The sequence below is a fragment of the Bubalus kerabau genome, chromosome 12 (assembly GCF_029407905.1).
Source record: "Bubalus kerabau isolate K-KA32 ecotype Philippines breed swamp buffalo chromosome 12, PCC_UOA_SB_1v2, whole genome shotgun sequence".
NCBI classification, from domain to species: domain Eukaryota; kingdom Metazoa; phylum Chordata; class Mammalia; order Artiodactyla; family Bovidae; genus Bubalus; species Bubalus kerabau.
The window spans coordinates 13,155,838-13,227,926 of NC_073635.1; the positions used below are offsets into that span (position 1 = coordinate 13,155,838).

The 72,089-nt window shown below is 39.6% G+C and overlaps 1 protein-coding gene across 6 annotated transcripts; it reads left to right on the forward strand.

The window, feature by feature from the left end:
* The first annotated feature begins 3,899 nt into the window (after positions 1 to 3,899).
* Positions 3,900 to 56,943, forward strand: AKAP11 (A-kinase anchoring protein 11). 6 transcript variants are annotated; one of them, XM_055541982.1, is made up of 13 exons: positions 4,759 to 5,054; positions 16,994 to 17,103; positions 23,080 to 23,196; positions 26,042 to 26,089; positions 27,603 to 27,737; positions 32,568 to 32,832; positions 33,826 to 38,329; positions 43,005 to 43,160; positions 46,291 to 46,374; positions 47,150 to 47,196; positions 50,487 to 50,647; positions 53,013 to 53,169; positions 55,088 to 56,943. In XM_055541982.1, the coding sequence occupies exons 2-12, from the start codon at positions 17,044 to 17,046 to the stop codon at positions 53,151 to 53,153; spliced, it is 5,718 nt and encodes a 1,905-aa protein (XP_055397957.1). In that variant the 5' UTR covers positions 4,759 to 5,054; positions 16,994 to 17,043; the 3' UTR covers positions 53,154 to 53,169; positions 55,088 to 56,943. The 6 variants fall into 6 exon arrangements, with proteins under 6 accessions (XP_055397956.1, XP_055397957.1, XP_055397958.1 ...); XM_055541981.1 differs by lacking the exon at positions 4,759 to 5,054 and adding an exon at positions 3,900 to 4,666 and having other exon boundaries at positions 53,013 to 56,943; XM_055541978.1 differs by having other exon boundaries at positions 4,760 to 5,054; positions 53,013 to 56,943.
* The last annotated feature ends 15,146 nt before the right edge of the window (positions 56,944 to 72,089 follow it).

Genomic DNA, 72,089 nt, shown 5'->3' on the forward strand with positions numbered 1-72,089 from the left:
CTCAAATGTCTTGGCTCCATTAGGCTATGCAAAACAAATGGAAGTAACATTTTCATTAAGTGGCAAAACTACTTTGGAGGAGATTCACCAGCCACTAACTTGACTGCTGGGAATCAGTCCACTAAAATGTGTCCTGGGGACTGGGGGACCACTGAGGCTTTCCTTGGTATATGTTAGGTAAAGTAGACACAGCCTGTGTTCTCTGACTTGTCATACTGAGGCCTCAGCTTCACTGTACACCAATGCCTTTCCCTCCGCACATCGCCCTCTCTGTAAGAAGCATGGGGTAGCAGATATGTGCCTCCCTTGCTACACCATCTCAAGCATGGGCCAGGCTTTCTATTCATTTCCTTTACCACAGCACAGATAGGCCTTACAACATTTATCAGGACCTTGCTTCAGGACTTGCTGAAGACCAGGACTTTCCTGGTATTAAAAAAATGCTTAAAGTAAACAATTTAGGTGATACAAATGAGCTAACTCTTCATGAAGCAGACAGCCTCCATTCCAAGAATTGCAAAATGGAATGAAAGGCAGGAAGCTTTTACAGGTTAAAAAACAGAGAAAAACAAAAATAGAAAATATCTGAGTGCCTGGAGCCACACTGCCAACCTTGCTTGGGGTGAGAAGGAACAAGGAAATAAACTCAGCGTTGCCTTGGCATTTGGGGATTTGTTGCTGTTTAGTCGCTCAATCATGTCTGACTCTTTGCCATCCATGGACTGTAGCCCGCCAGGCTTCTCTGTCCATGGTATTCCCCAGGCAAGAACAGGGGGGTTTGTCTGACTGAATATGCTGTGTTTCTGGTCTAGTGGATGAATTACAGGAACATAAAAGTTCTCTAAGTTTTGGTTTGCTGAGGTAGTACTGTGGGCCCAAGAGCCTCCATGGTGGGCTTATAATTTAGTTCAAGTCTAGAAAAACAGGGAAAAATAGAAACCCCCTTTCCTTCTCTTCCTTCCTTCTTCCCTTTCTTTCTCCTCCCACTCTCCCCTCCTTCTCCTCCCTCTCTCTTCCTCCCTCCTTTCCTTCTTATTTTTCTCTTCCTCTTCCTTTTCCTCCCTATCCCTTCCTTCTCCTTCTTTCTCTTTCTTCCCTCCTTCCTTCCCTCCTCCTCTCCCTTCCTCCCTTACTTCCTCTGAATAGTTCCTGAAGAACTACTAACACCTGCTGTGTGCCAGGCATGTTTAAGTAAAAACAGATGTGGTTCCTGCTCAGGGATCTTGCAGTCTAGCAGGGGAAAGAGACAGACAGTAACCAATTACTCAAATAGAAATCATTTTAAGTTGATGAATGCTTTGAAGAAAAAGTAGAGAGTCCTAGAAAAGGAGGAGTTTAGTCTGGGGAGTTAGGAAGAGTTCTTGACGAACTGAGAGCAGAGCAGGATGCTGGCAGATTCACGGGCATTCATTCAGAGGCTAAGGGGAATGGGGAGAGAAAGAACATTTACTAAGGAAGGAACAGCTTGTGGGAAGGCTCTGAAGCAAGGAGGGTCTGGCCCTACCTCCAGGAACTGAAACGAAGACTATCTGAGAAAGAGAATGACATCAGAGCAGGGAAGAAAGTTAGGAACATCATGGGTAGACCAATCATAAGCCACTGAAAGGTTTTAAACAGGGCAGTGATATGGCCAGATGTGAAATACCCAAATAGAAATGCCAGCCTTCCGGGGATGAGTGCAGATTTCAAACAGTAGGCAAAAAAGACAAAGCTAGGGGCTTCCCTGGTGGCCCAGTGGGAAAGAATCCACCTGCCAAGGTGGGAGACACAGGTTCAATCCCTGGGTCTGGGAAGATCCCATGGACAAGGGCGTGGCAACCTACCGCAATATTCTTGCCTGGAGAATCCCATGGACAGAGGAGCCTGGCAGCCTAGAGTCCACGAGGTCCCAAAGAGTCAGACATGACTCAGTGACTAAATAACAACAAGGAGCAAAGTAATTCTGCTAGAAGAAAAACATATGGACTTGTAAACTGGATATATATTATTTTTTAAAGTATTAAAAAAGAATAAACAACATCCACACAAACAGCCCCAAAGTGGAAATAAAACAAATGTCTATTAATTGATAAGTTGATAAATAAAATGTGCTATATCCATACAATGGAATCATTATTGGGCAATAAAAAAATGAACTACTGATACATGCTACATGATACATGGATGGCCCTTGAAAACATTAAATGACTGGAGTGAGACAAATGACCACATATTGGATAAATTTGTTAATACAAAATTTCCAGAATAGGAAAGTCTATAAAAGAATTTTTATATATAAAAAGAAAAAAGCTGTTGTGTAGGGCTGGGGACAGGGTGGAGGATTGACTGCTAACAGATAAGGGGTTTCTTTTGGGGGAAAAAAATTGTTCCAAAGTTAGATTTTGCTAATGATTGGGCAACTCTGGGAGTATACCCAAACCACTGAATTGTACATTTGAACACTGTATGATCAGTGGATTATATATCAATCAAGCTGTTAAAAAAGAAACTAAAAAAATTATCTAGAACTAGGGACACCTGTAGAAATAGATTTCAATCCTAATTTCTTCTCATTTTATATTTGTTGGCCTAGAAATAATTGTAGACCACAAGAGACAACAGTGACTGTCTTGCTAGCTTGAGTTGGGAGGGTTTATTGCTGTATTAGTTTAGGTTAGAATGGGAGAGTTGAGCCCATTGTGCATTAAATTAGCAGTATGGAGCAGCTGTTTCAGTTAATCATTATAAGGACTGCAAACAGCATTCAAAGAGTACTTGATTCTTTCAGCATTTTAAGTGAATGCTCTTAATATGTTAAAATAATACTTTTTCTCATTCAGTATTTTTCCTTTCAAAAAAATAACCCTATAGTGTTGAAATCTTATTTTCATTAAAATCGAGGTGTTGGCTTAACTTTAAAATATTGCTCCATATCTTTTAAACATTTCTAGTTCTTAAATTTTGATTAGGGATATGTGAATCATTATTTATTACACACTACATAGGTTCAAAATAGCTACAGAGAAAGGGAATATGAGGTTGAGCAGGTGGAATGTTTCCATTTTCACACTCTGAGAAGGCCAAGGTTTCTTAGGGAAGCATTCCTGGTATCTGTATTAATCAGTTTGATAGTTTCTCAGCTGCTGTGTGCGCGTGCATACGTGTGTGTGTGTGTGTGTGTGTGTGTGTGTGTGTGCGTACGAGCTTCCAATTTCATTTGACTTGTGCTGCTGATACTGTTAGGTTTTTATAAAAATTCATTTCATTTCCCTTTCCAGCTTCCCTCTTGTGGGTGGGTGCATGCCAAAATATAATTCAGGCTTAACCACTTTGCGCGCAGGCTAGTTCATTGTCTTGTTTTATGCATGAGGAAGCTGAGACTTAAGGATGATAAGGTACCTTGCTTGATTTGGTTGAGTCACCAGTTAATGAGTTATTCTAGTTGGAACCCAGTTCTCCTGATTTCTGTTTCTTGTTAGTGAAACATCTCCATTTTCTAGCCTTAGACCTCTATCTTTTCAAATCTTATACTCAGGAATAAATATCTGCATTGAACATCATTTTATGTTGGCTAATCTTAGAACTGACCTTTAGACAGAAGAGGTGGTTATCTGTGAGTTGTAAATGGAAGGGAAAAAAAATCAAAGGTAATGATTTTGGGGGGGCCATTTGTTTTCCCGTGTAATAAAATTTCCCATTTCTCCAATTGTAATTAAACAGCAGTAACTGAAGAATATCTAGATTTTTTTTTTTTTAACAAAATATGGCAAACAGAACCAGGACTCTGACCTAACAGATTTTAGAACAGGAATGTCAATGTCATCGGAAATTAAAAATTTCGGGGCTCCTTCTTACATAGATTATAATCCTCTAATCTCCCTTCTTCCTCTGTGGCCTTCTTAAGATCCGTGCTCTGCAGCAAAGAGCTTAAAATTATTAAACCATAGGTGTCTCTTCCCTATTTAAAACTCTCCAGGGCTTTCCACTGCATTCAGAATAAACTAATTCCTATATTGGCTTACAAAACCCTACAGGATGTAACCTGTGCTTGTTTACTTCTCCAAGCGTGTTTCCAAGCTTACTTTCCTTTTACTTTCTCATACCTTCCCCCTCAAACCCAATTTTGGGCCTTAGAATTAGCAGTTTCCTTCGCCCCAAATTCTTCTCTGATATTTGCATGCCTGTTATGCAAACCGCTTCTTAAATGTTTCCTCCTCAAAAGGGCCACTTCATTGCAATAGTCATCAATCACATCATTCCCTGCATTTCTTCTGCGTGGAGCTTAACACCAAGATATTTTATCTCCCCTGCTCATAAGCTCCCTAGAACTTAGATTTACGTGTTTTTGAGGATGCTCAATCGAGAGTTTGAATAGTCCCTAACATAGAAGCTCAACAAAAAATTGTTAAGTGAAGAAATAAACATACGAATATGCCCTTTTTTCCTTGCCCTCCTCTCTCCCAGCCTGGGCAAAACTCATAATGAAGATATACTTAAAAATGTCCTTCTCATCTATCAGGTATCTCCACTCTTGAGGAATAGATGTCTCTGAGGAGACTGCAACTTCACTGGACTAGCCCTTCCGATTCTACCTTGATTCTAAACATACTAGCTTTTCATCTCTGTCTTGGTTTCTCCGTGATCAAGGCTTTACTTCCCGATTCTGACATCGCCTCACGACGGAAAGGTGAGCATTAGGGCCTGGAGATCCCTTGATACCAATTGTCCAGGTCTGCATGGGGCGTGGGCCTGGCGCGCTGTGAGTGGTCCTCTGGGAAATGCTGGGGGGAAGGGGCGGAGCTGTGTCAGAGGATGAGCCCTTCTAGAGCCGTCGGATCTCGAGGGGCTGCCGCTATGGGAAGGGGACCCCGGAATCAGAAGCAAGCACAAGCTAATCTGGGGCGAAGAAGGAGCCCAGCTGACCTCCGGCGGTAAAACCTAGGGGACGAAGGAAAGGAGGCAGGGCCTTACACCCGAACCGCAGAGCAAGCCAAGATTTGGATAGTTTGCCAGAGGAAAGGGTTAAACGGTTCCCCAGGTAACGGACCAGGAAGCGCGCAAGACGTCTGCAGAAGGTTCGTAGGTCAGCCTCGAGTTTAAAGCTCCCGTAGGCCTAACGGACTCTGACCAATGGGAATGCCGCTGGGCGTGGTCACGTGACGCGCGCGGCCATCCGGCTGGCAGCCCCGGAGCACGTGGGAAGGCTTTTTCCTGTTCCTTCTCTCCCCTTTAAAAGCCCACCCACTTTTTGCGCGGGCTTGGTCGCGGAGTTCTTCTCGCGAGAGGCGGGGTGTCCTCTCGCGATAGCCAGTGGGAGGCGTGAGGACTCTCGGAGGTGTTGCGGGCTGGAGCTGCGGTGGCGGAAGCCGGGGGCGGGCGGGCCGGCCGCGGGGCGGGGAGGGGGGGAGGGCTGGGGGCCGCTGCGGGAGGGGGGCGCCCGCCTCCTCGGCCGCTCGCGCCGCTGGTCGTTGCGGGCGGGTGTCATGCCTGTGAGCTGCGGAGGCTGCGGCCCCCCAGGTGAGCCTTGGCGCGGGTCCGCCCGCTGAGGTGAGCGGCGCCCGTTGGCTGGGGCGGCGGCGGGGCGTGGGGCCTCGCTGGATGGAGCGGCCGGGAGCGGCCCGCAGCCCCGGCTCTGACTTAGGGGCTGCCCGGAGCTGCGCCTTCGCACGGCGGAGGGAGGAGCGGGGCGGGGAGAGGAGAGGAAGCCTGAGGCCCTGGGCCTGAGGGGACGGGGACGAGCGTCCTCGGGCTCCGGAAGGGTCTTACCGGGGTCTGAGGGCGGCGTCGGGGCGGCAGCTCTTTGGGTGACAGGCCTAGTTTCCGTCCCCTAAGGTGGTCTTCAGAGCCGGGCCCTCGCCGTGCGTGCTGCTGCGTGTTGCCTCGTTGGTGTGCGTGCTGCACGCACAGAAACCTTTGCGGGAGGAATAGGAGGATGCATTTTGTCCCCCGAACCAACAGCCATCCTCTGTCAGATCCCTTTGAGCCCTGGAATCGGGCACAGCCCAAATATTGTGACAGAAACGGAAAGCGTCAAGCAGCTCCTCGGGGTGCTCCTTGGATTTATCTGCTCTCAGATTTACTTCAGCGCTGTTAAACAGTTCAAATGCAGGCCACCACCCCTCATCTGAATGGACTGGGTAGACTTATTCTTTTATTCCAGGCACTTAAACTGCCTAATTAAAAAAAATACGTGGGTGTGACCAAAGTGTTAAAAACGTTGGCAGAATAACAATGGCAGTAGAAGCTGAACCACAGTGTATGACGTGGGGACAGTCTTTCTGGTTTCCTTCCACTGAAACCCCTGTTAAACTGGAGGTGGTTTAGCTTAAGATGCTAAGGAAATTTCAGGGTGAGAAATACTGCTGAGACATATATCTAATGGCCTTTTTGCAGCCTGGCGTTAAACATTGTGGTTCGCTTTTCAGCTTTGTAATTCCTCAGTCCCTTGCAAAACTCATAAGCTTTCCTTAGCTGTTTTCCACCTTGTTAGGGATGATATATTGATTGATACTGACTTTGGTATGTCTGGAAATAGGAAATGTACTCAGAAAATTTAGGGTTCTCAGCAGTTATTTTAATGTCTTATTATTGTCTTATTTATGGTTTTAGAGGAAATGGCATCCCAGTGCCCAGCACAATCACTGTCAGTTTAGGTAGTACCATTTTAATGAAGCTCTTTAAATACACAGTTGTATTTTTCAAGTAGTACCCTGATTATGCATACTTCTTTATGGCCCTTGTGGCAGAACTGACCCAGAGGTTGACCGTGAATTTCACTCTTGGCTGTAACAGAAGTTTATGAGAAATCTGAGAATGTAGAGGGCAGTCAGAACAAATTCCCAAAATTGAACTGGTACCTGGTGATGAATATCTGTACCCACATAGCTGCTCTGTTAATAAGGGCCTAGTGGTTTACCTCCAGGACTCTTGCCTGGAAAATCCCATGGATGGAGGAGCCTGGTGGGCTGCAGACCATGAGGTCGCTGAGAGTCGGACACGACTGAGTGATTTTACTTTGACTTTTCACTTTCGTGCATTGGAGAAGGAAATGGCAACCCACTCCAGTGTTCCTGCCTGGAGAATCCCAGGGACGGGGAAGCCTGGTGGACTGCCGTCTATGGGGTCGCACAGAGTCGGACACAACTGAAGTGACTTAGCAGTAGCAGCAATGATATTTCCCAGTTACTGAGGAGATGGGACCTGCCGGAGAAATTCTCTAGCTTTACAACTCTTTGGAGAACTCTAGAAGCTGAAGAAGTCTTCCTTTGCCTTTCAAGGATGGAAGAAAGATAGTACATTTGTTTTTCTTTTTTTTTAATGAAACATTCCAGGAACTTAACTGTCTGGAAAAGTAAATCAAACCAAATCAGATGATACATTTTAGGTTGTTCTTAGGGAAATTTCCAGTAATGAGTAGGCTGTGCTGTTGTTTGTCTTTTTGAGAATGGGCAAGAGACTTGTATAGATTTAAGAAGTTCTCTGTCATTTCATCTTGGGAAGCTGATTTTCAGGGATAGAAAAAGTTTTATGCTGGTTTTTATCACTTTGGCAATATTTTCAGGTTTAGGATGTAGATACTTGTAAATGAAGTGACTTTGGGTAGGATGATTATTTAGGTAAGCTAAACTGTTCTTTTTCTGGCCTGCATTTTAGTAGTAAAATCAATGATTTGGAGGAAATGAGGAATGGGGCAGGTTAGGAAAAGATCTAAGCTGGCCTGGGCTTGAGTTAAGGGTTAGTGTATAAAGTGGTAAAGTAAGGAAAGAAAAATACTTCATCAATTTAGAAACAAATCAGACAGCTCCAAGTGGCTTTATTCTGGCACTCATCTTCATTATTAAAGTTTATTATAAAATACTAGCATAAAGGCATTTGAAATGTATAGGTTAGAGACTGGACAGGAGAAAAGAAAACATTTTTGGACTAATCAGAGAATGTTTCATGGGAAAAAATAGATAAATGGCATTGAGGATTGGAACAGATTAGATGTTACTTGAGTGAAAATGAGGTACAGAGTAAAAGAAAAAAGTAGAAGGAAAAGAGTTTGTGTTTGGGAGTCCAGCAGATCTGTCCATTGATATTACAAAGCCTCTTTTTCTTCATCCCCGACAGGAGAGTTTTTAAAACCTTAGTTACGGTGAAGCATATAGTAACTGCTTACCCAATGTTTTTTCTTTGACCTCTTGTAATGTCTTGAGAATTATTTGGCTGCAAGAAACAGAAACCATTTGAATTAACTTACTTAAAAAGGGCATTTGTCAGACAGAAGCGTCTGAAGTCCAGCTCAGTGTTCTGGAAACCAGAAGATCTTCAGGCAGTTAACCAGCCAGTTTTTCTCTGGGAAGCCATGACATGGGTCTTGTGTCTCTGTTACTCTGTAATGTCTGTTTCGACTTCTTCAGACTGACTCTTTCTTTCAAGTTCTTGGTTTCTGCTTCCCCATACCTTTGGTTTGCATGAGACTTTGGTTTGCTTTAGTGCCGACACAAGATGTTTTGATTTTGCAGTGTGGTTCTCTTGAGATATCTCTATGTCTTAATTCCGAATTTCTGGAGATATAGATGGTCCAGTTGGTCAGGTACCTTCTTGTAGTCCTGTTGGCTGAGGGTGGGGAAAGATGGGGGAGAAGATGTAGGTGTGCCCTACACAAAAGTCCCAAAAAAGTCCCACAGTTTGTATTTTTTCAGGCTGGGTACTGCAAGTTCTCTAGTAAAGGGGGTGTGAACAGGCAGGAAAAGGTGGGTATTTCCGGTGTACTCTGACCTCCTACAGTTAGAATTTTCCCCTTCGTACTCCTCTGAACTTGCTCTCACCAATGATCTCCTTCAGAACAGGTTCTAGGTGTATGAGGGAGAAATGTGTATATAAATCAGGTGTCCCCAACCTCCAGGATCTAATGCCTAATGATCTGAGGTGGAGCTGATGTAATAATAATAGAAATAAAGTGCACAATAAATATAATGTGCTCGAATCATCCCGAAAACATCCCCCCCCTTCCCAGCCCTGCCAGTCTGAGGAAAAATTGTCTTCCGCAAGACTGGACCCTGGTGCCAGAAAGGTTGGAGGACCGCTGAAGTAAATGTTTTGCGTCTCAGTTTTCTTATGTAAAAATGGGTATAAAACAGCAACTTCTGTTGTGAAAAATATAAATTCTGTGTATCAGCAATTCAGCAGTGCCTGCCTGGCAGAGTGTAAGGGATGTGGTGTGACTGACTGAGGGCTGTGGGTATTGTGTGTGGGTATTGTGGTGTGTCTCCTGCAGCATTTGAAGAAGAAACACTCATTCCTAGCTAAGTCTAGTACTTACCACTGCATACTTAAAACTGTTTCTTGACTTCAGTGATACCTGCTGCTGCTGCTCCTGCTGCTAAGTCGCTTCAGTCGTGTCCGACTCTGTGCGACCCCATAGACGGCAGCCCACCAGGCTCCCCCGTCCCTGGGATTCTCCAGGCAAGAACACTGGAGTGGGTTGCCATTTCCTTCTCCAGTGCACGAAAGTGAAAGGTGAAAGGGAAGTCGCTCAGTCATGTCCGACTCTTTGCGACCCCATGGACTGCAGCCTACCAGGCTCCTCCGTCCATGGGATTTTCCAGACAAGAGTACTGGAGTGGGTGCCATTGCCTTCTCCTCAGTGACACCTAAATTCTCCTAAATTGCTACCCCACTTGCTTTGACTGCCGCTGATTTGTGGTTCTTCGTTTACCTGCCCGGGGACTGTTTGTCATGATTGTCTTCTGTCTTGTCAGAGTCTCTAGGGTCGGTCAGCTTTCAAGCTGTCTCTATGCAGATAATTCCTAGAGTAGTGTCTCTGTCTCTGACTACCACAGCTAAATGTATTTTTTAGGTGCTCTTTGGATATTATCTTGACATAAAATAATGCTATCTTCCACTTACCCTCTAGTTGGCTTCACTTACAGCTCCCCAAGCTTGAAACCTTAAAATTACCTTTCACACTTTTTTTTTTTTTAAACAACTATTTATTTTTTTATTTGGCTCCACCTGGGTCTTAGTTGCAGCTTGCAGGCTCTGTCGTTGTGGTATGTGGGATCTAGTTCCCTGAGTAGGGATCGAACCCAGGCCCCCCTGCATTTGGAACACAGAGTCTTAGTTACTGGACCACCAGGGAAATCCCCACACTTTTTTTTTATGCTTCATGTATTCTGTTGGTTAATAGGTTCTGCACAGAATTTTAGAATGCTTCATATGTGCCAAGCACTGGGCCCATCTGTAAAGGAGATCTGTTCACTCATTCCTGCTGCTGGCAGTTTGAGGTAGAACCTTATTATTATTTGCACGAGCTGCTTAAGTGCCTTTTCAGCAATATATTCTTAGAGCTGTGAAATCACAGATGCCACTGACATGGAGAAATGTGTTCCTGAATTAAAATTTTGAGCATACTTTTTTGTTAAAAATAATCTTGTAGGTGGCGATTGTGCAGAAGGTTAAGAACATTATTACCCTACCTTCTAGGACGTGTATTCACATTAAGTGCACAGCCTCAGTACTTTAGGGTATTTTTTTAAGTTGTGTTTGTTGTTCATATACAGGACATTTATAGAGAAGCAGATACCTTAGTAGATAATCAGATTACATTCACACTTCTTTTTGCATGAATGATTATTGTGTTGAAAGACAAAGTAGTAACTGATAGCTGTGATATTTTTAGATTTTAAATCAGACTGCAGGACTGTACCCGAGGAAGAAGCTAACATTTTTCAGTTCTTTCTACATCAGGTATTGTTTTTAAATGTATTAATTGTATTCTTATAACCATCCTGTGAAGATGAAGCCTTGAGTTCCTTACCTGCAAAAAGAGGATAGCACCTCTTCACACCACTTTGCTTTGTATTTGATGGTTGCTCTGGGGTTAACAAGATAACTTATCAATATCACTTCTTGTGTAGAACAGTATTTTTTTTAGTTCTTAACTGTGTGTAATTTTGTTACACATCTTACTTATATGTATGTTGTAAACCCCATAATTCATTGTTATTTTCAGTTTAAAGTTATTTTTTAAGGAATTAAAAAAGCAGAAAATATTTTTTATATTACCCTTATATTGACCCTTTGAGATATTATGCTTAGTTTAGATCCAAATTTGCATGTGATAGTGTTTTTCTTTCGCCTGTAGAAAAAAAATTTTTTTAACACTTATTATAGTGCTGGTTGGTTGGTGATGAATTCTCATAGCTTTTTTTAGTTCACATAAATTTATTTTCTCAATTTTTGAAAGATATTTGGGAATGCGTATCTGGGTTGACACTCTTTAGATGTTTCCCCATTGTTTTATGGTTTGGCATAGTTTCTAATAAGAAATTTGTTGCCTTTGTTCCTCTGTATGTAATGTGTAGTTTTCTCTCTGGTTGCTTTCAAGAGGTTTCTCTTTATCACACATTTGCAGAAATTTGGTTGCAGTATGTATTGGTGAAGTCGTTCTCATGTTTGTTTTCCTTAGGGTTTATTAATCTTCCTTACATCTGTCAGTTTATGGTTTTCCTCAACTTTGGGACATTCTGAGCCATTTTGTCTTCATATGTTGCTCCTTGTTCTCACACTTTTTGGGATTCCAGTTACTCATCTTTTACAGTGAGTCATTTGTTTGTTTTTAAGTTTCTCTGTGCAGCATTTTGGGTAGTTTCTATTGCTATGTCTTTAAATTAACTGAGCTTCTCTCTTGCAGTGTCTAAGCTGCTGTTAATTGCATCTAGGATGTACTTTATTTTTATCTCCAGAAGTTCAATTTGAATCTCTTGCATCTTCTGTTCTCTCCTTATCATAATCATGTTTTCTCTCCCTTCTTGACTGTATGGAACACATTTGTAATATAGTTTTAATATCTTTTCTGTGCATTCCATTATCTCGGTCATTTCTGGATCTGCACTTAGTGACTTTTATCCTCCTGCTTATGGGTCTTATTTTTCTCCTCTGTATATCTGATAATTTCGGACTGTGTGCCAGCCATTAAATTTTATGCTGTTACTTGCTCAGTTTTGTTGTATTTCTTAAGTGTTGGAGTTAGTTGGAGTATACAGCTAGATTATTTGTAGTCTGTTGGGTGTTTTGAGGCTGGACTTTTATCTTTGTTAGGGTAAGTCCAGAACAGACTTTAGTGCTGACTTAGTTCCTCAGCTGAGGCAAATTTCCTTCTGAGGAGTCCATCCATTTCCTGGTATGTTACAGAGTTTTCCCACTCTGGTTGGTGGGACTTATTCCAAAAGTCCTGTGTGGCTCAAGGTACTATTTGGCCTATTGCTCTCTGGAAATTATTTCCCCACCCTCAGCTACTCAGCACATATCAGCAGTAGACCAAGGACCCTAGGAAACCCACTTTGCAGGTCTGTAAAGTTCTGACTCTTTCTGAGCTCTTTCTCCAGTACCTGCCCTGCAAATTCTAAGCAACTTGGCCTTCCCAAACTCTGGCCCCCGTTTCTTCAATTCGGTGAGACTGCCAGACTGCTTGGCATGCGTCTCTTTGTGTTGTGACCTGGAAGTATTTCTCTTGGATGATAGTCTTGCATAGATCAACTCTTGTTATGTCTCTTGTCTGGTAGTGTCTGAAACCAGTGTTTCACATATTTTGTCCTATTTAGTTGTATTTATATTCAATAGAATATTTATTTTTAACACTGGATATTTGGGATTTGGCCAAAATATGTATTTGGTGTATTTATTATAAATATGTTCCCAAATATTATACAATTAGAAATTATTGGCGACTTATATTTTCAGAAATAATTACTTAAATGTAGAGGTATCCATTTCAACATTTAAAGATCTACTTTGTACTTTAAAAATAATTTTTTATTTTTTTCAGCAGATGTTTGAATGCTTACTGTGCTTGAATACAAATACAATAAAACACTTTTGTTTTCAGAACTCAAAAAGAGGGAAACATGCAGTGTCAGTTTTGTATGTATATAATTTTTTAAAAAAATCACCGAGAGCACACTATTAACGTTGTTGTGTAGCTTTCTTTTTTCCTTAATATATTGTGAACACGCTGGACTATTGTCAGTATATATTGCTTTCTTTCCAACACAGTCATATGAATTTATTATAATTTATTTGACTTGTTGGGCTTCTAGGTTATTTTTAGTTTTCATCCTTTTTTGTCTTAGTGAATATTCTTTCACATATATCCTCGTGAATTTTGTGCAAGTATGTATATAGGATAAATTTTAAGAAGTGAAATCGTAGGATCAAGGATAGGTACAGTTTATGCAAAGTGTCTGATACCTGTTTTCTATGCTTTTTATAGTTGTTTTTCTAGTTTTCATTTGTTTTCTTTTACATTCTGTGGTATTTATTTTTCCTTTGTGATATTTCTTAAGACTTTCTTGGTTGTTTGCGTTTCAGCAATATCTATTCTGCTTTTTTGCTGCTTCTCAGAAGATTTCATTTGTTTCATGGTGTTTTATATCCTGTGGCTTTCCTGAGCTCTCACAGCTTACTCTTCAGTTGTTTGCCTTGTCCATCTGTACTTTCTTTTCTTTGAGCTGTTCAGTAAAACATTATCCAGGTTCACTCTAATATTTGACTTTAGAGAAAAACCCTTAGTGATTTCCTGTTTAGGACTCTTGTTTATTCACCCAGAATGGAACACAAAACAAAAAAGCATTAAGGGAAAAGTTTATTATCCTAACATAAAGATGTTCCAGGGAAAAATACTGTATTTTTGCACCTTTTGTAAAATCTGTTTAAAAGTACATCTTCTGTAATTATGAAAGAGTGAGGAACCCTACTCTGTTACTCTTTCTCCCTCTATCTGCCTTTGTGTCTTTTCTAAAGAGATTTTTGTTTCTTTGCTTTATCAGAAGTATGAGTCATACCATCTCATGCTGGATTCACTGTTATGGACTGTTTCATAGATATTCTTTGATAGATTTCTTTTCTCTGCAAGGTTAATATTTTGCTTATGTTTTAAGTGAAACACAGAAGTAATGGAGTAGGATTCAGTAAGTATTTTTCTTCAGTGAGTGAAGCAGAGTGTAAACGTGGGATTAAAACTAGTTTCTTAAATTCTAAAAATAGATAATGTGAGTTTTGGGTGGCATGAGTATGTTCGGAGTTTGTTTTTTTTCCCTTTCTTCAGTGTATCTCGTGTGTGTGTGTGTTTTAATGATTCTTTGTAGGTTCATACTGGATTGTTTAGTTCTCAGCTTTGAAAAGGTTGTCCTGTTTAGGTCTGCCATTCAGGAATATTTCAGGTAGTGAGCTGGGGTAGTACACGGTGTCAGATACGGATGTTGTATCAGAGGCCCTGGCCTTCCCCGAAGGCCTTGTGACTGCTTCTTGCCTTGGGGGCTTGGCCTGTTGCAGACTCCACCTTCTGGTGAGGTAATGGGTCAGTTTCATGTTTGGTGACGCCACCATTGAGTTCAAGTTTAATCTTCGCTCGTGTTGCCTTTATTCTGCAGCTGCAAAGTTAATTGCTTTTAGCAATTACCATCTCTTAGCAACTCCATCTCTTGGGGAAGATTAGGGGTCAGAGAAAGTAGAGATGCTTTGCATGCTGGTTGTTTGTCCTTGCACATTGTGTACCATGGCCGACATCATGTCATGGTGGGAAGGCACTCTCGGGCATTCAGTCTTTCTGTTTCTGACATCTGGGGTGGTCCTTATTGCTATTACAAAGTGCGATGAACAGCTTTTCAGGCCTCTGTACACTGTAGAGAGGAGGATAAGCGCCTGGGGGCTAGAGTTTGAAGATCTGGATTTGCGTCTCAGCCCTCTGCTGCTAACTGTGGGGGCCTGGTGAGTGGTTAACTTTGCTCACCTCTGTTTTTCTCACTGTAGAACTGGATTCTGCCGGTCCTAAGGATTGAACGGTACGTGCAAGGAAGTCTTTTAGCACAGCTGTTGGTGTGTCTTAAGCCCTCCTGAGAACCCTGGCTGCTCCAGGGGCATTCTTTCCTTTGATGAATTCCCAGAAGTGGAGTGGCTGTGTCAGAGTGTAGGGGTGTTTTCAGGGTTTTGGCATGCATTACAAAATTGCGCTCCAGAAAGGTGGTGCCAGTTTACTCAGGAGCTGAGCTAGAGTTTCACTGTTGTCGCATCCTTGTGTTGGCCTCTTAATTTTATATGCTTTATGTGAAGTTTGAGGCAAGTCCACTTGTCTCTGAGGGTTTTTGGTAGCTGTAGAGAACTCGGGGTGGGGAGGGGGGGAAGGGAGAGTGTCTTGGACTGGGACAAAGAAAAAGATTATTTCTTTGCTTTGGTTACATAAACCTTTATACCTTGTTTTGAGAATTTTGGTCCTCTTAATCATTTTGGTCTGTAAGTAAATCTTTTACTTATGTTTATAGTTTTTGAAGTGCCTCTTATAAATTTCTATTTGATTCTTACAATAAACTTGTCCAGTAAGTAAGGTAGTATACATCGAGGTTAACATATATCATATACACCCAGATATATACATAGAGGAAACAGATCCAGAGATAATGCAGTTTGCCTAGAGGGAACAGAGCTAGTGAGCGTCACAAGGGGGATACAAATGCTACTTTTCTGTATCCCAGTGTATCGCTCTTTATCTTGTGCTATCTGGACATTCCTTGTCTTTCTGACAACTCTGCTTCAATTCCAGTCACTAATCACATTTTATTGTTAAAGAGACCAGAATAGAAGTTTATTTTAGTTCAGAATAGAAATTCTTTGTCTGAAACAATTAAATTCTGGGACTTCCCTGGCAGTCCGGTGGTTAAGATTGCACTACTCCTGCAGAGGGCACAGGTTTGATCCCTATTTGGGGAGCTGATAGCCTCCCCAAATGTGTGGCCCCCCCAAGAAGTAAATAATATAATTCTTTGGGAAAAATTAGAATCTAGGAATCCCTAAAGTGAGGTGCATTTGTGTGCAGGCGCTGATACTTCAGTTTTATCTTTGTAGCAAAAGAATATAAAATTAGAGCTCCACTATAATTTAGGTTTTCTTTTTTCTTTTTTTTTTGCAGTTCTGTGGGGGACTAGTTTGAAGTTTGGTTTTGTGTATAAATCTCTTCATAGTATAAATTAATACCAACCAAATGTCTTGAAAACTTCAACTAGGTAATTCTTGAGAAGACCAATTTGACTAAAACTGATTAGGCATGTCTTCAATCTCTATTCAGATTTTTTTTTAGTATTAAGGATTTAGAATTCAGTTCTCACTCCTGCCCTTTACAGTAATAAAGCATTTTCCTTGTAAGGTTCTGACCCAGAAGGGCTGTATATGCCCCCTTCTATACCTGTATCCATAGCATCTGGTGCCCATAGATTGTGAACGAAGGGACAAGTTACTGTGGTCAAATGTGGGTATTCAGTGGTTAATACTCAAGTTGATTTAAGCTCTCAAAGGTGTTTCATTAAAGCATTGATAAAAAGTGACAGAGCTCTAGCGTTTTCTACCAAGGAGGGTGTGTGTGTGTGTTTTAAATACTGTGGTATTAATCATTTGAATTGGATGTTTTTGAATTCTTGTCATTGGTATGCTCTTAAGAGCCGTGTAGAAGGGATTTGTTTTTATCTGATTTTATCTGATATGTACAGATTTCATATTTTCATTTGTATATTATTAAACCTTTCTCCCCAAGAAATAAGAATATCTAGAGCATTCATGGTTGCTGTAGGAATAGAGTCACTTTTAGGAGACAAGAACGTTGAGGTTCTTTCTGTGATATTCTGTGTTTTAGGTTTTGTTAAAGTTTTTGAAATATTTCTTACTAAGGCTTTCAGATATTATTTGTAATTAAAAAGGGCTAAGACTGACTAGATGTGGGTAATTTTGAATATATAATAATTTTGAACCTAAAAATAACATTTTGTAATAGTTTGATCTCATTAAGGTGCCAGTATTCATAGTTTTCATGAATATTCAAATATTCATGTTAGACTGTTGAGTACATTTTTATGTCTGAGAATTTTTGTTTATGTTTTCATTTTTCTTAAGTGACTGAATTTGAAGAAGTTATTTTAGGACAAAATGCTTGCCTGAATTACTCAGATCAATAAATTAGTTTCTTTTACTATTTTTTCTTTAGGTCTTTAGTGGATTAACTCTTCATTGATTACATACAACAGCAGAATAGTCATGGCGACCTTCCAGTCTTTCAGGAACAATCACATGAAAACTAGAGCATCTGTCAGAAAAGTAAGTTCACTATATTAAATTTCTTTTAGTGATCGTTTTAATAAAAATGTTGATCCTTTTTCTGAAGTCAGAGTCTTTTTAAGCAGCTGTGTTATATTACTGTTTTTACACTTGATCTTAGCCAAAAGGCCAAGAAGGAATTGATATTACTGTTTTTAAATGCATTTTAATTATTGAAATCAATAATGATAAAATGCAGAGATTGGGATATATGAAAATAGTGATATGAAGTCATGGAGACAATAAACTTTATTTCCCAAAGATCAAAATCTCTCCCTATTCCTTCTCAGTAGTTTTCTTTCTTCTTCTTCACAATAAAAGCATCAGGTGTGACTTTTCTTACATAGCTTTAGCTTTACCTCAAAATATTACTGTTCACTGATTCACTTAGCAGATATAAACTTGAGTGCTGCTAGTATGCCTGGCCCTAGGCTAGGTAGCAGGTGGAAAATAAAGAGCGAGCAAATGAAATGCGATTCCTAATGCTTCCGGGTTTCTAGTCTGAGGAAGAACCCTCTCTCTTTTCCTCTCGTGATGATTTTGCTACCCTTTCATTCTTGACATTTTTCCTGACTAACACTGTGGGGGTGTCACTTGATGAAAGGGAAAATGAACACTGGAGGACGGTTAGCAGTCTTTGTCAAACCTTTTTTTAGCTTCATCTCTTACATTATATGACACTGTTGACAAGTCCTTGCTTGATAAATGGTTTCTGACTTCTTGCATTGTAGCTTTTTCTTGCTCCTCTCTTATGGTAGCTCTTGTCTTCTCTGCAGATCTTCTTTCCAGCTTCTCATTGTTAGTGTCCTTAAAAGCTGCTAGGCCTGCTTTTTCATTTAGCTATTCATTTCTTCAGAGATCTAAGAAATGTTTGGGTTTGACTGCTAACTGGAATAGAGTGATTGTCGAAAAAGGTGCCTGTAAAGTTGGAAAACAGAAAGTAAACTTATTTATTTTATATTTTTTATTGGAAGATAATTGCTTTATAATATTGTGCTAGTTTCTGTAGTAATTATATTTCTAAGTAATATGCCCCTTGTGTTTTCAGGGACTTTTAAACTTAGTAGGTCCCCTTTTTAATTTGAAAAAAAGAAACCTGGGTTCTATCCCTGGGTCAGGAAGATCCCCTGGAGAAGGAAATGGCAACCCACTCCAGTACTCTTGCCTGGAAAATCCCATGGATGTAGGAGGCTGCTGGGCTATAGTCCATGGGGTTGCAAAGAGTTGGACACGACTGAGCAACTTTGCTTCATAGTAAAAACTATTTTCTCTGTGTTTTTACTTTTTGTAAACTATAGGTATAGTATAGTTTTTTCAGATTAGCCATTGGATCCATAGCTTTAAATTAGTAATTAAATTGTACTGATTGCTTTAAATTAATATTAGAACTAAGAAATGCACATATACAGAAAATATAGTAGTGAGTTAGTGACCATGTACTCCAAGCATTGTACTACCTACCTATTTAATTTGAATTCACCAGTGTATTCAGCCACAGCCAAAATTTCATACTGTTAATTTAATATTGTTATTTAGCAACCCACTCCAGTACTCTTGCCTGAAAATCCCATGGATGGAGGAGCCTGGTAGGCTGCAGTCCATGGGGTCGTGAAGAGTCGGACTTGACTGAGCGACTTCACTTTCACTTCTCACTTTCATGCATTGGAGAAGGAAATGGCAACCCACTCCAGTGTTCTTGCCTGGAGAATCCCAGGGACGGCGGAGCTTGGTGGGCTGCCATCTATGGGGTCGCACAGAATCGGACACGACTGAAGTGACACAGCAGCAGCAGCAGCAGCAGCCCATTGTTTATATTAGACATATGATAAAATTCTGGTTTGAATTCTCTTGAATATTTGAAAACCCTTTTAGATAGAAGTATATGAATCTAAATCTTACATACTCTTTGTATGTGTGTTCTGCATGCACAGTACAACTTCTGACATTTTTTATTTCAAAAGGTCTGTGTGTGTGTGTGTGTGTGTATAAGCTGGAAAAACTTCCCTGTTGGCTAATGTGGAAATTGGAAATGTATACTCAGATTTTCTAGATTTCACCTTACTTTGCATTAAAGATAAAGAGATACTTTGAATATTTATTGGGAATCAAGGACTATGAGAACCAGAAAGAACTGCACTTTCTATTTCATTAATTTTTTCTAACATTTTATTATGAAAATTTCAAGCATATAGAGAAACTATAGTACACCCATATGTTAACCTACATACCAACCACCCCTATTCAGCACTTAATATTTTTGTTTTATTTCTGTGTGTATTTAATTTTTGGCAGAACCATTTGAAAATTAATGGTCTTTATTTTTTTAAAACTATAATTGATTTACAATATTGTGTTAATTTGAGGTGTAGAGCTTCAGATTCTTTTCCATTATAGGTTATCACAAGATGTTGAATATAGTTCCCTGTGCTATACAGTAAATCCTTGTAAAAGTTAACATTCTTGATGTTTCATCACTCCAAACATGATCACATTCAAGAAAATTAAATATAATCCCTTATATCTAATACCCAGCCATACTCAGATTTCCTTTATTACTCTGAAAATGTTTTTTATAGGCCGTCATCCACCCCACTTCCATTTTGGGTTCAATGTAGGCTCCTATTGCATTTGAGCTAATTGCATTTGATGGTTATGACTCATGTTTTTGAGGAGTGGTTCTGAAAGAGCTTCTCTTCTTTTTCTCTGTTTTTAAATTCAAGACTGACTGGTTGAATGGGCCAGGCCAGTTTCTTGTACAGTGTTCCACATTCTGCATTTGTCTGGTGGTTTTCTCACAGTGCTGTTTAACTTATTCTTCTCCCCTCTCTATATATTTCATATAAACTAGAAGTTAGGTGTAAAGGCTTAACTTAGATTCAAGTTAAAAATTTTTAGCCAGGATACTAAAGGGTAGTGAGAAGACAAAATTGCAGGTTTTCCTAATGATTAGTGTTGCTAGAATCGATCAGTTGATTAGGGTAGTAACTGTTGTCCATTTTAAAAGTGTCTGTTTTTTAGTTAGCAAATAATCTATGGGATGATACTTGGTGGTGTGCAAGCATCTTTTTTTTTCAACTTTCATTAACACTTTTGGCATCCCTTGATGGTCCTTTCCTGCATCTAGTTCCTGAAAGTTGCAAAATGGTGATTATCAATTTTCAGATGAATGATTTGGTGGAATAGTCACCTTACATGGATGCTAGTAGTTTAAATTTATTTGTGTTGCTCTGGAAGCATTGATTTTAAAATAACTATGTTTTCTTTCTTTTATTTATTTGCAATCATTTATTTATTTATTCACTCATTTATTTAAGTTGCTCAGATTGCCCCAGACTTGGTCCGTATAAGCCCCGTCAGGCAATGCCAAAGTCCTTTTGTCTCAGGCTTATAATTCTTTAATTGCTTCCTTGCTTTCTAGTATAAGACTGACCCTGTTTCTGCTTTACCTTCCTCAGACCTGGAATGGGCTCTTTCTCCACAGAACCTTTTGATTTTAGAAATCAAGATCTGGGTACTAACTGTGACTGTTGTTCTTTTACTATCAGGAGTTTATGTTGATTGCTTATGTTCAGATTGCACATTTCATATTTTTTCCTTTTTTAAGTTCATGTTCATAATTTAGCCTGAAAATTTCCACTCATTAGTGAAAGAAGAATCATTTAAAATTTTGAATATTCAAATATTGGGGGGAAAAGCAGTACAATGAACACCACATCCACTCTTCACTTAGATTCACCCTGTTAACATTTTACCAAACCCATTCTATCTGCGTGTGTATATATGTACATACACACTTCCCTTTTGAAACCAAATGAGAGTAGGCTACAGACATTATTTTACTTCTCGTCTTCCTATGCCAGCATGCTTCTCTTAAGAACCTCAGCATTATTACTGTCCTTCAGAAAATCATTAATTCAGTAGCACAGTCTTAACGTGCAATCCATGCATAAATTTCCCCAGTTGTCTCAGTATCCTTGTGATTTTCCCCTTGCCTCTCATCTAGGAGTCAAGTAAGGTTGACATTCTCTATTTAGGTATTGTATCTTTTTGATCTCCCCACCCCCGTCGGCTCCATCTCTGGTCTAAATTCTTTTCTCATGATGGCAAATCTTTGGAAGAGTTTGTAGCACTTATCTTGTAGAACATCTTCATATTCTGAGTTCACTTGTTTTTCCCTGTGGTTAGGTTCAGTAGGAACACCTCACGGATCATGTCATGGTCATTCTAGTGTTTCAGATCAGAAGGTGCATCTTTTTAAGGCCAGGCTTGACCAGATAGTTAGTTACCCTTAACTACCTTAACTCTGATAAACCACCAGTTATCTGCAGCATAAAGACACATAATCCCTTTGTAATTAATACTGTTAATAAGTAATCTATAGAGTGATGTGGCAAAACACTATCTTATTCCCCAGTAGCTTTTAATCTGGTAGATTAGGATACATTGATAGTCCTTTCCTGAATCAGTAGTTATATTGGGAGTTACAAATGGAATTTTTAAATTTTGTCATTCTGTTCATATTTGTTAGCCAGCCTTCTAAGGTAAGGTAGCACAGTCCTCCAACCCCTACCCTTTTATCTGTCTCTTTTAATGGACTGGTAGTTTCTTTTAAAACTCAGCTGTCGTACTCCATTACCATCTGTATTCTTTTGATGCTTAGATTATCCCATATTTGGCCAATTGGAATTCCTTCAAATGTTCTTCAAGCTTCTGTGTTCTTTTGAGACACTTTCTTCCATTGTGTCACAGTAAGATGTTCAGCTGCACTTCATAAGTTTCCACCTCAGACCTGGAATTCCTTCACTCAGAGAACTTCTAGTTCTTTTAATTGGTGAATGGTATTTAATTGGTGAATGGTAAATACCATTCCAGGAATTTGTGTGCTGGATTTGCTCATTGCTTTTAAGGGTCATTGATTCTATGATCTATCAATGGAAAAAATGTAGTACATATGTTTAAAGAGCCCTGAGTTCATATTGAAAGTTCAGATTTAACATTATATTTTTTTTGTTAATTGCTTTGATTTCATATTTGCATCTTTTCTCTTTGAGTTCATATTGTATGTGAGGTACTGAAATCTGGGGTAATAGATTGAGTGAGGTACTGAAATCTGGGGTAATAGATTGAGTAAAGGACAATTACTTCAGTAATTTGGATTAACAGGTAGGAAAGACATACATACAAAAGCAGTAATTATAATACATTGTGGTATAGATTAAATGATCTTAATGTGCAAACAATACAGTAGGAAGTTTGGGAGAGCTTTATTACGACTAAGGGATGGGAAATCTTCACAGGTCTTGGAATACGTAGGATTTCTACAGGGGAACATTAGGGAATAAGGACATTTTTGCCAAAATAGCAGATCAACAAATCAGAAGGGGAATAAGGTAGAGAGAAATTAATGTTCTCTTTATATCCAACTATAATATTCATTTATGAAATTTTCCTCCTCCTCTGTTTCATTGCACTTATGACATCCTTTTCTTTCAAATCTGGAATGCCTTCCCTCTTTCATCATACTGCTGCTTTAAGAACCCTGAAAAGCCTTATTTTGGGTTCTTACCTTTTTGATTTTTCCATCCCCAACTTCGCTATGAAATTAATCACATTGTTAGCATACCTTACTGTAAGCCCCCCCATCATCATCTTATGAATTGTTTCTTCTGTTCTGCCAGTGACTTGGAAATCAGGTGTGCGATCTGCTAGGTGTCAGTGCAGGGTGGAAGGGAGAGGGCCTGGCTGAGGGCCTCACGACTCTCTAGGTTGAGAGCCTGGGGCTGTTGTGTGTTGAGCATGTGGAGTTCTGCTTCAGCCTTTTGTTCTTTCTTTCTCTCAGTTGAGTTGAGTTCTGTTACATCAAAAGGTGCCCACTGAATATTCTTTGGAAAGTTACGGACTCTCCATTTAATCCATCACCAGGTTCTTTTACATTGTCTTAGAATTAAGTAAAGTAAGAGTATCTTTTGTTTTCAGAGCTTCAATGAAGATGTGTTCCAGTCTGTGAAGTCTTTATTGCAGAGCGAGAAGGAACTATGCAGTGTATCAGCCGAGGACTGTTTGAAGCAGGATGAACATGCCAATTTGACTGAGGTTTGACGGATTACTCTCTATACCCTTTTCTAATACAGCACAGTGTATTTTCATGTATCTTTGTAGAACTACGTGGTCTGTTTTTAAATGCCTAAAATCTCTGCACGTTAATTCATGTGTGAGAAGTACCTGTTTTAAGTACCTGCTAAAAGAACCTGCCTGCCAGTTCAAGAGACGTAAGAGATGCGAGTTCTATCCCTGGGTCAGGAAGATCTCTGGAGGAGGGCTTGGCAACCCACTCCAGTATTCTTGCCTGGAAAATCCTAGACAGAGGAGCCTGGCAGGCTACAGTCCATGGGATCGCAAAGAATCCCACACACCTGAAGCAATTTAGCACGCACACACAGCCATAGTCATCTTAGTGTATTATAATGCACACATTTAATTCAGTGCACAGACATTACTGACCACTCATCAGACACACAGCTGTGTATTAGATGATTTCTACTATGTTCAGTAATTGGGACTTACATTCTGAAATTTTCTACTCTGAAACAAAATATATACTTATTTCTAATACTCATTTATTGGTTGTTTAATTTCAGTGCTTTGATTCAAAAATGAAATAGTGATATATTTATTTTGAAGTAAGATATTTGCCACTTAAGGATATGATATACTACTTGCTTACCTTTTTCTCTGTTGCATCGATGTTTCCAATCTTTGTTTGAATTTATTACTATTAAAAGGGGTAAAGTTTTTTTCTACAATATATAACCATAGTCCATCTATACATTTATTTACCAAAGAAGAGTGACAGGATATTGGGGTCATTGAAGCTCAAAACTGATAAATATGTTGATTAAAGATTCTTTTTTGAAATCAGGGTTCTAATAAAAATATTGGTTATTATTTTGGGTATGGTTTTCTTTCATATTCCTTGAGAAACTGTTTGAAGTAGCTGCACAGGATGGTGAGCACAGCTTTCAGGCCTGCAGTGGCTTCTGACCCGAGCCTCTTCTTTTTGTGTGAGCTCGGTTCTCTGGCTCTTGGCTGTTTTCCTGTTTGTTATCCCTTATTGTTTTATTTTAGTCGAGCCAAGACTCTCCTGATCTCCTCAGCTGTTGCCAGGCATGACAGGTCTTCTGTGTCCTCTGCCCTCAACCGGGGTCCCAGCCGCCTCTCTCCAGTGGTTTACTCAGTGACCCTCTGAGCCCACATTCCTTAAGCACTGCGAAATGCAGCACTCTGCTGGCACCTTCAGACCTCCATGCCAGCTCATTTTCTCTCTTGTATTCAGTAAAAGGAAGCTTAAAAGAATAGAAGGAATTTCTGTCTCATGTTAGGGCATATATATTTGCCAAGTATCTTTGTTGAAGAAAGGAAGCTTGTTATTTGAGTGTCTCTTTGTTGTTGAGGGCCTGTGATATGCTGGGCACTTTCCTCCACATTCTCTTATTAACCCTCACAACCGTAGGAGAGGAGTTGTGTTGCCTTAAGATTTATATGTAAGGAGACAGGTTCCTACAGGTTAATGACTTTACCTGGACACCTGGAAGTTAACTGTAACATTTCTGTGAAGGCAGTACTCATAATTAATGAGAATAAAGATTCTGCAACAATCTTAAGATTCTGACTTGCTTTTGAGTCATCAGAAAGATGTCAAAAGTATATTGAGTGTTGCTTTGTATTTTAACTATGCTGTTTTCCATTAATTCTTGAGAATTGATTATCTATATTGTTGCCACTTATTTCATATTTTTAGTCATAGAACTTACTTGGTGGACAGTTACTAGTCTAGCTTCAAGCAGTCAAAATTTCTTCTTATGATGTCAAAGACAAGGAAATATAAATTTTTAAAGTAATGTTATTCAGGTTACAAAACTGTACATATTCCATATAGAAAAATAAGAAATACTGAAAGTATTAAAAAAAAATGTCATTAATCCTGTAAGTGAGGAAAGAAAAAACCATAGGGGGGAGAAGTAGAGAAAAATAAGATCACTTATAATTCCATCATTAAAAGTTAATCCCTCCTTATAATTTGGTATATTAACTTCCAGAATTATTTTCCTGGTGTATATTTTTAAAAATAAGGTTGAAATTGTGTAATATAGTCTATATCATTTTTCTATAATTTGTCCTTTTTGCTTAATAATGTGACATTTCTTCAGACCATTAGATTGTCTTTAAAAATTTAATTTCTATAAACTTTTGTAGAGAAATCTCCATGTAAAGGTATTGAAGGAAATAAATGTGATATCACAGAGAGTCAGTCAGGAGGTACCTTGGGAGGTTCCCAGGGAAAGCCTCTCTGTGGAGATGACATTTAGGTTGGAACTAGAAGAACAAGAAGCAGCTAGACAGGTAAACATCCAAGGAATAGGGGTCTGGGTTGAAGGCTCCACTCTGAAGCCCTTAGGCAGGAACAATCAGGCGTGTCTTGGACCCAGCGAGGGGGCCCATGTGTTTGAATGAAGGTGAGGGAAAGTTGAAGCCACCAGCTAAGCCGGAGCCTTGGGACCTCCATTAGGACTCTGCATTGAGAAGCTTGGAAAGGTTTTGACAGGGAAATGACAGGATGATTCCTGAGGCAGGTAGGAGAGGACTGGGGTCATGTCGGGGAGAAGTGGCCACAGAGGCTGTGGAGAGAAGAGACATGTGCTTTATGTTTGAGGGTGAGGATTGAATTTGCTAATGAGTGGGTGTGGGAGAGGTTTGGGAACCCCAATTGGAGCCAGACTTTTGGTGAAAAACCTTTGTGATCATCTTTGAAAAAATTAATCATCTTGCAGTAGCATTTTAATGCATTGTGTGCTTTGCTTTCTGTTTCTCAGCTCTGTCAACAATCTAATTGAGACAAGACTTAAAAATTTTAATGGACCTTTATTCCTTTTTTATTCAGGTCACATTTCTAGGTTTTAATGAAGAAACAGATGCTGCTCATATACAGGTATGGTCGATTTATTGAACTGGAAAGGGACATGAGAGATTATTTGAAACAAATTTTGAGAGCATGTAAAATTTGCCTCATTAGCCTTAAAGTTACATTAAACTCTTCTGTTATCATTCCTATTTAAAGTTAAAAGATGACATTTTGAGGTCAACTTTTGAGTGTGTCCTCGACATTTTCACTTTTAGTGTTTTCACTGAGTGTTTCTGTTACGGAAAGCAGTTTTAGGTCAGGGGACCACAAAAGTCATTTATCTGAGAAGGTTGCAAACCACAGGCTAACTTTTCCTGCATCTGTCATAATGTAGAATGGAAGATTTATTTTTTATTTCAATGGTTTTTATAATCTAACTTCAACAGTCATATTCTTATGTTTTTTATTGAGAAAAGAGTTAAATTTGTTAAAGTAAGAGTATGTTTGTAAAAAATAAGAACCAGTGTAAAAATTGTAGCCTGTTTGATTTAGGCAGGTGTTCATAGAGGCACTGACAGTTGAGATTAGGATCAGCCAAGCAAAGCTGCACACTTAGGTGAAGAGGAGTGGAAGCCCGGGTAGATGTGATAGGGGTACTTTCTTTTCCACCTTGTACTGCTTCTTAAAACTTGTGCTTGTCGTGTTTCCTTTTGTGTCCGTAAAACACCTGGCAGAAGCAGCAGCACTAGCACTGCATTGTTTGCAAAGGTAATGCGTCTCTGGTGATGAGAAAAGAAACCTCTGCTGTGTGTCTTGATTGTGCCCTTACCTGAAGGAAATAGTTTAGACAGAGGGCACAAGAGAAGATATAGTTGCGAGAGCGTAAGGCTGAAAAGATGAATCCAAAGTTATTTCTTTCATACTCCACTTCCTCTTTAAAATGACTGATAAAACCATGTTTACGAAGGAAAGTACTGTATGAATGGTCAGAGATGGTAATAATTCTTGCACTGGGCCAAACAGTTACATAAAAGGGGCAAATGGAAAGAAAAACAGGCATTTTTCTTTACATCTTCATAAAATTTTCACTAAAGGGAGGAAAGGCAGAAAAATAGACTTGGATTATACAAATATGTAATTTAACCGCCAAAGAAGTGTAAAAGCAAGAATCCCATTTGAGACATTTCATGGTTAAACTTGAGGACTCCAGATTTGACATTTGCTGCTGAAAACTATTAAATGCCTCGTTGTTGTTGATGTGTGAGGTACCATGTGAAATCTTGTTACAGTTTGGTATCATTATGTTTAAAATGCTACAAAAATTGTCAATTTTAAAATATTTTCGTACATTTTATTTTTGAGTTTCTAAACAATACATGGTGGTCAATAAACTGCAAGTGTTAGCTATTATGAACTGGAAAGTTTACTAACTAGTAGACTTTAGCGTGCTGCAGTCCACGGGGCTGCAAAGGGTCGGACATGATTGAGCAACTAAACAACAATAACAAGTAGACTTTATGATTTTAGTTCAGGGCCACAATATAAGGGACTTAAAGTGTTATGCTACAGTGTTATTTATTGTGTTATTGCTTTACATTAGGATTTGGCTGCAGTTTCTTTGGAACTCCCAGATCTTCTGAACTCACTGCACTTCTGCAGTCTAAATGAAAATGAAATTATTTGTATGAAGGATATAAATAAATCATCAGATATAAACAGTGATCCTCTAAACCAGGTAACTTTTATATCTTATTTCTAATGAGTTTTTGTTGGCACATTTTATAAATGACTTTTAATTTAGCGTTGTAGTTCACTCTCTCAGTCCTGTCCGAATCTTTGCAACCCCATGGATTGCAGCATGTCAGACTCTTCTGTCCTCCATGATCTCCCGGAGTTTGCTCATATTCATGTCCATTGAGTTGGTGATGCTGTCTAACCATCTAGTCCTCTGCCTCCCGCTTCTCCTTTTGCCTTAAATCTTTCCCAGCATCAGGGTCTTTTCCATTGAGTCAGCTCTTCATATCACATGGCCAGAGTATTAGAGCTTCAGCTTTAGCATCAGTCCTTCCAGTGAATATTCAGGGTTGATTTTCTTTAGGACTGACTGGTTTGATCTCCTTGCTGTCTGAGAGACTCTCAAGAGTCTTCTCCAGCACCAAATTAGAAAGCATCAGTTCTTCAGTGCTCAGCTTTCTTTATGGTCCAACTCTCACACCTGTATATGACTACTGGAAAAACCATAGCTTTAACTGTATAGGCCTTTGTCAGCCAAGTACTATCTCTGCTTTTTAATATGCTGTTTAGGTTGGTCATTGCTTTCCTTCCAGGGAGCAAGCATCTTTTAATTTGATGCCTGCAGTCACCATCTGCAGTGATTTTGGACCCAAGAAAATAAAATCTGTCACTGCTTCCACCTTTTCGCTTTCTATTTGCTGTCAAGTGATGGGACCAGATGCCATGAGTTTTTTTTCCATTGTTGAGTTTTAAGCCAGCTTTTTCACTCTCTACTTTGACCATCTTTTGGGTTTGCCAGGTGGTGATAGTGGTGAAGAACCCGCTTGTCAACGCGGGAGACAAGAGACTCTGGTTCAATCCCGCATGGGAAGCTCCCATGGAGGAGGGCATGGCAGTCCACTCCAATGTTCTTGCCTGGAGAATCCCATGGACATAGGAGCCTGGCGGGCTACAGTCCATAGTTGCAAAGAGTCGGACACAACTGAGACTTAGCACCCACGCAAGAGACTCTTTTCTTTAGTTGCTTTTCATTTTCTGCTATTAAAGTGGTATTATCTGCACATTGAGGTTGTTGATATTTCTCCTAACAATCTTAATTCCAGCTTGTGATTCATCCAGCCTGGAATTTGGCATAATGTACTATGCATATAAGTTAAATAAGCAGGGTGTCAATATGCAGCCTTGACGTATTCCTTTGACAGTTTTGCACCAATCACTTATTCCTTGTCTGGTTCTTTTACTTCTTGACCTGCATACAGGTTTCTCAGGAGACAAGTAAGGTAGTCTGGTACTCCCATCTCTTTAAGAATTTTCCACAGTTTGTTGTGATCCACGCAGTCAAAGGCTTTAGTGTAGTCAGTGAAGCAGAAGTAGATATTTTTCTGGAATTTCCTTGGTTTCTCCATGATCCAACGAATGTTGGCAGTTTGATCTCATGTTCCTCTGCCTTTTCTAAATCCAGCTTGTACATTTTGAAATTCTCAGTTCATGTGTTGCTGAGGCCTAGCTTGAAGGATTTTGAGCATAACCTTACTAGCATGTGAAATGAGTGCAATTATCTGGTGTTTGAACATTCTTTGGCATTGCCCTTCTTTGGAATTGGAATGAAAACTGACCTTTTCCAGTCTTATGGCCACTGCTGCATTTTCCAAATTTGCTGGCATATTGAGTATAGCACTTCCATAGCATCATCTTTCAGATTTGAAACAGTTCAGCTGGAATTCCATCACCTCCACCAGTTTTATTCATAGAAATGCTACCTAAGGCCCACTTGACTTCACAGTCCAGGATGTCTGACTCTAGGTGAGTGATCACACCATTGTGATTATCTGGGTCATTAAGATCTCTTCTGTATAGTTCTTCTGTGTGTTCTTGCCACCTCTTCTTAATATCTTCTGCTGCTATTAAGTCCATACCATTTCTGTCCTTTTTTGTGTCCTTCCTTGAAATGTTTGCTTAGTATCTTCAGTTTTCTGGAAGAGATCTTTAGTCTTTCTGGTTCTGTTGTTTTCTTCCGTTTCTTTGCATTGTTCATTTAAGGCCTTCTTATCTCTCCTTGCTATGCTCTGGAACTGTGCTTTCAGTTGGGTATGTATTTCCCTTTCTTCTTTGCTTTTTGCTTCTCTTCCTTGCTCAACTATTTGTAAAGCCTCCTCAGACAACCACTGTGCCTTCTTGCATTTCTTTTTCTTTGGGATAGTTTTTGTTACTGCCTCCTGTACAGTGTTAAAAATCTCCTTCTGTAGTTCTTCAGGCACTTTCTCTACCAGATCTAATCCCTTGAATCTATTGATCACCTCCACTGTTTAATCATAAGGGATTTGGTTCACTGAATCAAATCAAAATGGTTTTGATTTGAACCACTGAATGGTCTAGTGCTTTTCCCTACATTCTTCAGTTTAAGCCTGAATTTTTCAATAAGGAGCTGATGATCTGAGCCATAGTCAGCTCCATGTTTTGCTTTTGCTGACTATAGAGCTTCTCCATCTTTGGCTGCAGAGAACATAAGCAATCCGATTTTGGTATTGACCATTTGGTGATGTCCATGTGTAGAGTTGTCTCTTGGGTTGTTGGAAAAGGGTGCTTGCTGTGACCAGCATGTTCTCTTGATAGAGCTCCGTTAGACTTTGCCCTGCTTTGTTTTGTACTCCCAAGGCCAAACTTGGCTGTTACTCTACTCTGGGTATCTCTTGACTTGCTACTTTTGTATTCCAATCCCCTATGATGGAAAGGACATCTTTTTTTTGGTGACAGTTCTAGAAGGTCTTGTAGGTCTTCATAGAACCAGTGAATTTCAGCTTCTTTGGCATTAATGGTTGGGGCGTAGACTTGGATTACTGTGATGTTGAATGGTGTGCCTTGGAAGCGAACCAAAGTCATTCGGTCATCTTTGAGGTTGCATCCAGTTACTGCATTTCGAACTCTTTCATTGACTATGAGGGTTACTCCATTTCTTCTAAGGAATTCTTTCCCATGTAGTAGATACAATGGTCATCTGAATTAAATTCGCCAATTCCTGTCTATTTTAGTTGACTGATTCCTAAGATGTTGATGTTCAATCTTGCCATCTCCTGTTTGACCACATCCAATTTACCTTGATTCATGCACCTACATTTCAGGTTCCTATGCAGTATTGTTCTCTATATATCTGACTTCACTTTCACCACTAGACACATCCAAAACTGAGCATGTTTCTACTTTGGCCCCTGGTCTTCATTCTTTCTGGAGCTATTTGTAGTTGCCCTCTCCTGTACCCCAGTAACATATTGGACACCTTCCGACCTGGGCAGGCTCATCTTCTGGTGTCATAACTTTTTCCTTTTTTATAGTGTTGCTGGGTTCTCCAGGCAAGATTATTGGAGTAGGTTGCCATTCCCTCCTCCAGTGGGCCACATTTTGTCAGAACTTTCAACTATGACCTGTCTGTCTTGGGTGGCCCAGCATGGCATGGCTCATAGCTTCATTGAGTTACATAAGCCACTTTGCCACAACAGGCTGCAGTCCATGAAGGGGTTAATTTAGAGCATTAAACTTTAAAATGCTTGGGTGAAGTTTCTTTTTGTTTAATACCATCTCAAGGAAATACAGTTCATAAGAAATCGAACTCATGAATCTTTGAAATCACTGAAGGGTAAAATAATTTTGGTCATAGCTTTAAATTAGATTTTCCATGTGTGAAGCTCCATAAGTTGTATGTAAGACATACTAACTTTTTTCTGAAAATTGATTATTTCTGGATTTCTTGAATTTTTACCTGTGTGTAAGTCATATAAAATTTTCCCTCTTCTTTCCAACTCCAAATTTATGTAAATATTGAGCTGTATCTTTTAAAGAATATACTTTAACTCATTTTCTGGTTTAAAAAATTTCATGTTGAATCAGTACCTGAAGATGTGTTCTTTATTTATTTATAAGCAAAAATGTCACCTTTCAGTGAGGTCACTAGTATCATAACATTGAACATTTAGTTCTTTACTAAGTGTTAATTTATTGATAATGCACCAAACAAAAATGCATTGCATATTTTCCCTCCTAAAAATTGAATCAGTAGGTTTAAATTTAGGTTACTTATTCCTTCAAGTGTTATAGACTACTGTGTTTTTTATGAGATTTACAGATAAAAGTAGAACTGTGCTCATTTCCTTCATTAGATTCTTCATTTATATTTACTTTGTTTTATTTACGAGAAGAGGTGATCAACTATTTTATCTCATTTCTAGCCTTTTGAACAAGTCATTTGTCAACATCTGTCTTTTAAAATAATATGTATGGGAAAGTTCAGTTGGCTTTTTATTTTTAATCAAAGCTATAAACCTTGGAAATTGAAATACTAGGGGAATTTAGGAGAAAGGAAGGGACAGTTCTTTTATGATAGAAGAGAATGTATTATCATGCTGAAAGCTGCAGGAAAATGGGATACGGGAAGACTAAGACCTAGTTCCTGTCCTTAAGCAGTTAATAATATAGTTAGTGAACCAGGTGAATGATTAAGAAAAAGCACAGGGCTGTATAGTAACAGGAAAGCATCATTGTCACAGAAATGGATGGCAAGTTCTTTTGACATTTAAAGAGACGTAATAGGTAGAATTTGAATACCTGGATAAGAGAAAGGTGGGAGAAGACACTGGAAAGTGAGAAGTGTTGTGAAGAAAGAATGAAGAAAATAATTAAACATTACAAAATCAGGCAGCCTTTTAGGATGCATGTGTTTCTTTTTTTTTTCTTTTAAAATGGTATCGTGTTATTTCTGGGCTTTATTTCCAGGTAATGTGTCTTGTAAGTATAGTATATTTTGAAATTAAAATTGTTATCATCTTTTATCTTTTCCCAGAGTCAACATCCTGGAATGCTTTGTGTCATGAGAGTGTCACCTACATTACCAAGACTTAAAATTGATTTTATTTTTAGTCTCCTAAGTAAATATGCTACCGGCATAAGGTACACCCTGGACACATATTTGCATCACAAGCACCAACTTGAGGCCACCAATGAAGACGACGATGATACTAACCAGTCTGTATCTTCCATCGAAGATGACTTTGTCACTGCTTTTGAGCACTTAGACGAGGAAGAGACTTCAAAGCCATATAATGATGGTTTGTTCTTTGCTAGATCTTTTTTCTTGAAATAGAGAATTAAGGTTTAAAGTTCAGTTTTAAAAGTTTTAAGACAGACTTGTTCAGTTGACATTTATTTTGAAATTTGTTCAAATTAAAGCATTGATACCTTTTTTTTTGTCTGATTGAGGAATTAACTTTCTTGTGTCTTTTAAGGTCATTGTTACCTGGTTTTTAGTTTTGCTCTTTCTTTTATTAGGTTGTACTGTTCAGACACTGTTTCTCTTAAAAATGCCTAAGTTCAGACTTGAGTTAGCTGTCAGGGTCACCTAAATATTAGTGTTTCTAACATGTGGCAACGTGCTAGATATTCCTTATACCAGGTATTCCTAAATGTGGGGTAGAATGAGAATATTTTAGTAATGGGTAAACTCCAATACTTTGGCCATCTGATGCAAAGAGTTGACTCATTGGAAAAGACCCTGATGCTGGGAAAGATTAGGGGCAGGAGGAGAAGGGGACACCAGAGGATGAGATGGTTGGATGGCATCACTGACGCAGTGGACATGGGTTTGGGTGGACTCCGGGAGTTGGTGATGGACAGGGAGTCCTGGCGTGCTATGGTTCATTGGGTCGCAAAGAGTTGGAACACGACTGAGCAACTGAACTGAATACTTGCTCTTAAGTACAACTTGAGATGAATCTGTTAATTCAGTGGTCCCCAACCTTTTTGGCACCAGGACTGGTTTCATGAAAGATAATTTTCCCATGGAACTAGGGCAGGAAGGGGATGGTTTCGGGATGATTCAAGTGCATTACATTAATTGTACTTGTTATTTCTAGTATTATTACATCAGCTCCACCTCAGATCATCAGGCATCACATCTTGGAGGTTGGGGATCCCTGTGTTAAAATAGTATAGAAGATACTTACAATACAAATGAGTATTTCATGCTTCAAGTCTACTTATTCCCATCGATTTAAATCAGTTAAATTCTTTTCAGGAATAATCATTTTATTCTTTTCCTCTAGGATTAAACATAATTGCACTAAGGAGCCAGTGTGATGCTGCTTCACAGACTATTTCTGGTCACCATTTGGATACCCATGATTTCAGGGTTCTGGTTGGCTCTGAGCAGCAGAAGTCATTGGCTAAACCTTCAGCTTCTTTAATAAACATTCTGGGACATAAAAAACTGCCTCCAGCGAGAACTTCAGTCACGACATCAGTCTCTGAACCTTGGATCCAGAGGAGTTTCTATAGTTCCTTTGCTGCTTCAGAGAAAGGTAGTGATGCCCAGAAACCATTGTTCTCGTCTTCTCCTGCCTACTCGTCTGAATCAGAGTGCTCAAGTCCAAGTCCTGTTATTTTCTTGGATGAAGAAGGTTATCAAAAAAGTTTGAAAGCAAAACTTGAGTTACCTAAAATTCCTGTGATGAAAGATGATATTGAGGATTCAGACTCAGAAGTGAGTGAGTTTTTTGATAGTTTTGATCAGTTTGATGAACTAGAACAAACGTTAGAGACTGCTTGTCCGTTTCTGAAAGATCTTGCTGTAGGGAAGCCATCGCAAAAGAAAGGGCACAAACATGAAAAATTGTGCTCTGTAACCACTACTATGAATCCTCAAAAATTCAAGTTTGATCGGCCAGCTCTCCCAGCTAATGTTAGGAAGCCAACACCTCGTAAACCAGAATCCCCTTATAGTAACCTGTGTGATGCCCCAGATTCTCCCCGCCCCGTGAAGGCCTCAGGGGAAGACAGTGGTTTGTTTAGTCCTATTCGATCCTCTGCTTTCAGTCCTCTTGGAGGCTGTACTCCAGCTGAATGCTTTTGCCAAACAGATATTGGTGGAGATAGGGGTCATGAAAATCCTGATTCTCTTTATTATACCTATGAAGATTATGCAAATAGCCTTTCCTGTGAAGTTCTGGGCTCAGTTCTTCATAGCCAACATACTAATGCAACATCCAACACTAATAGTATTAAAAAGGGAGAAAATAAAATGGTAGCTTTTCAGCATGGAAGCCTTGATCAAAAAAGTAAATCTAAAAATAAACCCATAATGATTGATAGCGTTCAGAAGTTTGCAGCAGATCTCGTGGAAAAAAGTTTTGGCAGTGCATTTAAAGACTTACAGAAAGGGGTCTCTTCATGTACCAATGCCTTATGCCAGTTAGCCGTCAAATTGACGTCATCCATTTTTCAAATGGCATTTAACGAACTGAGAAGGCAGTGTGCCTTTTCACTGAAAGAACGAGCCATTAGTGGCCTGGCTAGTTTTTTGGTGAGTGAGGCATTCTCAAATGCTTTAAAAGATCTACAATATGTAAAGAAACAGATCTTCACTAACACCGTCACTAGATTTGCTGCAGATCTTGCTGAAGAGCTTGTTTTTGAAGGCATCATGGAAGTGTGTCAGTTCTCATATCCTCCAACACCTGCATCTCTGCAGGGTCGGTCATTTCACTGTGAAGACAGAGTGGTGAAGTCCTATGCAAGAGATCTGTCTGAATCTGTAATACAGGAAGCATTCATTGAGCTGTCTCAAGTTGATGTTACCTTTACCACAAAGGCAGCAGTTAGTGTTTCCCCAGAAAACATCAAGTTTGTGAGCACAGAAGATGTAGTGCCAGCAACACAGACTTCTGTGTGTTCCTCTACTTCTAACAGTCAAACAGTTACGGTGACAAAACCAGTGCAGGAGTATAAAAAGGAATACACGGTGCAGCAGGCCTTGTTCTGTACTTCAGGAATTGTTACTTCAATACCAGTGCCCTTGGCAGGAAGTGCCCTTCACCCATACCGTATTTCTTCTAATACGTATCAGACAAAGTCTCATCCATCATGTGATGATAGTCATTTGAATGGTGGTCCTACCCCAGCAAGTGTTGCCACAAAAAACAAAGAAGAGGAGCTAGCTTGTCTCAGGAATATTTGTTTACCTTCAGACCACAACCCCGGTAGCCAGAATGAGGTGAAACCAACTAGTGATGTTGTTGAAACAAAAAGCTCTTCAAAGTTAACAAATGATCCTGTCATTATTGGCGATTTTTCTGCCGCAATGGTGCATACGATAGTAAATGAAACTATAGATTCACTGACATCTTCCAAAGTTGCAAAAACAGAAGAACACACAGATTGTTTAACTCAAACAGGAAAGGGAAAAACCCCTTCTTTCTACTGGGATCAAGCAACAGTGCCACACAGTGAGGCTAGAAAGAAGGACATGTTCGCTGATCGGTTATCTAAATCTATTATCAAACATTCCATAGATGAAAGCAAGTCAGTGATCCTAAATGTAGATAAAAATGTCCTCCCCAAGAAAGACTTGCCTGTTTCTGGAGATGAGTCACAGTTGACCTTGGAAGAGTTCCCCAAGTTTCTTGAAGCTCAAGATCATTTAACTCACTGTTCACTTTCAGAAGTAAAGGATTGTGTTCCAGAAGGTAAAGGTTCTGTGGCTCCTGGATTTTCTTTGGAGACGCTACCACCTTGTCTAGCAGCGGCAGGCCAGAAAGCTGATCTGAAGGAAATTGCTAAGGACAAATCTGTGAAAAAGCAGAATTTGCATAATTCAGCCCTTGAGCCCTTGGCTTTTGGGCAGGAAAACTCTTTTCCCCATTCACATGCTTTCTCATCCACAGTGCTCACCTGTGTAGATGGTTTGCACGTGGAAGATAAACAGAAAATGAGAGATGGGAATGTAATACCTGACACCCCTCCATCAACTCCTCTGGTTCCATCCCAGGCTCCTTCTGATTGGGATATCAAGAAGTTAACCAAAAAGCTTAAGGGGGAGTTAGCAAAAGAGTTTGCACCGGCCACACCACCATCCACACCTCACAACTCATCTGTAAGCAGTTTGTCTGAAAATGAACAAAATGCAATAGAAAAAGAAGAGTTCATGTTGAAGCTCATGCGGTCTCTCTCAGAAGAAGTTGAAAGTAGTGACGGTGAAGAGCAGCAAGAGATGGACGTGAAATTGGAGCCAGCAGGGAAAAAAGTTCAGTTTGCAGACGCATTAGCGACGCACATCGTTTCTCTTGCAACCGAAATGGCAGCTTCCCATTTGGATAATAAATTGATTCAAGAAGCCGGGGTGACAAGTCCTTGCTTAAATGTGCAGAGTCAAAGAAGCCTATCACCTGCTTTTTTAAATTGCTCAGATGAAAGCTTACAAGCATTATGCAGTTTTGCAGGTGATATGGCTGCAGAAGTCATTACAGAAGCTGAAAAAATAGCAAAAGTTAGGAGCTGTATGTTTTTCAGGAGGAAGAGGAACAGTTGTGTTGATGGTGACCAAGATCGTAGATCCGAAGAGAAGTTGGATGTAGAGGCTGTAGCGCACCCGGGAGGAGTAGATCCGTTTGTTCTTCCTTTACCACCAAGTTCTTGTCTGTCAGGTCTAACGTACAAGTATCCCAGCTGTGAAAGTGTGACAGATGAGTATGCAGGTCACATTATCCAAATACTAAAACAGGAAGGTGGCAATAGTGAGTTAATAATGGACCAGTACGCCAACAGACTTGCCTATCGGTCTGTTAAGTCAGGATTGCAAGAAGCAGCTAAAACAGCCAAAGTGAAGTGCAGCTCCAAAATACTCCCTGTGCAGAGCTCACAGGTGAAAACCAACGATGAACTGTTACTGTTTTTAAATAAAGAACACCAGCAAGAAGCAGATAAAAAAAGACAAAGCAGAAGTGCTGCAAGTTACCTTCATAAAAACCGGACTTGTGAGTGGACACGGGACATGTACAGAAACGAGTGCTTGGAACTACGTAGTTTTTCAACCTGTCTTGCTCACAGCATCACAAGAGATGTTAAAAAAGAGCTGATGGCATCAACAGGTGGCTTGCCAAAATCCTTAACAGATTCTTGTCTTTATGAAAAAAACGTACGTGACGAAGATACTGAGACTCATGTCGGGCCAGAGTTTCCCAAGTCTCTTCAGCCTTCTTCACAGAATCACAGATTTTCTCAGAGTACAGGCAGCTTGAGTGGGTGTGGCTATGGAGAGACTGTCGTTCAAGCTATAGAGCAGTATGCTAACAAAGTCGTGGGCGACACTTTAGAGCTGGGTTTAGGATCTGCCATCTTCCACGTGTCTGAAGCCACAAAAGCAGTTGATAGGATTACTTACGCAGAAAAGCTGTCACCTCTGGTGGGTCAGGCTTGCCGATACTGTGACCGTAAAGAGCTCCATGACTGCACTAGAAATTCGTCTCCTCGCTTTCCCAGACCGGATTCACTTGCTGGTAGTAAGCCAGTTTCTCATTCACAGCTTAGCAGCTTCTATCAGAAATCTAGGATTTTTCATCTTGATGTTCCTCAAATTCACGTTGATCTCGATAAGAAGACAGTGCTTGCTGAGAAGATAGTTGCTGAAGCGATTGAAAAGGCAGAGAGAGAGCTGAGCAGTACCAGCCAGGCAGCCGACAGTGGGATCGGACAGGAAGGTGTCAGCTTTGCCGAGAGCCTCAGCACGGAGATACTGGCGTCAGCAGTGGTCAGTGCTGGACAGGCCATCAGCAGGTAAGCTTCTCATTTCTTTTGGGTTTTGCAGTAAAGAGTTAACTTGATTATTTATGTCTTAGAAGGATGTTCAGAAAGGTGTGATTCTTTTTAATCCTAAATGAACAAAAAGAAATACTCCCTATTACATTTGCATATCGTTGATATCCTACCTGTTACTTTTCATAGACACTGTCTCATTCTCCCCCAGCAGCCCTTTGGGGGAAGAAAGGTATGAGCCATTTCCTTAATTGGAAGGTGAGGCTTAGAGTAGAAAGTCCCTTTGCCCAAGTTTACACAGCTGTAGACTAGGTAGGGTTGAATCAAGGAAACAGCTGGAGAAGTTCATACAGCAAGTACTGAGTATCACCATATTAATGTACCACTCTGAGATTATGTTTTTATTTCTGTTCACAAAGGTAAGTTTTCTTACAAAGAGTATAATTGAACGTGCCAGGCGTCTCTGTCCATGGGATGTCCCAGGCAAAAATACTGAAGTGGGTTGCCATTTCCTTCTCCAGAGGGTCTTACCCACCCAGGGTTCTGTGTTGCCGGTAGATTCTTGACCAGTTGAGCCATCAGGGAAGCCCCATGAAGAAAGCAAGTGTTCTCTACATAGCTCCCTCCTGCCACCACTCCTCTTGATAAGCCGCTGTCTAAGGGGCAGTTCTCTGTGATAGTCCTACAGTGTTTTGTGTTTCAGAGACTGTGCCTTGTGCTCAGTGGTCCTAACAGCTTAGTTCAGATGTTTACTTTTAGCCTTCTCTCTCCCTGGGAAAACATCAGGACTGACTTGTGTTATTAGTTTGTAGGATTATTTTTGTTAGTCTTATGGAAAGAGAAAGTTTCTTGAACTGAGAAGGAATTTCAATGAGCCACATGGTAACCCAGGATATTTTAGTAGCTTTTGTCAATGCTGTGACAAGCACTGCCTCTTTTCTTGGCCAGAGGGAGATGCAGGGAGCTAGTGCTGGGGGTGGCGGTGGGCAGCAGCAGGCGGGGGTGGCGTGCAGTTTTGAAGAGGTAGCAGGAAGCAGCTCGGACAAAGTGACATTTGAGCAGCGAGCCAAAGGTGAAGAGACAGTAAGCTAAGTGGGAATCAGGGAAATGGGGTTCCCAGCCAAGGTTAGTGGGACTGTGTGTTGGGGAAACAGCAGAGAGGCTTGTGTGGCTAAGGTGGGTGAGCCAGGGAGAGCAGGAGGTCATGAGAGGTTATCATACCAGATGCATGTTAAAAGGGTTTGGACTCTTATTTTGACTGATGAGAAGCCACTGGAAGGTTTTGATCAGAAGACTAACACTTCCCCTCTTAATGTTTGAAAATATGGGGCAAGATTGGGGTATAGGGTTAAGAGGCACAAACTACTATGTGTAAAATAAGCAACAAGGATAAATTGTATAGCATTGGGAAATAAATATAAGCCATTATTTTGTAATAACTTTAAATGGAATATAATCCTCAAACATACCGAATCACTGTGTTGTACACCTGAAACTAATAAAATAATGTAAATCAACTGTACTTTAACAAAAAGTTAAAACATCACTTTAAACTGTTCAGTTCAGTTGCTCAGTCGTGTCCGACTCTTTGCAACCCCATGAATCGCAGCACGCCAGGCCTCCCTGTCCATCACCAACTCCCGGAATTCACTCAGACTCAGTCCATCGAGTCAGTGATGCCATCCAGCCATCTCATCCTCGGTCATCCCCTTCTCCTCCTGCCCCCAATCCCTCCCAGCATCAGGGTCTTGTCCAATGAGTCAACTCTTCACATGAGGTGGCCAAAGTATTGGAGTTTCAGCTTGAGCATCATTCCTTCCAAAGAAATCCCAGGGCTGATCTCCTTCAGAATGGACTGGTTGGATCTCCTTGCAGTCCAAGGGACTCTCAAGAGTCTTCTCCAACATGACAGTTCAAAAGCATCAATTTTTCGGTTCTCAGCTTTCTTCACAGTCCAACTCTCACATCCATACGTGACGACTGGAAAAACAATCGCCTTGACTAGATGGACCTTTGTTGGCAAGTAACGTCTCTGCTTTTGAATATGCTATCTAGGTTGGTCATAACTTTCCTTCCAAGGAGGAAGTGTCTTTTAATTTCATGGCTGCAGTCAATCTGCAGTGATTTTGGAGCCCGAAAAAATAAAGTCTGACACTGTTTCCACTGTTTCCCCATCTATTTCCCATGAAGTGATGGGACCGGATGCCATGATCTTCGTTTTCTGAATGTTGAGTTTTAAGCCAACTTTTTCACTCTCCTCTTTCATCTTCATCAAGAGGCTTTTTAGTTCCTCTTCGCTTTCTGCCATAGGGGTGGTGTCATCTGCATATCTGAGGTTATTGATATTTCTCCCAGCAGTCTTTATTCTAGCTTGTGCTTCTTCCAGCCCACCGTTTCTCATGATGTACTCTGCATAGAAGTTAAATAAGCAGGGTGACAGTATACAGTCTTGACGTACTCCTTTTCCTATTTGGAACCAGTCTGTTGTTCCATGTCCAGTTCTAACTGTTGCTTCCTGACCTGCATATAGGTTTCTCAAGAGGCAGGTCAGGTGGTCTGGTATGCCCATCTCTTTCAGAATTTCCACAGTTTATTGTGATCCACACAGTCAAAGGCTTTGGCATAGTCAGTAAAGCAGAAATAGATGTTTTTCTGGAACTCTCTTGCTTTTTCGATGATCCAGTGGATGTTGGCAATTTGGTCTCTGGTTCCTCTGCCTTTTCTAAAACCAGCTTGAACATCTGGAAGTTCACAGTTCACGTATTGCTGAAGCCTGGCTTGGAAAATTTTGAGCATTACTTTACTGGCATGTGAGATGAGTGCAATTGTGTGGTAGTTTGAGCATTCTTTGGCATTGCCTTTCTTTGGAATTGGAATAAAAACTGACCTTTTCCAGTCCTGTGGCCACTGCTGAGTTTTCCAAATTTGCTGGCATATTGAGTGCAGCACTTTCACAGCATCATCTTTCAGGATTTGAAATAGCTCAACTGGAATTCCATCATCTCCACTAGCTTTGTTCGTAGTGATGTTTTCTAAGGCCCACTTAACTTCACATTCCAGGATATCTGGCTCTAGGTGAGTGATCACACCATCGTGATTACCTGGGTCGTGAAGATCTTTTTTGTATAGTTCTTCTGTGTATTCTTGCCACCTCTTCTTAATATCTTCTGCTTCTGTTAGGTCCATACCATTTCTGTCCTTTATTGAGCCCATCTTTGCAGGAAATGTTCCCTTGGTATCTCTAATTTTCTTGAAGAGATGTCTAGTCTTTCCCATTCTGTTGTTTTCCTCTATTTCTTTGCATTGAACGCTGAGGAAGGCTTTCTTATCTCTTCTTGCTATTCTTTGGAACTCTGCATTCAGATGCTTATATCTTTCCTTTTCTCCTTTGCTTTTCACTTCTCTTCTTTTCACATCTATTTGTAAGGCCTCCCCAGACAGCCATTTTGCTTTTTTGCATTTCTTTTCCTTGGGGATGGTCTTGATCCCTGTCTCCTGTACAATGTCACGAACCTCATTCCGTAGTTCATCAGGCACTCTATCTATCAGATCTAGTCCCTTAAATCTATTTCTCACTTCCACTGTATAATCATAAGGGATTTGAGTTAGGTCATACCTGAATGACCTAGTGGTTTTCCCTACTTTCTTCAGTTTCAGTCTGAATTTGGCAATAAGGAGTTCATGATCTGAGCCACAGTCAGCTCCTGGTGTTGTTTTTGCTGACTGTATAGAGCTTCTCCATCTTTGGCTGCCAAGAATATAATTAGTCTGATTTCGGTGTTGACCATCTGGTGATGTCCATGTGTAGAGTCTTCTCTTGTGTTGCTGGAAGAGGGTGTTTGCTATGACCAGTGCATTTTCTTGGCAAAACTCTATTAGTCTTTGCCCTGCTTCATTCTGTATTCCAAGGCCAAATTTACCTGTTACTCCAGGTGTTTCTTGACTTCCTACTTTTGAATTCCAGTCCCGTATCATGAAAAGGACATCTTTTTTGGGTGTTAGTTCTAAAAGGTCTTGTAGGTCTTCATAGAACCGTTCAAATTCATCTTCTTCAGCGTTACTGGTTGGGGCATAGTCTGTTAGTCAAGAATAAAATGTAGAAGGGGCATACACAGTAATTGAACAGCAAATGGAATTTCTTGTGAAGATAGAATAAAACTATAAATGTTTTTTCGTTGAGGAAAAAAATGAGAGGGATTATGATCCATGCTCAGAATGTTGAAGAGATTTGGCTAGTCAGACTGTACCCTCGATTGACAGTCTAGAATTCCTTGAACTACTTTTTTTGTTGTTCTTAAAGCCAGAAAAGGGGTAATTTTTGGTACAAATAAAAATACTGTTTTACAAAGCAGATGTGGCAGACTTAGGAACTTGTGGTCCTTCATAGTGTCACTGTTGAAAATATGAACTGCTTTGAAGAGAATTTGAATAAATGATGTGCTTGGGATGAACCCATAATGAACAGAGTAGGTTAGGGGTATCAGTGGGTATCTCAATTAATTTTGAAATTAATAAGCTCTCCTGCCAAGTCTCTCTATTAGCAGACCCAAACAAAGGGTTAGATCGACCACTGGTCTAATTCTGAAGGTCCCATTTCTTGTTTTTGTCATCGATATCATCAAATGGATATTCCTGTTAATAATACAATTCAGAACCTGATGCTTTTGGACTTATTTTCTTTCTTTCTTTTTTCTAGTCCAAAAGAAACAGAAGAGATTCAGTCAGCTGAGTCTCTTGGTAGCCAGCAGATGCATCTCAGTATTGGTGAGGACAGTACTGGGAGCTGGTCCAACTTAAGTTTTGAAGATGAACACCAGGATGAAAGCAGTAGTTTTCACCATCTAAGTGAAAGGTAACTCTGATTTTGCATGTAATTGCATAGTTTAGGTACTTAGACTCCTCAGAAATAAGTCCCAAATTATACTGAATTTGATTTTAAAATTCTTAATTTGTAAACCTAACCATTATTATCAAAGTGTATTTAGTTCCAACATTATTTCTAATGGTTTGACATTTATTAAATATAGTAATTAGCTGGACTAATTTTCTTTGTGCCAATAATTGAAAAATATATCATACATTTAATTTTATATGCTTCATGCTATACTTGGCCTTCTCATGACCTTTAGAGAAAAAATTTTCTTTCTCACTTTAAAGGACAGGAAAAAGAATAATTATCTGTAAAAGGCATCAAAATGGTCCTGTAATTTTTTTAATATTATAGTAGTATTTTTCTAGGGGAAGGTCCTTATTTGTCCATTCAGGAACACTGTAACTTGAGCAGTTATACCTGAATGACTGAAAATATGTAAACTCATTACAAAAATACAGTATAATATAACAGAAGGCACTTCATGTATCATTCTCTCAGTTAACCTTGTTCCTAAAACCAGTTTTAGAATATTTTATTAATTAGAATTATTTCTTTTATTCGTAATGCTGTACAGACCTTCCTGAGTAACCTATAAAATGTTACAAAATCTTTATTCACATTAAGTGATACTTGGAAATAGTAAACACTGATCATAGCTGAGCCTGGGGAGAGGAGGGGTTTTGGGCACTTGTAGAAAGGACCCTGTGAAGCTTCTGTAGAACAGGCCCTTGGAATGGACTTACCAGGAGGAGGAGGAAAGAGGGGATGAGGAAGCAGAAGGAAAGGAAATGGCTTTTCAGCTGTTAGAACACATCATCTCGGAGTACTTGGTTTGATGCTTGGATTAACCAGTGAGTGTTAATATTTTTATATTTTTATTGTCATAGTTTTTAAAATGTGACACAAGCCACCAATATTTTACAAAATTTAAATCCAAAAAAGGCAGTCTTTAAAACTAGTAGTAGGAAGTGGGGTAATATCACAGATTATCATTTGGCCCTCTCCATAGCTTTAGAAAGTTTACACTTAAATTCTTCTCTCACTTTGAGAAACAGGCTTCTAGAATTTCAGTGGAGTTGACATTGTTGCTTATGAAATCCTGGTGTTAAAGTGGAAGAACTTAAAGACTAGTGGCCATAAAAGGACTGTAGCTGGTTGAACGACTCAATATGGAATGCTGTCCAATATGATGAAAAGAAGGAAGTGCCTACCAGGGTCAGCCCTTGGTTCTTCCTCTTTAGCATTATTTTATCAGTGGTGTAGAACACTCATTATTTGTGAGTGACTCAAAACAGAGATGAAAAGGTTAATCCTGTTAATAGAACCAGAGTTCAGAAAGACCAAATCAGGCTGAGGCTAAACCAGTTGTGTTTAACGTGAGTAAATATCTTTAGGTTCAGAAGATTAATTACTTGAATGGGAAAAACCTGACCTGATAGCATTTTGTCCAGGAAAAAAAAAAACCTGTGGTTTAATTGACCATAGAATTAATAAGAACTAACAATACTGTGTGAATTTAAGGTTCCGGCACAAAGAAAAACTTACTGGGGCTCATCCAGGGTTGGTGGTGTGCTTGCCTCCTAGAGATTAAGATTCACTGGGTCATTGGCAGTCCCAAGATTCTGCATGCTTGATAAGTGCCTCAGATGATTTTAAAGCAGGTGTTTCAGAGACCTCACTTAAGATACATCCACTTTAGTGTAGAAATGGGTAAAAATTTTAATTTTGTAATTTTTTTCTGTGTGTAATCATTGTATTAATGGAAGTAAATATGGTGTTTGAGATCATTAATTTTCTCTCTCTTTGGCTCACAGCTGTCTAACCATTCTGTATTTCCATATTTTCTCGATTTTGGTTTGTCTGTCACCAGACTGTGTAGGCAAAACTGGTTGGTTTCATGGTTTTACACTAGAGCTAAATTTGTTTGAATGTAATGCTGAAAAGACACTGATCAGTTTTAATTTTTATTCTGTAATGCTTTACGGTTTGTAACAGTTGGATAGTGCTAATATGTACATGTTTATTATTGAGATAGCCTGAAAACTCTTTAGAACTTTTAAGTAATCAGCCCCTTTTTGGGAACCGTATCAACATTTACTGATGCATAAAAGGTGATTTTATGTTAACTCATTTTTAGAACCCAAATTTTATATTGTGTAAATATTTTTATAATTGTCTAGCCTACTATGGGAAAATACAGCTGCTTATCACTGCAAACTAATGTGCTTACTAATTATTTTAATGATAAGAATTTTTAAAAATTGCATGTTTAGATTTTAATCTGAAAAGCTGAATTTAGTTTTGTTTCCAAACACAGTTGCTTTTTGTGTTGTGTCGCTTTGCCGCACTTGTGGAATGTAGTTGCTTTCTTCTTCTGATTAGGCAGTAAGAAGGTATTGGTGGGGTGTTAGTGACTGGCTGATCTGTCAAGTGTAACACTTGATGAGACCTTGGCTATGCAGTATTCTGAAGAAAATGTATATTATTTAACCTGCTGAATTATACATAATGTGTGAAATGAAGGTAATTGACATAATAATGAGTATCTTAAAATGAGAAGATGTCTTTTCTCCCCGTAGTTAGACAAGGTCTTTTGGGAATATGTTTCAGTGCCTTCGTTCTCATCCTTTTCCCGTCCTCCTTCCCCGCCCTGGCCGTCACTGTGTGCACTCTCTGAAGACTCAGGGGAAAAAAAAGACTCGAGAGAATGTTAACCTGTGTAAACTTTATCCAAACTGAAGAGCATTGGCTTTTTACAAATTATGTCCTAAGTTTTGCCATAGACGTTAATTTCATTGTGAAACTTTTTCCTTCTTCCATTCATTTACTGTCCTAAAAGTCACTGTCTGAATCTGTAAAATAAATATAAATTTAGAATAATTTTCATGAACTGCTGAGGACAAGTAAGAAAACTCCCTAATCTCTGAAGCTGTCAAACACCTCGTGTAGTAGCAACAATGGTCTTCACGTAACTCCATGGATGCTGCGCCCACTGAGGCAGCTTCAGAACATCCTCAGTTATCAGTGATGGATGCCGTTCCAAGGAAAACCAGTGTTGTTTTTACCATTCATTTTCTAGTTCAGCTCTGTTCTTTTCTTCCTCTGGCAGTAATGGTAACAGCAGTAGCTGGAGCAGTCTTGGTTTAGAAGGAGATTTGTATGAGGACAATTTATCCTTTCCAACATCAGACAGGTTGGTCCAGTCCAGAAATCTAAACACTGATGAGTCTTTCACCACTAATGCATGATATCATATTCTTAAAAGAATGTGGGTTAGAGTGCCAACATGTATCAACCTGCTTTTCTTCTATATTTGATTCTGCTTGATAAATTTACATCTAATGAAAAAATTCAACTCTGCTAAGATACGACTGACACCTAATTGCAAAATGTGTTACTTTTATGCATGTGTTGCACTGCTTGCTATTTTTCATTCTACCAATTACTGTTTCATTAAAAAGAGCTTGCTTCCTACAGGATTTCTGTTGTTTTGTTTTATTTTGTTTTGTTTCTGTATATAGTTTCATTTCATTTATAAGAAAAGTATAGGAAAAAATGTGTTTTTAACTATTAAAAATAGACAAATGGCATCAACCGAAGCACTAATAAATAATTACTCATGGCATTCTGTGATATTCAAATGCTGTGTTATCTAAAACCAAATTAGCATATTTTTGCTTTAAATTATTTTAAATTTTATTATGTAATTACTTGACACTCTGTATGTCATGGTCAGGTAGAAATTCTATTACTGATAACTTCCCTTTAGGCACCATTGGCACTTGAGATTTTAACATGAAATGGTGTGAGAAGCAAAGCTTCCTTTTTATTGTCATTTCTCCCCCTTTTAAATGTCATATGTCATATTGTAACATTCATTTTTTGGTCACATTTTAAGAATTGACTTTAATACCATTATTAATTAAAGCTTTTTTTTTTTTTTAACTGCTTTTGCTTCATTTGGTAAGTGATGGGCCAGATGATGATGAAGAGGAGCGTCAGACTGATGTAGAAGGTAACTGGCTGTTTGTTTGTTTTTTAAAGTGTTTGCCTGTTTTTTGTATAAGGTATAAAGTTCTTTAGGAAAGTTGTGCATTTTCATCAAATAGGCACTGTATTATTGATGAGTAATCAGGGTTTTTACATTGCAAAACAAATTCTTTTTTGTTTAAATTCATTAATTTATTTGCCATTTTACTAGACTTGGAACATTCAAACAATACAAACATACCAAAAAAAAGACGTTATAAGAATCTATATGGAGCCCTATCAGATGGGAAATACTAACTGAAGACTGTTATTAATAACAGAAAAAATCATTTTATAATTCCATAATGTTTTTTTTTCCCCTTCCCTTTTGGTTATTAATGTCTTTTGAGATCCCTTCAACACAATATTACTCATTTAAACTATTCAGTGTAACTTGAGATTATTTATTAGGACAAACATTGATTTATTTTTAAATTGTTTTCCATTAAAATTACAGAAGTTTGCAATTGGAGTAGACCCAGGAGAAGTTCTTGTCTACATTTCTTATTACACAGATAATAAAGGAATTGAAAGATGAAGAAATATTCCAAATCAGGGTATTCTTGAACTAATCTATCCAGTGTCAGATCTTTTGCTGAGCAGCTTGTGTTATTTGATTGTTAAACTAAAAGGAGGGGGTACTCATCAGTATAAAGATGAACTACTTTAAAAGAAGTATTCAGTTATTTGAGGGAGAAATTTATAATAGTCTCTTCATATAATTTTGTTTAAAATATAAAATTCTTATATTATGAGATATAATTATTATAATTATCACATGTCAATTTGTTTTCCTTTTAAACTAGTTATTTCTAGAATTAGTGTTTGATGTCAATCTTAAAAAAAATCAGTAAATAAAAGATATTTTTAAACCAGTTCTCCCTTCCATTAATTCCAGTCTTACACTTGCACATATATTTGAAGAAAATACTCATTTCTTCCTTTAATGATCATGGTTCCAAATGTGTAAATACTACGGTTCTGGAATGTGATTTGTAATTCTTAGTTAAATATATTAGAATGTCTTAAGCAAATCTCAAAAACTTCTCATGTTGAAACTGAGTTTTCATTATATTTAGATGGGTGTTTTTTTCCAAAAATCTTATTTTCCTTTATTTCTGAAAATAACAATAATGTCTTCTATAGAGTGGCATGTAAGAATATTCATGTTTAGACATTAGTTTTTGAACCAGTGATTCTTTAATCATCTCTTTAGAAATAGGCAAACAGAAAATTGTAGGAACAAATTACTTAAAATGTACTTTCCACCTGGGTTTCCAGTTAGTTTTATTACCAACTGTATTTTTTTAATTTAGAAAGGTCATGTATCAGTTTTGAGTCCAAATCCTCAGACCTAAGATTATTATTATTTTAGTTCTAAAACCACTCCTAAGTAGCCATTTTTCATATAGGGTTTCTGGAAGTAAGTTTTTTTCCTCATCAGATATAAAGTAGGGGTGAAAAGGGAAAGTAAAAGTGAAAGTCACTCAGTTGTGTCCGACTGTTTGAGACCACATGGATTATACAGTCCATGGAATTCTCCAGGCTCTAATACTGAAGTGGGTAGCTTTTCTTCTCCAGGGGGATCAGACAGTATTTTTAGAGTTTTTGTTAGACTGTTTATACTTAGTTGCTCAGTCGTGTCCAACTCTTTGTGACCCCATGAACTGTTGCCCACTAGGCTCCTCTGTCCATGGGATTCTCCAGGCAACAATAGTGGAGTGGGTTCCATGCCCTCCTCTGGGGATCTTCTCAACCCAGGGATCGAACCCAGGTTTCCCACATTGCAGGCAGATTCTTTACCATCTGAGCCAGCCAGGGAAGAATTTTTGCTTTATTTTTTGCTGACTAAAAACAATTCAGAATTATGGAAATCCTAAGGCAACAAGCTGTATTTATTTATTTTTGTTTGTAGTTATAGGATGTCAGTTCTTTCTCTTTTCACTAGAGTTGAATGACCTCTCTTAGAGATCACTCTTAGGCAACCAGACACCCTGAAGTGAAAAATCAAGTGATACAGAGAACCTTTCAACTCCATGACCTCTGCAGAATTTATAGAATGGCCCAAAGACTATGGGACTGTTGTGTGCCAGACCCATTTTTGATAGAGAATCAGAGTGCGGAAAGGAAGGAAATGATAATACATTTATTTTAAGAGAATAGCATGAACCAATTTTTTTAAATGAAAAATCTTACAGGTCAGTAGGAACCCTAAAAATTAGTAGTGGTCTAAAATGCCCTCCCAACTGTAGAAAAAAATTAGGGACACTCACCAGCAAATGTCCATTACTTGTGCAAATTGGTGCGGTGTCTGCCCACATCCCCCCTTCCTGCTTCTTGTGGGGGAGGCCCGGGCCTCAGCACTGCTGGTTGCTCAGCCACCACTAAGCAGTGGTATTCAATACAGGATATTGGTTTAGTTTTATAGTCAACAGAGATTCACCTTTTTTTATGTTGAAAACATAATTTTATTAAAAAAAAAACAAAAAAACAAAACTTGAGAACAGTGTCTTATAAGACTGTACCAGAAAAGTCCGTGGTTTGGTTTTGTGGATGTAAGTGGTTGCATATGACTTTTTTTTTCTCCCCGCCCACCTGGCCCGCCCCCCCCCCCCCCCCCCACCATATTTTACCTGAAAAGTGAAGTGATTAAGAGCATGGAGCCAGATTGCCAATGTTAATATCCTGACTCAACTGTGTCCCAGCTGTGAGACTCTTGGTCTGTCTCTACCCCTGATCCCTCACCTGTAAAATGGGATGATAGCAGTTCCCTCCTCCTAGGGTGCTTGTGAGAGGTGAGGGCGTTAGTGTGGCTAAAGGGCTTAGAACAGCACTTGAGCTGTAATATGTGTGATCCGAGTATTCACTCCTGCTGCTGTTTCTCTTAGTTCAGAAAGCTTTCTGAAAGTCCATTTAATATATTTATTTGTGTTTTGATTGTAATTGTAGCATTTTCGTTTTATTTGCTATACTTGTGGATTATATTTTGACATAAATTATGGCATTTGTGAATTGCCAGTTGAATTCAGTGCCTCAGAATAGAGTTTTGCATTGTGCTGTCACAGATGATCAAACTGTTTCTTTATTTTAGCATTATTTTGCCCTTTCGAAGTAATGCTTTAGTTGGTGTTACGGTGCAGTTAAGAAAAGATTATTTTTTGGAAAATTCCTTGGAATCTTAAGAAATGGAAAATGCTTATATATCCTTAGAAACCAGAGTACTGACAGTTGAATTGATGGATTTCACTGCATATTGCTTAAAAATTTAAATTTTAGGTTTGGAGCAAGATGGAAAGACTCTGCTAATTACAAATATTGACATGGAGCCATGCACAGTAGACCCCCAGCTAAGGATTATTCTTCAGTGGCTCGTTGCTTCTGAGGCAGAAGTTGCAGAACTTTATTTTCATGACTCTACAAAGAAGGAGTTTATGCAAGTAAGTACCTACCTTGTAGGGTGGGTGTGAGGGCACAGTGTATGCTGCTCTGTGTCACACAGTTGATCTGATAAGATGCCCACTGATAGCAAATGGGCAGATGCCCGGGCATTAGAGTCCAGTGCTTGGGCTCAGATACCAGCTCTGCCGTAGTCACACCTTGGGCGGTTCACTGGTCGCAGTCTTTTTATCTGGACTGTGGACATGAGCATAGAATTTACCTGGCAGAGGTTTGTGAGGATTAAATATAACACTGTTAAAAGGTGCTTAATCCAGTGCCTGGCACATCCTAAATTCTCAAAGCTGGGTGTCTTTAATAAGCATTTCATGTGCTCATATGAAAAGATTGAGTTATTCTTTGTACTTAATTGATGCATAATTATGCCTAGTAATGAGTATGTCTCTTCTGTTAATCCAGTGTCATTAGTATGAGAAGCTAGCATAAGCAAAAGCCCCATTTAATAAGGGATAATAGTTCACTTTGAGCATTTAGTAGGGTTCTAATAATAAAACATTCAGATTAGGTGCATTAAGAGAATATTTTTATTGATAATTTACCATGTACCAGTTACATTATTAGCCAAAATTTTTAGTTTGCAGCCTTAAGGTTTTTGTCCAGGACTTTTCTTTATCAGAACTTTAATTTAATCTTATTGTATAATGTAGAATAGTTCAAAGAATAACCAATATAAAATGATTAATAGTAACAAAAAAGGAATTGTCAAGTTACTCTTGATTTCCGGTTCAGAATTTTCAAAAATATTACTGAAAGAAGTATGTGAAAAAGATATATTAAAAAATTGTTTTTTGTATTTTGTTGTTTTTATTTAGACTTCTTGAATTTTTCCAGCATAGATTTCTGTTTAGAGGCAGAGGGAGAAAATAAGACAGAAAATAAGTTCAGGAAATGAATTGTCAAGGGGAAAAAATGGGTAGGCAAAGTATTAGAACTGACTATATGGAAGCAAGCATTTTCAAGTCGTTTAGTCTTAGATAAATTGAGGACTAAGGAAGGCCTTAGGCAGAGCTGAGTGTAATGGTGCTGAGGTAAAGGAACCGCATCCCCACATAACCTAAGAAAACATTCTTGCAGTTCCTCAAAAAGTCAAACACAGCATTATTATTATAACCCAGAAATTCTCCACCTAGGTCTGTACCCAAGAGGAATGAAAACATATGTCCAAGGCAGTGTTATTCGTAATAGACCAAAAGTGGAAACATCCTAAATGTCCATTAACTGATGAATAAAATGTGGTCTGTCCATGCAGTGGAATATTGTCTGTCAGTAAACAGGAATGAAGTAGAGACATGCTACACCTTGGAGGTGGAGGACCCTTGAAGTCATTATGCTAAGTGAAAGGAGCCACGTCACAGAAGGCCATATATTTTGTGATTCCATTAAAATGAAATGGCCAAAATAGGCGAATCTATAAACTGAAAGTAGATTAGTGATTGCCTCGAGTTGACGGGGTTGGGAGGAATGGGCAGTGATTATTAACAGGTAGGACTTTTTTTGGTAACAAAGATATCCTAATGTTTGTGGTGATGTTGCATTCAACTCTGTGAGTACACTAAAAACCATTGGCTGGTCTATTTTAAATGGGTGAATTGTGTGGTATGTGAATTATATCACAGTAAAACTATTTTTGAAAAGGTTAAGCATATTTATATTACAAACAATTGTTTTTATAGAACTAAATAGGAAAAAAATCTGAGTTGAAGACATATTTAGATTGGTGATGATAGTTTAAACCTGTATTTTTATACTTAAAAAAATGAGGTATAATTGATATATAACACCATATTAGTTTCAGGTGAACAACATAATGATATTTGTACATACTACAAAATGATTGCCACAGTATTTAATATTTATTTACTTTTTTTCTGAAACATGAACATTTCTTACGTGTTTCTGTTGAGCCCGGAGTGCGTATTCCAGGGGAGAAAGCCACTGTATGTTGTGGAAGGAAAATCCACATCCTTTTATTAAGCTTGACATTGTCTTTATTATTTTATGTTCCCAGTTGAGGGTGTGGCAGATGTATTTAGTTCAGTTCAGAGTTTCCTGTAGAGATGGAGCCTCTCCACGCCCACACAGACACTGTGCTGGGTGAGGTTTGTGGGGTTCAGACTCCCGCAATCCCAAAGTGTCACTCTGTGGAGGAGAGTATTTATAAAAGCCAGGAAGGAAAAATGTTCAATTTGTGTAAAGAGTGGTGGTTTAGGGGAGAATACCTTGTTATAACTGGGAAACAGTATTTTGCTGCAAACAGCAGTTTCATCCAGTGTTATAAATAAAAATGAAAACTTTATTAAAAAATTGCTTTTGGTTAATGTTTGGCTTATCTTCCTTTTTTACTAGCTTTCAAAACGGCTACAGGAAAAAGGGTGGAAGGTGGGAGACCTCCTGCAGGCTGTGCTTAAATACTATGAGGAGGTGGAGAAGAAGTCCAGTGAGGAGAGATGCAAGTCCCTGTTTGATTGGCTCTTGGAAAATGCATAGAACAAACTCCAAACCAGTAAATTTTATTATTTGTTTTGGGAGAGGAAGAAACAGATAAAGACACATAGGGTAAAATTTGAGTAGTGAATATTAACATTTAAAGTGAATTGGGAGGAAAGTAAATAGCTATTAAGTGTGTTGTGTCATCATATGGTGTATATAGTTCATACTTTCGTAATCTGTCAGATATTATCTTCATTTATTCTTCTGTACACATGTGCAGTGTGTTAAAAGTAAGACCCTAAGAACATGTATTTGAAGGAAGGTCTGACTGTGAGGCTTTCAGGAACATTGACTGATGACGGCGTTCTTTTCGCATCCAAATAGTGCTGCTAGAAATTGCACTGAGGTGGCTGAAGGTGGGTTCCAGGGATAAAGAGTTATAATTTTGCTCCTTTACAAGCAAATGGTTTCCTGTTAATAACAAATCTGACATCAAAAAAACAGCATTGAGGCTAATTTATTTTTCTGACATCTTTTTCTATTTTTAAGGGTCAGTTTTATTTTCATGGTTCAGCTATTGGTATTTTCTTGAATCCCCCAAGTTATTTAATTTCTTATAAACAGTAGTTTAGGTTTCTATAAATACTATAAATGACAGTTTCCCCAGCCTTTCATTAAATAATCTTATTTGCTAATGTTTCCAGTTGTTCTGGCATGAAAGTGAGTGAGTGAGAGTGTGTTTGTGTGTGTGTGTGTGTATTTGTGTGTATGTAAAGGAGAACTTAAACCTTGCTAGTGGTGGGTACCCTCTTTTATTTTACTCTTTTCTGGTTACAAACCCACTGTTAACATTAAAAAGGTGCTTTAAAATAAAATGTCTATAAAGATTGTGCAGTAAGAATTTTTCTTTTTTGACTATTTTGAGTCCCCAACTTATTCTTTAAATGAAAATAAAGGTGCAAAACATATTGAAATTTTAAAATTTAATGTTCATTTGGAAATGCATTTAGAGAAGCCCAATAATTGTTTTCTCTGTTGGGATTTTGAAAAAATCCTTTAGGAAGGATTTTTAAATTAAAACTCCACTTTAGCAGGGTTAAGCTTTTTCTAGAAAAAACGGGACCTTCCCACCAACCCCTTCCCCAGTAAAATGTATCTGTACTGTTTTGTAAAGTCCTCTGATACAGTCTTTCTGGGCTCTGCATTTTGTTCCACTCGTCTTTAGTAACTGCGAGTTGACTTGAATAGAGGACCAGGATTGTGTTTTGTATGAGGGTATGTGCATGTGAATTTTTGATTCTTCCATTAGCAGATTTTTAATTGAGAAGAAATCATTTTTGTTGGAGGCTTTTGGTTTTGCTCTCACTTTTTCTTTTTTTCCTGAGAACTGACTCTTCTGGAAGCTGCACAAAGTATCGAGGACAGTAGCACCTGCAGGGGACAAGGAACAGGGCACTTGCATTGATTTGAATTACAGTTATGGCAGGGAAATCATTGCTTCTTAAGAAAAATGCCAAAATCTATTTAAATGTTTTGAGGTTACACTTACAGAAGCTTCTATTTTTCTCAATTTAAGATGAAGAAATAGAGCAGGCCTTAAAAATAAATTTTGCTAAAGTTTCTTTGGGCATTTTTTAAGGTTGGAGAAATGTAGGAAATGTATGTAAGCAGAATTGATTCTGTCTTTAGCTTCTTAGAATTTGATCTGCAGCAGCACTGGACTAGGTTCTTAATTGTTAGGAAGCAGGTTGTTATAACATAGATTAATTGATTATTAAGCTTAGGTTGAATTTTTACAAGTGTATAGCTATCAAATTGTGTTTGGTATTTTCAGTGTATGTACGGGTGTTATTAACAGCAAAACTGAGTTCTGAATTTCTTTTAAGCTAAAGTGACAATATGTTAGTTCTGTAAAACTCTCTACTTGAAAATGTTGATTTCCTGTATGGTAAGGTTTTCCTCCTGTCTTTGTTTTTGTTCGTTTTCTGGAGCTGTGCTGGATTCCGAGTTCCCTGTTCAACCACTGTGGCCCAACAGACCAGTCCTTGGACCCTAGCGTGTGTTACTGATCACAGTGGAGCTGCACACATAGCGGTTCAGTGCAGGGATGTAGAGAAAAATGTTTAACGTTGGCAAATGTGAAAAGAAGCGGGAGTTAAGCTTCCTTATATAGAGAGAGAACATTGGAGTTTAGAGCAGTATCTTTTAATCAAGAACAGTCTAAACTTACTTTGTTTAAAGGCACTTTGTGATTTTTCCAAAGATGTAGATCTATTTGGTTGCTTAGCCTTCAGAACAGATCTGTTTGTTGAGGACGACTCTGTCTTATTTTGTTAAAAATCTATTTGATGTAACTTTATTATGATACTGTAATATTGCCATTCTACATACTTTGGCCCTTATGAAATATCATGTCTTATTCAGAACTGTTAAAATTGTGATGTGCTTTGGGTTGAATTTTCTGTTTTATCAGTTTCAGAACCATTGGAGAACTGTGAAAAAAAAAGTAAAGGAAGTCTTGGATGGGGTTTTTAGAACATTGTTTCAGACGGAACTTCTTTTTCCAAGCCAAGTTTAAAATTCCATTTATATTTGGGGTATTAACTCATTTTGATTTTGATTTATTTCCTGATTTTCACAAAAGGAATGCTTCATTTATAAATCACAGAAGAAAATTACAGTATCTCTGGGATGGTTTAACACAGTTTAATGGTTTAATGGAGTTTTAAAATCTTTGAGAACATTTACTCAGTGAATATATGTGATAACATCTTCATAGTTTGACAACCATTCCATTTACCCTTTTAGATATTTGACATGAATTAATTCAACTCATAATACTTCCATTTTGCTTAAATAAAGGTTTTATTTTGCTGGTAGGAGAAGTTAGTTAGTTATTAAATGCACCAGGTATAAAGTAAAAGATGGTTTACCCACGTGGTTTTGATATCACGCACATTCCCCAGATGCAGTGTTTAACCTTGACTCATCATCAGGGTCTAGACTCAGATTAGTAAATATTCCTCTCTCACAATTAAAATGATCAGTTTCCCATCAGTCTGTTGCTTTAAATTTTGTTTCTTCAAGAGAAACTTTCCACAGAATTAAGAAAAATAATAATGCATCCATATTCAGGGTGTAGGGAAAATTCTTTCCATTTCAAGCTCTGTCCACCCGTCACCAGCACAAGAGAAGTAGAGCTTCCCTGGGAATTACGAAGCTGTGCTCAAGTGAAATGCTTTTTTCCTCACTCTCGTTTGAGGCCCTGCATACATTGACTAACTCACCGTATTCCTGCTCTGGAGATGCAGATGCAGTGTTGGTCACACTTGTCACTTTATATATTTATTTTTTTCTACCATCCATGTACATTCCTTTCACAGGGGTAGAATCATAGGTCTAGAAGTTCATTGTCTTGTTTTTTGTTGTAATGTTTGAACACTATTTAATATCAGGTTTTAATATTGCTGGATTTGCTACCTTTTGTTACTTGTGCAGTGTTAATAGTAATAATTCACATTCTTGTTTAATATACCAGCTATAGAGCAAAAGCAGCTTTGAATAATTATAGCTGTTTATTTGACTGTGCTGAATTATTCCGTTAAGATCTTGTATAACAGTAACTTTTTTCTTTTGCTTTTTCAGTAATTTAATATGTTCATTTACCAAAATATGAACTTCAGGATGCACTAAAATTTTGTTTTTGCAGTGGCTCAAAAATAAACATTTCAGAAATTACTTTTGTAATAATTTGCGATCAATTGTTCTTTTATTTTTTCCAATTGTTTAAGTCTGTGATCTTTCTCTCCCAATTAAGAATTTCCCAATAAACTTAAGAGATGCCTGACTTTGGTTTTCAATCTGTAGTATCTTGTTAACACACTCAATACTGGACTAAAACAAAAGCATAGAAGGCACATCAAACAACCTCTACGTTTCTAACATTATTTTAAAGAAGAACGGAAGCTAGAATATTTTTAATTGGACACTGAATCCTAAGTTTTTATTCGAGTGCCTCTGAATGCTGACAGGATGACTTGACAGGCTGTTTGCCTTTTGGATTTTAGTGCAAAGTAGAATATTGTGATTGCCTTGAATATAAGTGTGTTAGGGAATTCTCCAGTTTGGACTGAGCACTTCTTCCATAGGATATAGAGATCAGACCTTTGTCATGCTATATAGTATCAGGTACTTCAAAGCTAGGTGCTTGATTATTTATTACTAATGGAATTTGACTTTAAGTGTCTTCAGCCTTGGAATTAGTGATCTTCTAGCTTTTCATGAACGTTTCAGAATGTTAGCAAATAATGATCACATATAATGGCTTGGGTGTGAGTACATCTCAGGAACCAAGAAAACAAAATGCTTTCAAACCATAAGATTCTTTTGACTGTAATTCCAAAGAGGAAAAACATTTCAAAAGGAATGGGACCTTGTGACAAATGACATTTGAATACCTTTGCAGCATCATTTATTTACAGCAGAAACAGTAAAGGGTTTAGGAAGTTGCATTTTGGGAGGCAGTGGTGGTTGCATTTTTTCCTCTTATCATTTGAGATCTGTGTTTCAGCTGGGATAAGGAGGGAGGATGAGAGACAAGCCTTGAAGAAGTACCTCACATTTAAAGTATGAAAGATGGAAGAGCCACATACCCCAGGATGAATATACTCTTGGTGCTTTTATGCAAAGAGGGTAGGAGTAAAAACCTCAGAGCCTTTAGCAGCAGCATTTACAGCAGAAACAAGAGTTCAGGAAGGCTGCCCCTTGGGAGTGGAGTGGTGATGGTTTTTTTCTCTGTCCTTAGTAGTTTTGTAATCACCTCACCTTCATTTTACTTTTGTGCTCTGGAGCAAGAAGGGTAATATTTTAGATTGGAAAGAGATGAAAAGAGACATTGCAAGAGGATTGAAGCTTCAAATTTGACATTTTAGGTCTTTCCCTCCCTGCCTTTCCCCATCCTGCACCCCATGTTATCTTTTAAACAGACACTTCGATTTTTTAGTTTAGAGCAAGGGATTAAAATCGGACTCCTTGGTCCAATGTGAGATCTGATTTTTAAAATAATTGCCAACACTTAAAAATAAGGAGATTTCACATTTAAATAGGTTTTGTATTTCAGCATCTCTTGAAGCATTGGATGCCATGGAGTACTGATTGGGGGCTTCCCAGGTGGTGCTAGTGGTAAAGAAACCCGCCTGCCAATGCACAAGACATGAGACACACTGGTTTGATCCCTGGGTCAGGAAGGTCCCCTGGAGGAGGGCTTGGCAACCAGCTCCAGTATTCCTGCCTGGAGAACCGCATGGACAGAGGAATCTGGTGGGCTGCAGTCCATTGGCTCTCACAGAGCTGGAACAGTTGACTGAAGCAGCTTTGCATGCACGCACGCACTGATTGGACTCCCGTGTGGCAGCAGTTTGACAGGAGCTGCATAATGGTTGCTCCTGTAGTCCAGCCTTGTGTTTCTCTTGGCCTGTGGCCGGACATGCTTCACTTTACTCACTTGTGTTGCCTGCTGGGGCCCTATAGGAGTTTGAGATGCAAACTGACTTAAAGCAGATGAGTTACTTGATGTGTTTAGAAAATCTGAATGATTCTCTAGCAGCTCTTTGCTTCTCTAGGATTGTGCAGAGTTGGGAAGGCGAGTCTAGAAATTAAAGACTTGGTGAGTTTATTGCTCTTGAACAGGAACAGATCCTAATTATTAATAGCATGTAGAGACGAAAGAAGGGAAAGCCAGCCTGGCTTTACCAAGAGCAGATTCAGTTTACGTTTCCTTTTTCAACAGAACTACCCGGTGGGCATGATGGAATACCAGAGATACAGTATCTTTTTTAATGAGGCATTTTATATGGATAAAGGAATGACAAATTGTGGCTTCCTGACTTTTTGAGAAGGCACAACAGTTCGATTAGCAGTCTGCTCAACAGTGCGCTGAAAGAGAATAGCTTCAAGTGCTGGTTAACCATCAAATCTAGAAATTCATATTTTTCTAAGCTATTTTTCAAGAGTGATCATAAAAATTAAGGTAATTTCCAATAGACTGAAAGAGTTTATGTTTACCTCTGTTGAGAATAAAAACTACTGAAGTGGATACTATTTTTCTAAGAAGGAAATTGAACTCTAAAGAAACAGGGTTAGCAGCATTAAAAAAAAATAATATAGAAAACGAAAGCCACCCCAATGCAACACTTATTCACATAATCCTATTTACCATTATGGCAAGCATTCCATGTCATTGAATCCAGACATCAATCTTGTTGTTATGATTCCTATTTTTCCTGTGAGAAAACTCAGGCTCAGGTTGAAATTTTTTACAGCAGGAATAGTTGTGATGCCCTGATCTCCCAGGCTCCAGAGCCTAAGTTCTGCTCGTCACACTACATTGTTTCACCATAATTAAAAACCAAAATACAAAAACATGATGAAACCACCTGTAAGAATACATGTTGTTGAATTGTCTCTGACTCCTTTGTGACCTCATAGACTGTAGCTCACCAGGCTCCTCTGTCCATGGGGTGCGTTTACATCTGTCTAGTTCCAGAAAAACATCTTTCTGCTTTATTGACTATACCAAAGCCTTTGACTGTGTGGATCACAATAAACTGTGGAAAATTCTGAAAGAGATGGGAATACCAGATCACCTGACCTGCCTCTTGGGAAACCTATATGCAGGTCAGGAAGCAACAGTTAGAACTGGACATGGAACAACAGACTGGTTCCAAATAGGAAAAGGAGTACGTCAAGGCTGTATATTGTCACCCTGCTTATTTAACTTCTGTGCAGAGTATATCATGAGAAACGCTGGGCTGGATGAAACACAAGCTGGAATCAAGATTGCCAGGAGAAATCTCAATAACCTCAGATATGCAGATGACACCACCCTTATGGCAGAAAGTGAAGAAGAACTAAAGAGCCTCTTGATGAAGGTGAAAGAGGAGAATGAAAAAGTTGGCTTAAAGCTCAACATTCAGAAAATGAAGATCATGGCATCTGGTCCCATCACTTCATGGCAAATAGATGGGGAAACAGTGTCAGACATTATTTTTTCGGGCTCCAAAATCACTGCAGATGGTGACTGCAGCCATGAAATTAAAAGATGCTTACTCCTTGGAAGGAAAGTTACGACCAACCTAGATAGCATATTCAAAAGCAGAGATACTACGTTTCCAACAAAGTTCCGTCTAGTCAAGGCTATGGTTTTTCCAGTAATCATGTATGGATGTGAGAGTTGGACTGTGGAGAAAGCTGAGGGCCGAAGAATTGATGCTGTTGAACTGTGGTGTTGGAGAAGACTCTTGAGAGTCCCTTGGACTGCAAGGAGATCCAACCAGTCCATCCTAAAGGAAATCAGTCCTGGGTGTTCATTGGAAGTACTGATGCTGAAGCTGAAACTCCAGTACTTTGGTCACCTGATGCAAAGTGTTGACTCATTGGAAAAGACTCGGATGCTGGGAGGGATTGGGGGCAGGAGAAAAAGGGGACATCAGAGGATGAGATGGCTGGATGGCATCACTGACTTGATGGACATGAGTTTTGGGTGAACTCTGGGAGTTGTTGATGGACAGGGAGGCCTGGCATACTGCGATTCATGGGATCGCAGAGTCGGACATGACTGAGCAACTGAACTGATATTATCTATTGATATCTATTGATACTTGTCTATTTATATCTATCCATATCTATTGATACCTATTTATCTTCTATTGAGAATGATTTATTTTAAAGCATTAATTCACATGATTGTGAAGGCTGGTAAGTCCAAAATCTAAGTGGGCAGCAGGCTGGAGACCCAGGGAAGAGTTGATGTTGTAGCTCTAGTCCAGAGGCATCCTGCTGGAAGAATTCCCTCTTTTAGGGGGAGGGGACTTCAGTCTGTTTTTTCGTAAGATCTTCAACTGGCTGGATGAGGCCCACCCACACAATGGAGTGTCATCTGCTTTACTCAGAATCTACCGATTTTAATGTTCATCTCATTAAAAAGAATTCCTTTTCAGGTAAATATATTTGCACTCCAGACATGTGTGACCAAGTATCTGGCCCTGTGGCCTAGCCAAACTGAGGCATTTTTCCTTAACCATCACACCAAACTTTTGGGCATGACCAGAGTGAAGACCTCAGATGACTACACCCACAGTATCAAAGTGAAGTTGGGGTTGGGGGAACAGCTTTCCCACTCTAGGGCTTGGAAGGAAACTTCTCTAGAACTTTGGCAGTGACTCAAGTTAAAAGTCTTTCATGAGACTTGATAGGCTAACTCTCATGTGAGCAGTTCCTCAAAAAGTCAAAGTTATATAATTCAACAATTCTGTTCCTAAGGAGATTCTCAAGGGAAATGAAAACACAGATTTCTACAAAAACTTGTGCATGAATATTTATAGAACTATTCATAACAGTCCCAAAGTAGAAGCAACTGTCAATCAGTTGATGAATAGATAAACAAAATGTTTATCCATAAAATATTCAGTCATTAAAAGGAATGAAGTAGTGATACGCATTACAACATGGATGAACCTTAAAAATGCTATGCTAAGTATAAGAAGGCAGACACAAGTGGTCACATGTTATGTGATGCAATTTATATATAATGTCCAGAATAAGCAAATCCAAAGCGATACTTAATTGTTTCCAGGGTCTGGAGAAAGAAGGGAACGTAGAATGACTGTTAATGGGTAAAGGGTTTCCTTTGGGTGATGAAAATGTTCTGGAATTATATAGATTGAGAAGGCAATGGCAACCCACTCCAGTACTTGCCTGGAAAATCCCACGGGCAGAGGAGCCTGGTAGGCTGCAGTCCATGGGGTCACGAAGAGTCCAACATGACTGAGCGACTTCACTTTCACTTTTCACTTTCATGCATTGGAGAAGGAAATGGTGACCCACTCCAGTGTTCTTGCCTGGAGAATCCCAGGGATGGAGGAGCCTGGTGGGCTGCCATCTATGGTGTTGCACAGAGTCGGACACGACTGAAGTGACTTAGCAACAGCAGCAGTGGTTGAAGAAATCAACCATCAATATTCATTGGAAGGACTGATGTTGAAGCTGAAGGTCCAATACTTTGGACTCCTGATGTGAAGAGCCGACTCATTTGAAAAGACTGTGATGCTGGGAAAGATTGAAGGTAGGAAGAGAAGGGGACGATGGAGGATAAGATGGTTGGATAGCATTACCAACTCAATGGACATGAGTTCACGAAAACTGCGGGAGATAGTGAAGGACAGGGAAGCCTGGTGTGCTGCAGTCCATGGGGTTGCAAAGAGTTGGACTTTTGAGACTTAGCGACTGAAAGTCCGACATGTCTTAGCAACTGAAAAACCATAACAAGTGATTGTACAACTCTGAATAAAGACTGAATTTTATATTTAAAAGGATGAATTTTGTGTGATAAAAGTTATATATCAGTAAATTGAATTAAAAACAGCAGAAAGCAAGGAAATAGTTTTAAAAAACAAGTAAAAACTTCTAAAATTAAAAAAATAATGGAGCCAAAAAACTCAAGAGTTTAATAGCAGATTAGTCATGGCTTAGAATATTGAAAAAAAATGTCCAGAATGCAATGTAGAAAGACAAAGATGTGATATATTAAAGTTTAAGTGACCAGGAGGGAAAGGACAACTAATAAAAGGAGAATAGGGCATGAACAGGATCAATAGCTGAAAAGATGATTGTTGGAAATTTCCTAGAAATGATGGATGAACCACTCAGTTTCAAAAAACCTAACAATTCTTAAGTAAAAACAATATACATATTAGATTTCCCAGGAAAAGCTATACACATACTTGTCTACTTTTCTGGATTATTCAATAAGCAAGCTAAAATAAATTTCTAGGATTGCCAGTAAAAGAATATAAATTTTATATATATTTAAAACTAGCGGAGAAAAAAGATTAGAAGCCAAGAAAAACTAGAAAAACAACTGGGGCAAAAAGTGAAAAGCACAAAGTAAGATGGCAGATCTAAATCTCGCTTCCCTCATCCCTCACAGGTGTTCCTGAGAGCACCCCCTCCCAGTAAACTTCCTTCCAGGAACATCCCGGTCTGTTTGCAGGGCAACCTCATCTGTGAAATGAGGACAACTGCTTTGGAAAAGGATGATTACTTAGTTAAGGTGGACGTGTGTGTGCCCTGTGACATGTCTACCCTTATATGGAAGCTCTAGAGAAAATCTTGCTTATGAAGACCAGGAGATGTGTACAAGTGTTTATCAATAGTATAAGTTATGGTGTGTTCATCCAGTGGAATAGTCCACAGTGGTAAAGAAGGATGACAGATATATGCTTCAACATAGACACGCTGCAAAAACAGCCAAAGAAGCAAGTCACAGAAGAATATAAAAGAGTGAGTCCATCTACGTAAGGTTCAAAAACAGGCAAAACTATGTTCAGTTGACCCTCTATATCTGTGGGTTACGTGCCCCTGGATTCCAACCAACTGTAAATTGAAAATACCTTTTTAAAAGCCCAAAAGTTTCCAAAAAGCAAAATTTAAATTTGCTGCATGTCTACAACAATTTACATAGCATTTACATTGTGTTTACAGCAATTTGCTTTGTATTTACATTGTATTAGGTATTGAAAGTGATCTAGAGTTGATTTAAAGTATACAGGAAGATGTGCATAGGTTAAGTGCAAATATTAGGCTACAGTACTTGATATAAGGGATGTCAGCGTCTGTAGATTTTGGCATACAAGGGAGTTGTGGAATCAGTCCTCTGATGACTGAATTATGTTGTAATATATACATCTACACATACATGTATGGGCTTCCCAGGTGGCTCAGTGGTAACCCACCTGCCAATGCAGAAGATGCAGGACATGCGGGTTCAATCCCTGGGTTGGGAAGATCCCCTGGAGGAGGAAATGGCAACCCACTCCGGTATTTTTGCGTGGGAAATCCCATGAACAGGGGAGCCTGTCACAACGAGTCTGACATGGCAACTGAGCATGTGTGCACGCATGTATGTATATATACCATGCATTCATTAAGGGGCTTAGTTGCTTCACAACATGTGGAATCTTCCAGACCAGGGACTGAACCCATGTTCGCTGCATTGGCAGGCAGATTCTTAACCGCTGGACTACCAGGGAAGTCCCATACAACCACTTAATAGTCAAGTATGGCAGAGGAACCAGAGATCAAATTGCCAACATCCTCTGGATCATGGAAAAAGCAAGAGAGTTCCAGAAAAACATCTATTTCTGCTTTATTGACTATGCCAAAGCCTTTGACTGTATGGATCACATTAAACTGGAAAATTCTGAAAGAGATGGGAATACCAGACCACCTGATCTGCCTCTTGAGAAATTTGTATGCAGGTCAGGAAGCAACAGTTAGAACTGGACATGGAACAACAGACTGGTTCCAAATAGGAAAAGGAGTACGTCAAGGCTGTATATAGTCACCCTGTTTGTTTAACTTATATGCAGAGTACATCATGAGAAATGCTGGACTGGAAGAAACACAAGCTGGAATCAAGATTGCCGGGAGAAATATCAATAACCTCAGATATGCAGATGACACCACCCTTATGGCAGAAAGGGAAGAGGAACTAAAAAAGCCTTTTGATGAAAGTGAAAGAGGGCAGTGAAAACGTTGGCTTAAAGCTCAACATTCAGAAAACGAAGATCATGGCATCTGGTCCCATCACTTCATGGGAAATAAATGGGGAAACGGTGGAAACAGTGTCAGACTTTATTTTGGGGGGCTCCAAAATCACTGCAGATGGTGACTGCAGCCATGAAATTAAAAGACGCTTACTCTTTGGAAGGAAAGTTATGACCAACCTAGATAGCGTGTTCAAAAGCAGAGACATCACTTTGCCAACAAAGGTCCGTCTAATCAAGGCTATGGTTTTTCCTGTGGTCATGTATGGATGTGAGAGTTGGACTGGGAAGAAGGCTGAGCGTCGAAGAATTGATGCTTTTGAACTGTGGTGTTGGAGAAGACTCTTGAGAGTCCCTTGGACTGCAAGGAGATCCAACCAGTCCATTCTGAAGGAGATCAGCCCTGGGATTTTGGAGGGAATGATGCTGAGGCTGAAACTTCAGAACTTTGGCCACCTCATGGGAAGAGTTGACTCATTGGAAAAGATTCTGATGCTGGGAGGGATTGGGGGGCAGGAGGAGAAGGGGACAACAGAGGATGTGATGTCTGGATCGCATCACTGACTCGATGGATGTGAGTGTGAGTGAACTTCGGGAGTTGGTGATGGACAGGGAGGCCTGGTGTGCTGCGATTCATGGGGTCGCAAAGAGTCGGTTACGACTGAGCAACTGAACTGAACTGAAGGTACCAGTGATGTTCTGTTAATGAGAGGTAGATCCCTGGATGTTCACTTTATTATTTTTCTTCAAATTATACACATTCTTTTATAACACTTAAAATTTCACACCCAAAATATTCATTCAAAACAGATTACTCAACAGAATTTGTTCAAAGAGGTTGCGGGGCATATTAATTAGGTGTTTTCTCAAATGTTTCTAAAAACAACTTTGAAGAAAAATTCAGTTTTTAAGCACAACTGAAGATTAAGGGGGAAAAGCTGAAAACTTATCTGTTTCCCAAATTATGCCCTGTGAAAAGGTATGCATTACCAAGGCTTTCTGCTTGTCAGCCTCTTGGAGTTGGGGCGGGTGGCATTGAGGCAGGAGGGGAGAGAAGCCGCGGCTGCTTTCTCTCTACGTCTGTCCTGCATTTCCTGGTCTGTATTCCCACATCTGGACTCCACCCCAGCTCCTGACACAAGCTGGGTTTATCCACTCTTGTTTAGCCACTAAGTTGTGTCTGACTCTTTTACTACCTCTTGGCCACACATGCAGGGCAGGAGAGGCAGAAGACACGGGTTCCATCCGTGGGTCAGGAAGATCCCCTGGAGGAGGCAATGGCAACCCAGTCCAGTATTCTTGGGCTACAGTCTATGGAGTCACAAATAGTTGGACGTCTGAGGGACTGGGCAGGGACTGTAGCCCACCAGGCTCCTCTGTCCATGGGATTCCCCAAGCAAGAATACTGGAGTGGGTTGCCATTGCCTCCTCCAGGGGATCTTTCTGACCCAGGGATCAAACCTGTGTCTCCTGCACTGGCAGGTGGATTCTTCATCACTGCGCCTCCCGGGAAGCCATATCCATTCTTCCTCTGAGGTTGTATCAAGAAGTGCCTGTGGCCCTGCAAAGGGACTGGATCTGAGGGAGGGGATGGAGGGTGGTGGGGTCGGGCAGGGAAGGACACGGGGAGGCTTAAAGCAGAGCTAGCACCATCAACAGGCAGCAGTGCTGGATGAAAGGACACCATTCGGCCAGGAGATGAAGAAGGGCGCAGCGCCCCGGCCAAGAGTGGGGAAATGCTGAGCCCCAATCCCTCCCACCCCCCTGGGAAGCTGCCTCGTGATCCAGCCTGCAGAAACAGGGACCTGAGATGCCTGAGCTCTGGGCTGGGGTGATCATTTTGGCAGCGTGCTCTCCACAGTGGTACTCTGCATGCCCCAGCCAGGCTGGACCTGTCACAGAACAGATTGGCTGGAGGCCCTGCCCTTCTGCAGCAATCTTGCAGCCTCTCCCACGGGGTTCATAGCAGGGAAACCCCATAGCCAGCCCCGGGGCATAGGGCACTTTATTACAAGAGGCAGTCTTTGGGAAGGGGCCGCAGAAACCCAGCTGAAACATCGGGGAGGCGGCTGTCCTAAAGCTGCAGTCTCACTTTGAGCCGCTAGGTGGTACAGCAGCCCAGCCTACGGCTTAACAAAAACCAGAAGAATTAATACAGCTTTGCACGATGCTTTGTTCTTGTTCAGGCACTAAGTCGTGTCCAACTCTTTGCGACCCCTGAGATGCTTCCTAAGGCACAATTCCCACCCACCCCACCCTGACGCTTAAACCATATCTCAGACACTTGAGGGCATTCTTTATTTCAAAGAACCTGCCTCCTACTCCAGCCCGGATTTTAGGGTCTTTTCTTGCTGACTTCCTCTCTTCCATCCCTGATCCAAATCTGGTTCATCTCAGTGTTTCAGGCTTCTGTTCAGGTTCACCCGTCAGTTTCAGAGGGCTGAGCTGCTGCCCTGTGACCATGGCCCCTGTCTTTATGCCCCCCTCCCCACTGCCCCGCCCCAGACAGTGCCAGGCACCCAGGACAGGTAAGTGCCGTTCCTTGTGCAGTCACAGGGAAGCTCTGGTGAGCAGCCTGTCACCACTAGCATCCCTCGGGTGTCCAAGCCACCTTCTTCCTTCTTATCTTACCTGCCTCCCCTCCACACACATCCTCAGTCACTCCTCAGGCACTTTGCTAAATTTTTTCTGGAATTTTCTATTAGCATTTCATTATGTCCCTGCCATTCATGATCAGCTTTTATTCTGAGTGTACTGTAAATTGTAATTCAAATTTATTCTCTGCTCAGTGTCACCTTATGAGTATGGTTGTCCCTGAGCTTGCATGGGAAACAGCAACCACCTTCCAGCACTCTTTATTCCCTTGTTGTTTAGTTGCCAAGTCATGTCCAACTCTTGTGACCCCCTGGACTCTAGCCCACTGAGCTCCTCTGTCAGTAGGGTTTCCTGGGCAAGAATACTGGAGTGTATTACCATTTCCTGCTCCAGGGGATCTTCCTGACCCAGGGATCAAACCTGTGTCTCCTGCATTGGCAGGCACATTCTTTACCACAGAGCCACCAGGGAGGCCCCTCTTTATCCCCTTGGGTTGCTTTATTTTCCTTCTTAGCCTCTTTTCCGCCTGAGATAAGTATGTATTTGTACTCTCTTCATTCCCTAGAGTGGAAGCTCCCTGAGCACTGGAACTTGGCTGGTTTTGTTCTCTGTTGTGGCCTCAATGCTAGAACAGTGTCTGGCATGTGGTGGGCACTCAGCAAATGTTTCTTGAATGAAAGGGTAGATGGATGGATGGAAGGATGAATGAATAGTTGGAGGGACAGATGCATGCATGCACGCATGGATGCATGGGTGGATGAGTGGAAGGATGAATGAGTAGATGGAGGGATGGATGGATGGATGGAGGGATGGATAGATCTGCCTCTCCCCAGTAGGCCATGGGAAAAGCAGTGTCCTGGGGGTTTGAAGTCTTAAGGTTTTTGGCTCCAATTGAGCCACTACTGGACTTTGAGCAAGTAACTAAATCTTCCAGTGTGGCCTGTTTCCTATTTTGTAAAATGAGTGGGCTGGACTTTGTGATCTGGTGTTTGTTCCTGCCCTGACCAGTTTGGGTTTTATAATTATTCCCAAAGGTGCTGAGGTCATTAGCTAGGTAATAGACAACATGCTTTTTTGGCAGAAAGCTGTTGCAAGTAATAACTTAGAATCAAAAGATGCATTTATATATGTGGATAAAGACATAATTGCTTCACAATATTGTCCTATGAAAATATTGGATGCGTTGGTCTTTGCTTATATTTCCACCTTGACCTATTACTCCAGGTATTAATGATTCTGATTATTCTGACAAAGAGATTTTTTTAAAAGTTATTGTTCTTCATTTGGAATTTTCCTTGGTTATTTCTTTTCATTAGTAATTTATGATTATTTAAAGAGTTGAAAATATTCTATAGGAGACACACCTACAGGTTTTGGAAAATTAGTAACATTATTTTCAAAAAGATATCATGTTTCTAGTGCACTTCCACTATTGTAAGCAGATTTTAAAATAAAATACTATTAACAATATAAAAATTCTTAATGTTGAAGAAGAATGATCACCCAATGTCATGATTTTCCTTTTGCTATTTGGTTGGGATTATGTAGGATTGGCTTGTGTCTGGTATCTAGAAAACCTTCAGATGTTTTTGAGTGAATGGCCAGTGGCCTGTGAGAGAAAAGACTCATCCTGAGATATAGGTAGAACTTCATGAAAGTAGTTCTTTCTTTTCCAAGAGCAGAAATCTAAATGAGCTTAGGAACAAAAGGAAGGACTCTCTCCTAAATCCTCAATTCTATTTAATCAGTTAATTAATTTTGAATCAAGGCTGTCTTTTTTTTTTTTTTGAAAGAAACTATATTTATTTAAAATTTTTTTAATGTGGGCCATTTTTAAAAGCCTTTATTGAATTTGTTACAATATTGCTTCTGTTTTATGTTTGGGTTTTTTTTTTTTTTTTTTGTCCACATGTGGGATCTTATGTTCCCCACCAGGGATAGAACTCACGACCTTTGCTTTGGAAGGCAAAGTCTTAATGACTGGACTACCAGGGGAAGTCCCAGTCCTCAATTTTAAATGTTTACTCTTCTCTGTAATAAGGGGTAACAGAACTTGATACCTGTGGTTAAATAGAGTAGTGGCCCCTCAAGTCCAAGTCCTTCTCCCCAGGAACTGTGACTATGTCACCTCATCTGGTCAAAGGGACTTTGCAGATGTGGTGAAGTTGAGATGGAGACTGTATCTTGGAATATCCGAGTAGGCCAATTTAACCTTCTTGAATTGGAAGACTTTCTCAGCTGCTGTTGGGGGAAGATGTGGTTAGAGAGGAGGAGTGAGAGGCGGGGCATGGCTGGCTTTGAAGATGAAGGCAGATGTCAAGGGCCAACGGGTGCAGACTGTCTCCAGAAGCTGGAAAAGGCAGAGAAGTGGGCTCCCCCTCAGAGCTTCTAAAAGAAACGCATCCCTGATGACACTTTGATTTCAGACTCGTGAAACCCAAGTCAGACTTCTGATCTACAGACCTGTGACAGGGTGCAATTTGTGCTAAGCCACTAAATTTATGGTCATTTGTTACAGCAGCGACAGGAGACTGATACATTACCTTTTCTTCTTTTTAACTTAATTTTTATTGGCGTATAGCGTTTAGTTGCTTTACAAAGTTGTGTTAGTTTCTACTGTGCAGCAAAGGGAATCAGACATACGTATACACATATCCTCTCCCTTTTGGATTTCCATCCCATTCAGGTCACCACGGAGCACTGAGTGGAGGTCCTGAGCTATACAATATGTTCTCATTAGCTGTCTGTTTTATACAGAGTATCAATAGTAACAATATATTGTATGTCAGTCCTGATCACCCAATTTCTCCCACCCTCCCTGTCCCCCTTGGTATCCATCTATTTGCTCTCTATGTCTGTGTCTTTGTTTCTGCTTTGTAAATATGATCATCTATACCATTTTTCTGGCTTCCCTGGTGGCTCAGATGGTAAAGAATACGCCTGCAATGCAGGAGACGTGAGTTTGATCCCTGGGTCGGTGGGTTTGATCCCTGGGTCGGGAAGATCCCCTGGAGTGGGGAATGGCAACCCACTCTAGTATTCTTGCCTAGAGAATTCCATGGACAGAGGAGGCTGGTGGGCTACAGTCCATGGGATTGCCAAGGGTTGGTCACGAGTGAGCAACTAACATACACACACATATATACCATTTTTCTAGATTCCACATATATGTGTGAATATATGACATTTGTTTTTCTCTTTCTGGCTGACTTTGACAGATGCTAGGTCCATCCATGTCTCTACATGCATTGCCTTCTTATTTGAGCAAATGCTTTGAGGTCCCCAGAGTGAAAGAGAGAGGCCAGGCAGAGAGCTAGAGCTGGGCTAAGCAACATGGTAGCCACTGGAAAGGCAGCTGGTCTAAATTCAGTGCTATGAGAGAAATATACATAGATTTCGAAGAGTCGGTATGAAGAGAAACTTATGACTCATTTATTTTTATTGATCAGATGTTGAAATGACACTGCTTTTGGACATACTGATTTAAATAAAAAAATTATTCAAAAGCATTTCACCTTTTTTTAAAAATAACTTTTAAAAACTGTGACTGTTAGAAAATTTAAACCACACACATGGCTTGCATTTGTGCTTCTGAGTCAACTCTTCCGCTGCCCTCTGAAGGATAAGAGGTAATCATTCCCAGGGCAGACAGTTCTCCGGCTAGGCTGTGATCTGGGACATGCAGGTATAGGTTTTCAAGAGGATGGGTCAGACTTCCCTGTATCTTCCTGTACTGGACTTCCTGGAAGAGAAGGTGTCTCGTGGGTCTTTATATCTTCACCACCTAATACAGTGGTCAGCTTATGTGGAGACTGTTTGCAGAGCACACACAGATGCCGCTGACCCTAGAAGGTGCTTTGACAAGGCACAACAAGGTGATAAATTTGTCTCTAGCAATTGTTCCAACAGACCTAGACACTGTGGTCTAACAGAAAGCAGGATCCAACGGCTGAGCCTTTTCCCCTTTTAGCCAGTATTTGCTCCCGTATCTTTCCCATCCCGGAGAAGGTCTGTTAGCATTTCCAGGAAAGAGAGATGTCAAAAAGAGAAACCAAGAGGCAGCCTCAGATGTCTGCGAGCCTAAATACCAAGAGCCATTCCATATAGTGATTTCTGCTCAGCCTGTTTCTTGTCTCTGTGGCAACTTCTCAGTAACGCTGAGAAAAGGGGCTTGAGCTGAGGACCAAGAGACAAACTCTTCATTTGAAATTTTGGTTCTCTCACTGATGTGCCCCATGCTGAATTTACCTCCCTGTAGTTCCCCTCATCATGCCTGCATAAAGAGGCCAATGTTTACATTGATCAGTACCGAGCGCCCTGAGGATTAATTAGTGACTGTGATTAGAAGCGTTCTTTAAATATCAGGAATAGTTTGTGTTCTGGGAACAGGACTGGGGATCTGACCGGTTGCTTAGCTGCAACCCTGAATTTGGCATTTGCAGAATATTTGGGGTTTCAAAGCTGAAGCTATGAAAGTCAGGACTGCCTGTATGTACAAATGTATGCTGTCCATGCACAAGACAGTGAGCTTTCTTTGGGATCCTGGAATAATAGAAAGCACGCCCCAAAACCATCTGTCATCATTTAGTTGCTTAGTCATGTCCGACTCTTTGCCACCCCATGGACTATAGCCCACCAGGCTCCTCTGTCCGTGGGATTTTGGAGGTTCAAAAGTTATTAGAGGTCCAAAATGCCATATTGGAAAGTGTCTACCATGGTTACATGCAGCTAAATGTTGCTGTTCCCCCCACCCCCGCCCCACCGTATGGTATCATTTGCTTAACTCAAATGAACT

Excerpts from the sequence above, each read along its gene's own strand:
- AKAP11 (XM_055541981.1), top strand. The coding sequence starts at position 17,044 with ATGGCGACCTTCCAGTCTTTCAGGAACAATCACATGAAAACTAGAGCA. Across the intron at positions 17,104-23,079 it reads CTAGAGCATCTGTCAGAAAA|AGCTTCAATGAAGATGTGTT; the intron begins GTAAGTTCACTA and ends TTTTGTTTTCAG. Across the intron at positions 43,161-46,290 it reads TTTCACCATCTAAGTGAAAG|TAATGGTAACAGCAGTAGCT; the intron begins GTAACTCTGATT and ends TTCCTCTGGCAG.